Source organism: Triticum aestivum, chromosome 2B, assembly GCF_018294505.1.
Source record: "Triticum aestivum cultivar Chinese Spring chromosome 2B, IWGSC CS RefSeq v2.1, whole genome shotgun sequence".
In the NCBI taxonomy this organism is placed as follows: domain Eukaryota; kingdom Viridiplantae; phylum Streptophyta; class Magnoliopsida; order Poales; family Poaceae; genus Triticum; species Triticum aestivum.
In genome coordinates, this window is record NC_057798.1 from 20,201,795 (window position 1) to 20,272,392 (window position 70,598).

At 43.7% G+C, this 70,598-nt stretch overlaps 4 protein-coding genes and 2 pseudogenes across 5 annotated transcripts; 1 reads left to right on the plus strand and 5 right to left on the minus strand.

Moving 5' to 3' along the window:
* Nucleotides 1-5,114, minus strand: part of LOC123040048 (disease resistance protein RGA5-like) — a 5,983-nt pseudogene extending 869 nt beyond the window's left edge.
* A 30,477-nt stretch (nt 5,115-35,591) lies between these two features.
* Nucleotides 35,592-36,402, minus strand: LOC123038802 (putative 12-oxophytodienoate reductase 5; annotated as a pseudogene).
* Nucleotides 36,403-37,061: 659 nt separating this feature from the next.
* On the plus strand, nt 37,062-39,130 carry LOC123043181 (1-aminocyclopropane-1-carboxylate oxidase homolog 1). Of its 2 annotated transcripts, none has more exons than XM_044465547.1 (3): nt 37,062-37,729; nt 38,354-38,675; nt 38,800-39,130. In XM_044465547.1, exons 1-3 carry the CDS (start codon nt 37,071-37,073, stop codon nt 38,812-38,814), a joined length of 996 nt encoding a protein of 331 aa, XP_044321482.1. In that variant the 5' UTR covers nt 37,062-37,070; the 3' UTR covers nt 38,815-39,130. The 2 variants fall into 2 exon arrangements, with proteins under 2 accessions (XP_044321482.1, XP_044321481.1); XM_044465546.1 differs by having other exon boundaries at nt 37,075-37,729; nt 38,777-39,130.
* Nucleotides 39,131-39,264: 134 nt separating this feature from the next.
* Nucleotides 39,265-40,943, minus strand: LOC123043182 (putative 12-oxophytodienoate reductase 4). Its single transcript, XM_044465548.1, has 2 exons — nt 40,197-40,943; nt 39,265-40,076 (listed from the first exon to the last, which is right to left on the minus strand). Exons 1-2 carry the CDS (start codon nt 40,720-40,722, stop codon nt 39,493-39,495), a joined length of 1,110 nt encoding a protein of 369 aa, XP_044321483.1. The 5' UTR covers nt 40,723-40,943; the 3' UTR covers nt 39,265-39,492.
* A 15,050-nt stretch (nt 40,944-55,993) lies between these two features.
* On the minus strand, nt 55,994-56,784 carry LOC123038803 (1-aminocyclopropane-1-carboxylate oxidase homolog 1-like). The gene is made up of 3 exons (XM_044462259.1): nt 56,718-56,784; nt 56,333-56,625; nt 55,994-56,239 (listed from the first exon to the last, which is right to left on the minus strand). The coding sequence occupies exons 1-3, from the start codon at nt 56,782-56,784 to the stop codon at nt 55,994-55,996; spliced, it is 606 nt and encodes a 201-aa protein (XP_044318194.1).
* A 1,903-nt stretch (nt 56,785-58,687) lies between these two features.
* On the minus strand, nt 58,688-60,372 carry LOC123040049 (1-aminocyclopropane-1-carboxylate oxidase homolog 1). The gene is made up of 3 exons (XM_044462995.1): nt 59,536-60,372; nt 59,079-59,400; nt 58,688-58,992 (listed from the first exon to the last, which is right to left on the minus strand). The coding sequence occupies exons 1-3, from the start codon at nt 60,036-60,038 to the stop codon at nt 58,723-58,725; spliced, it is 1,095 nt and encodes a 364-aa protein (XP_044318930.1). The 5' UTR covers nt 60,039-60,372; the 3' UTR covers nt 58,688-58,722.
* Nucleotides 60,373-70,598: the final 10,226 nt, after the last annotated feature.

Sequence of the window (70,598 nt, forward strand, 5' to 3'; positions counted from 1 at the left end):
CCAGGTGTATTTATAGGACTAACCAAGATATCATGGCTATATATAGGAATATGAGAAGAAAACAAAATCATTGTTTGTATGTATACATACTATGGAATCTTTAACGCTGGATGACGGAAATCGAACTGTGTGTAACCTGCAGCTTCTTCACCCCGAATCGGTCGTCTGATGGCTTCCTCGTCACGAGAACCAACCTGATGAAAGAGAGACTAAAGATCGATCAGAACATAAAGAAGACAAAGAAGACATGCATGCATAAAAGCATCATAGTTTTTAGTTACCTACCTCAGTAGTGACAGCCTGATGGCTCTGCGTAAATGGAGACGTAAACTTTGGGACGATTAGGATGGGCATGGAGTGCGTTTTCCAAAGTAGCCTTTCCTTGCTCGGCCCCGGTGTCGCCGCTTATCACTCCCGGCAACAATCTGATTTGGACTATGACCATCCGAAGGGACTGCAGGTTCTCCAAGCCCAGCTCAAACCAATGACGACCGTTGGCAGCACGAAAATATATCAAGATATCAACATGTTCAGTCTTGGGCAAAGCTTCTGGCTGGAACACAATGCGGCCAGCCCAATTGCAAATCAGCTTGAGTCTTGTCAGGCAACGGAAACCGTCAGCACCGACGAGTAACGGATCTTGGCGCATTGTCTCCAAGGAGAGGTCACGGAGGGCCGGTAACCTTCCAAGGAAGTCCAGATCCTCCTGTCGCACTTTGTCGACAAAAATATCTAACCTCGAGAGCTGTGACAGATGCGAGGGGTTCCTCCTTAACCATGTTGGCAGTTTGCTGAAGACGAGCTTGAACTTTGCAGAAAATTCACGAAGACTTTGAGGGGGCGACCAATCTCCCCCCAGGAGATCCATGAATACATAATGATGATAACCAAGGAACCAAATATGTACACTCTGGATGTTGCGTAATTTCCCTAATGACTCCACGAAAGCTTGCTCCAACTCCAAGCTCATAACATTAAAGCAAATATTGAGGTGCCTTAGTCTTTCCACGTTGCCCAAATCTTTCACGGTGCCTAGACAGTCACCACAGAGAGAACCGAGATTTTCCATTGATATCATGTTTCCAATTCCATCTGGTATCCGACTGCAGGAAGAATCAATTTGTAGGCACATCAATCTTCTGAGCTTAGTAATTGCTGATGGGAGTTCTGTTATATCATAATTCCCTCTCAAATCCAGCACCTGCAAAAACTGCAACTTTCCAACTTCTTCTGGGACCTCAGAAATTCCTGATTTGTATAGGCCTAGGTACCTCAGCTGAACTAAACTCCACAACTCCCAAAGGTTAAGATGGTTATGATCACTAATATCACATTCAGTCAAATCCAATACACGCAAAAAAAGAAACCTTGAGAAAGGAGGCATGAAACCAATATCAACATCATCAAATGTAGCAATAGACCTTGCAGATTTGAGATGTGTATTTTGATGTTCTTCCTTGATATTATTTTGGAGGGACAGCCTACGGACCTTTCTTTTAGAAGAAATGCTATCCCAAGTATCATTCAATATAGTAGTAAAGTTCTCTTCAGTTGACAATGAGCAAATTAAATCAAGAACACTATTGTGTACATGACAAGCAATTACAAACCCATCAAAATATTCCGGCTGGATTAAGCTTCTATTCACAAGCTCATTGAAGTAATTTTCTCCGATCTCAAATAGACTAGTTTGTGGATCTTCAAACTGGATAAAACTTTCAGCAATCCACATCCATATCAATTGATCTTTCGTAATATAGTGATATTCCGGAAACATGCTTAGGTATAGCAAACATGTCTTCAAATGAGAAGGCAGGTTATAATAGCTAAGCGTTAGTATCCTCAACATCTCCTCTACACTGGGGTCTTTGGTAAGTCCATGACCAATGGAATCTAGCAAAACATGCCACTCATCCTTCGGTTTTGGGTGATGATTAATAACCAAGATACCAGCTATAATAATGATGGCTAATGGTACTCCACCACATTTCTTCAATATATCTATGGACACTTCTTCAAATTCAAGAGGACAACCACTCTCGTGAGAAAATATCCTTTTATAGAAGAGCCTTTTGGAATCATCATCACTAAGTGGCTCCATTTGATAGATTGAATCGTCAGCACATGAGCAACATAATTTAGCTACACTGACTATACGAGTTGTCATGATTAACCGACTACCACAATTGTTGCTATTAGAGAATGCCCCTTTGATTATTTTCCATAGTTTTTCATCCCTTATATCATCAATTACAATGAGGTACCTATATCAATTATGAAATCATTAGCAAAATGCAGGTGCAAATGATAATATAATCTAGCATTATGACCAAGAGATAAGATTCCTGAGAAACAATTAAGTATAATTAATTTGCAAGGAATAAACATGGACAGATTTTTTTGGATATTAGGGCATGTGCAATCGTGCTACATTAGGAGTGCCATGTAGGATAAATGTTGAGGTGGGGGGAAGAGAAACCTAAGAAAAAGCTTGCCTGGTTCTAATTAAATGATGATATCTTAACAACAATATCTCTCACACATATTTAGGGATATTTGGGTAGCAGAGATAACACTAAGAGATAACCCATTATACATCATGTTTTTGTTGCCATCTCTATATATATTACGTGGCAGATTTAAGATACAACTATCTTATCAACCACTAATACATCCTTAATGATCCTGTTTTAATCAAAGTACCTTTATGCACTCATTTTCTTGCTATCTATCTATCTACATGAATTGGTAGAGTGCATGCCTTTCGCCGTAAAAAAAGTATACTATAGAGGCGACATGAAGTACTCCTTCCGTTTTCATAATGTAGTGCATTTTTCAAATGTCAAACTTTGCAAAGTTTGATTAAGTTTAGAGACAAAATTATTTGTACCTACAATACCAAACATTTACAATACCAAACATTTATACTATAGAACCCCTATGTATGTTAGTGGTACACCGTACCTAATTAATACACACTGTTACAAAATTGCCGAACCAAAGACGACGAACTTTAGGTTATTATATTTTTCTTCTAAACCATTTCAATATTTGAAAACTTTATGGATTGACAAATAGATAAATATTCTACCAATTATCAATATTAAAACTGTAGATAGATACTCTCTATATCCTATATCTAAGTTGGTGATCCCATTTTCAAGGAGATGCAAGGCCTCCACATCATCAAGTATAGGAAAATCATCCACTTTTTATTTTTCAGAATATTGCAACCCTTCAAATCAGCAAGCACATGCAAGCACTCAAAATTATAAATTTTTATTTCCATTATTCCAATAATAAATAATTTAACCATAGCAGAAAATCATACGACACTATAAAATGTTCATTCAGTGCTAGGTCTTTTCCATTCGTATGGCGAGAATGTGAAGGAGTCTTATTCTTATATATTATGTTATATTCCCAATTGTGTTAGTATAAATTCCCATACAAACGCATGGGGGTATTATCTACTTATATTAAACACACATGTGTAATTACACCTGGTAGTAGCCCAAGAAATATACTCCCATGGGCTAGTATGTATGCTACATTTATCATTGTGAGTATTCTGAGTACTACCTCCATTTCAGTTTACAAGTCCTACGCGTATACCTAGGTTGCCAATTTTATCACCCTAATATAAAATATATAACACAAAAATTATAGTGTTTGAAAATAGAACATCTGAAGTTTATATTTGTATATTTTTTGTAATATATGATTGTAATATATGACTTGTATTAGGTTAGTCAAATTGATGACCTAGGGGTACGTGCACGCCCTGTAAACTGAGAGAGAGGTAGTACATGCATACACTCTTTTAATACAAAGATACCACAAATAATATACCACAAAGCCAATAACATGAAACAATTGCAAGTAAGTCCATATTTTTAGCATATTTTCAAATGACGTCATATTTTAAAAAGTAGTACTCCACATAATATATGTGTATAATACCTAGGTGGCCTCATATTCCTAGTTATGATAGACGATACTTCCTAGAATGCATCAAATGTACGTGGAAGTAGCAAGAATGGTTCCTATATATATGATGCTATTTTGCTCTACATGCGGCCACCCTATATCATTGTTACACTCCCTAGCTTTTTTTTGCTAGTGGAAAAAAATACACAATATAAAATATGGTGATTTTTTTAACACGATATAACATATCACCCTATAGTGTTAGTGTGATATGTCATATCATGCTTAGAAGTAGCATCACATTTTATATTATGTCTATGACCTATCACAATTTACAAATTATACCATAACATATATAGACACGTACCTCGTGTTTTCGAGAGTTTCCTTGAGTTTGTTGATTAGTTGTCTTACATCCAACATGGTGAGTACGTGTCAAGATCACAAAGAATGTTCAGGAGAATCTTCTTTGCATCAGTATTTCGGCCGACGGGAACAAACGCACTGCAATCGAAATCTTCTTTGATCTTGTCATAAACCATTTTGACAAGAGTGGTCTTGCCCAATCCTCCAGATCCGACAACAGAGATAATCTTCAACTTTTTCTTGGATACATTGTCTCCCTCCAAGAGCAACTTCATTAGATCTTGATCCCTTTTTCCAGCAATGCCAACAAGCTCTGTTACTTCTGTGTACAAAGCCCCAAGACGAGGATCGATGGGAGCCACCGCTGCAGGAGAAGTGACAATATTCTCAGTGGGGTACCTTCCGTGCATGTTAGCTACCTCTTGGACTTGCTTATTGATGTCCTCGATCGCGTCAATGATCTCATGGTGAACCTTCCCCTTGGTGAACAAGCCGACCATCATCTTCGTGAGCTGTTTGAGCTTCTTCGAGTTGGGTGCAGGCTTGGAGCCGTCATCGACACGCACCAGGAACTTGTCGACGACGTCCTCCATGTCAAAGGACAGCTCCCTCACCTCCCCCGCCCAGAGCCTGGCCTTCTCGTCAAGCTGGTCCCGCGGCACCTCCGCCACCTTGCGGAGAGCAGCGTGCATGCTCCTCATCTCTCTCTCAAGAGACAGGACGCCTTCCCTGACATTCTCCTTCAGCTTGTACTCCCCATTGAGGAGCTCGACCAGCTTGGGGAGCAGGTCGCCAATGGCGCCGGTTGCCAGATCCATTGATATGGCTTGAGTAGTATAGTTGCTTTGTTGCTTGGTTGTGGGGCGAACAGTGGTTGATGTACGTTTGGGTGCTTGCACCGCTACTCTTTATGTATAGAACCGGCGCAAGTTCAAGCGAAAATCAGGGTTACACGAGCATGTATGTACTACATCTGGTTTTGCCGTGCCATCTGAATGCGAGTCAAAGTCATCGGCCGCGCGGTAACGTGCACTGATAATACACTATTCAGCAATAGTACAATCGCACTGATCTAGGCGTTGAACGCACATGGATTCCTGTAATCACATGCACTTAGATCGGGGCCGGCGTTATGTGCGGTTGGCTCTCTGTGCAGAACTTTTATACAGAGATTGCGTCAATTAATTTGGATCTTAGGGAGTTACGACTTGATTATAGTCTAAAAGCCGTTATCAAACGATCAAGTGACTGATGATGTTGAGGGAAGACGTTTTCCTACCCTAGCCGCCGCCGCCACCAGGCGACTAGGGCGAGGCACTTTTTCCTCCGATCTCCACCGGCCGGTGCGCTGGCCCCCTCTCCCTTCGACTGCTGCTCCGGCGGCAGGACGGAGGGGGGACCCCGTTCCTCCGCTCTGTAGTTAGGTTTTGGATTTGTAGGTTGTGGTGCGTCGTTGGGGTGGTGGGAGCGGCGTCCGGACGAATAAATCTGCCTCAACCCCACTCCCATACCGGCGGTGTCCTTGATGGCGGCGTCTCGGAGTTGATGGCATTGTGTCTCTGTCGATCCCTCAGATCGACAGCGTTAGGGTTCATGGATGGTGTTGACGAGGCGGCGGCGGCAACTCCATCAGGTGTGTCTCTCATTCTGCTCTGTCCCTGTTGTTGTGGCGTTGTCTCCGACGTCATGGTGGAGCAGGGAGGTTTTGTCGTTCAGGGGTACGCGCAGGCGGTTGTCTACGCAAGTGACAGCTGGAAGATGGAGTATCTTGTGTTGGGTCTGTGGTCGAAGGCGGGCAGTTCTGGTTTCCTTCTCCGACGTCGTCGTCATGCGAGGGTGTCAGTTCTGAAGTTCGATGGCGTGTCCGGGGACATGTTGCCCCGGTCTGATTCTTTCAATGGCTATGGTTTTGCTTTTGGCAAACTACTTGGGAGGTCCATAAAGCTGCTGATCAGCGATGGAGCCGCGTCGAGCTTGGGCGAAGAGGTGATCTGTCTTTTTACCCTTTGGTGGCCGCTTCGGTGGTGTCGAAGGAAAGGGACAGGCGCTGGTATTTTGCATAGGATTTTCCTATTTTTTCAGTCATGTATGGTCGGTGCTTACGTGCCTTGTAACTTGATCTTTATTCTATATAAATGAGACACGTATTACCATGCAAAAAAAAGTGACCGGTGATGTTGGACTCTCTAAAAACGAGCGAGATTGCCACCTAAACATTTGATAATGATATTAATGTTAATGTTAAATACCTAACCATTTGATTTTGACTATCACGATAAAGAGGTAATAAAGTTCTTCATTTTTTTGTTTTGCAGTCATCATCTAGATGCCTGAGCGTGAAACCCTGGCTAGCTAGCCAGGCAAGTTCACAATCATCTGCGTGCAGTGTATGCATTCAAACTTCAAAGTGGTCGGCCGGGGTACGCGGAGCTTGCAGAGATAATATCCAGTTATATAATCGCACTGATCTAGGCGTTGAATGCACATGGAATAACATGCAATGATTCCAGAATTCACACACTCCCTCTGTCTTTTTTTCTCTGCATATTAGATTTATGTCAAGTCAAACTTTGCAAGTTTGACCAAATTTGTATTAAAAATTATCAACATCTACAACACCAAATATATATACTATGGGACTACATTTTATAATGAATCTAACGAATTGATTTGGCAATGTGAATATTGATACTTTTTCTGTAAGTATGGTCAAAGTAAAGATAGTTTGACTTCAGACAAAACTTATATGCAGACTAAAAAGGACCGAAGGGAGTACTAGTACATCAGGGCCAGCTTACCGCGAACTTTAAAATAATGCTCACATCACACCATCATGACCTTCCATACATTCAAAATAACTAGTTGTTGGGGCGCCACCCGGTGGCGCCTCCTGAGACGAAGTTGGAGCGGTGCCAGGTTGGGAAGTGCCCTTTCCAATTTCTTGTTTGTACCAGGGTGTGTTATTCCATCACACTCAAAATACACACGTATTTAGTACCGGTACGTGCAAGTATCTAAAACTTTAAGATATAGATATGCAAAATCGACACGCTTAAAGAATGTATTCTTAAAGGTTACATTACAGCCTCTGATAACTGGGAGACGGGATAGCCATGCAGCTCAGTGATGCCCGATCGATCGATCTGTCAAGTATAGTGGACGTCAATGGCAATGTGGGGGCCATGGATCTGGCCGGAGAAACGCCTCGCCTTTGGCCACACCATGGAAGAACACCTCTTCATCCTAATTTGAACTCTTACGTAAACAAATCTCCTATTAATTCAGACATTATGGAAAGTGCTTTAGAGCAAAAACGAAGGTAACATTTTGTCAACAATATTTGGTCTAAACTCTAAAGTGATCCAGTAACAAAGAATATGCTAATGGTGCACTAACAAAATCTCTTATACCATTTGGATATTACAAGGAATAACCAGTGGTTATACTACACACTTCACAAAAATGGCAATATGGGCATTGCAGCTGGCCACCCACTCGTACCTCTTAATCAACGAGTATCTAGATGGGGGAGGACAAAGGAGAGAAAGATAACCTATGTCGGGCATCCGGCGTGGCTCCATTGGCGGAAACAAGAAACGCACTACATGGCATACCTAGACATGGGGAGGGGGCGTGGAGGCGCACCTTGGCGATCTCCATGGCGTCCCGAGAAGAAGCTCCTCCTCGAGCACCTCTGTCGTAGATCCGTGGAGAAGAGGGGATCCTCGTCGAGCTCCTCTCCCGGCAGCAAGATGAGATTCTGTGATGGCGTCCTACAACGCCGTCACCTCGCCTCCAACTTGCGCTGTGCGCGCCCGCCCAGATCTTGCACCCCCGCCGCTGGTTCTCCAGATCACGCCCGTCCACCACGCGATCTTCGCTTGGCTCTGCCCGTGACGGCCGTCATGTCCACACCGCCGTCGACCGCTACTGCGAAGACGAAAAGGTTTGGGAAAGAAGTAGGTCTCGGGAGGGCACCTTCCCCAGTGGCCGGTGCTGCCGCCGGCCCGGGTGAAAAATGAGACAAATAAGAGAGAGAGAGGATCTGCGTGGGATGAAAATATCTGCTCTGGTGCTCTTTTTCCCTCTTTTGTCCCTACCCACCCACTATGCATTTTCTCTCTAATTATTCCCCGAGAGACCGAGACGTCCCCTCTTTTCATTGACTAAGACGCACAGTATGCCTCTGCCCACGTGGACACAAAGAGAAATTACCCTTAGTGCGGAGCTTATTGTGTTTGAGCATCAAGTAGAGTTCAGACTTCAGAGAACGCAGAAAATGAATATATAAGCATCTAAAATTTAATGTAACATTTGTACTGGTACTTCATATTGGACTAAAAAGTGAAATGTTAGACGACATAAGACTGTTTAGCAGAATTTCCCTACGAGAGCAGAAATAGATGGGGGCATACATGCCCATGAAAGGTTGTCCTTTCTTCATATGCAGTGAATTACCAAGATAATAAATATTGGACGTATTCCAAGTTTGTAGTGCTATAAACATGATTGGTACAGCCTACGGTCCGGGGTCGCTCATGTCAATCTTCTTGGATTTTCTGCGACCGCCTCTTGTAGGCATAGAGAAACAAAATCTGCACAAAACAAAGAAGAGAAGCTCTAAAAGTAGGGCACTGAAAGAGGGGGGAAATCAGGAAGACATAGAGAAACAAAATCTGCACAAACAAAGAAGAGAAGCTCTAAAAGTAGGGCAGTGAAAGGGGGGGGGGGGGGGGCAGGAAGACATCTAAATCCATAATTCTAAAGCTAAATATATGAACATCAGATATGAGGAGGCTTTGACCTATAGTTCTTTCTCCCCTTACAATACAAGTGACAACAAAACTTTCAGCTATTACTAAAGTACATCAAACAAATTGATTAAATCGGTAACCAAAATAGTAAGAAGCATTTATGATACAATATACTTATTAAATACTACAGGGAAGGAGTACTGCAGTTTGTTTTTGATATGTCTATAATTTAGGGAGTCTTTACAGGCGATGTAGTTCAAGCTACTCACTGTAATATATCAGCTACAGGGAATGATTCTGCAAAATTTGATAAAAGAGATTAAATACTGGGTTAGCTATTGTTGCCTCGATTTTAAACTTAGATGTATCTAAAACCCAAGATATGAGTGTGTAATTTACTAATTTACTTGGCCGAGTTAGATGTACATGACGTACTTGTCAGATTGTTGGAAAGATTATGTAACGAGTCTACTTCTACAGGTGGCCTTAACTATTGAGTTATGTAGTCTTCTCAGGTGATGTTTTTCTTTCAGTTAGCTGAACAAAAATGTCTAGCATATAACAATGTATATAGGAAAATAATGCTGATAAAGTATACTTTCATGACAAACTTTATGGTGTAATTTCCTTCATATTATGTGAGTCTCCTTATCTAACATATGCAATGCAAAAGACTGGACATTACCATGTAAGTTTTGCTACATCATGAACTTACTGGACGTATTTAGATAAATTAACACTCCACTTTACTGGATCGAGTTTCCTAAAACACTTCATTGTGTACCAAAGATTTAATGAACCATGCCATTGCTACATGAAAAACCACAAACAGAACCTTAGCAAAAAAGAGAGTGCTATTCACAAATAGCAATAGATTTAACATCCCCTGAACTAAGTATACTTAAATAGTCTTGATGCGATGTTTACATCAATAACCACTTTCCTTTGTAACAAAAATAGGATGTTAAGCAAGACACTTCTTACATTCGTTTAGAATATTGCTACATCAGTGCATGCTAACAGTAGCATGAAAAAAGCAATTGGCCTAGCTGGCATATGTATGTTCTGACCAAATCTGAATAAGTATAATGCTCTAATGCTTAATGCTATTTTCATATACGAACCTATTCTGTCAACAGTCCAACCATGCAAGTATGGATTCATATATGCATGTACTACCCTGCATACCATGAATTTAGTAATAAAGCAAACAGCAAGCACCTGTGGCAATCCAATTGATTTTGTTGGCGTGCGTAGCTTTTATGGCCGGCCACAAAATCGATCGGCAGAGGCTATTGTGTTCGTGAGTGTCCAAGTTATTGTAGCCAGCTCTGTGCAAGGATCGAAATTCGAATAGGAGGTCGAGTACGCATTGCTGCTGTACAAAGCATCAGCCAACGGTACGCCGGAAGTAGAAATAAGCTTGCTTCATCATCATCGTCGCCATAAGTACTCACTGGTGTGGGTTTGTGCTAATAAATTGTACGCATGAAGTAATTCCACCCCTTGATCACCACCGTCAACCAAACAGGAATATTTGTCAACAAACTGATCAAAAGCAAACCTGAATCTGACTTGGGATCGAGGGGATGGAATTTGGTTAGAGCAAGAACACCACCGTCATCCCACAGGGACGAGCGGGTGCACCTCCGTCGTGCATCTCCTACTTAATCTCCTCTTGTTCGTCGGGTGGACAGGCGATGCCGCTAGAGCAGGACGGAGCCTGACGTCTCTACGGCATGCGCTGCTCCTGCTGAGGAAGACAGTGATGGCGCTGTGGACCACCACTGCTGCTCGAGCTCCTCCAGCAGAGTCCGGAGCTCCTCCTTGGGTCGCCGCTGCAAGCGTGGGGATGGAGCATAGTTTTGACTTTCGAAACCAACCAAATTTCGCTCACCCTCGAAAGCACCAAAATTTCGGAAATTCCGTAAATTTTGAAAAACGTTTCGAGCAAATCAATGAAATTTTCATTCAAATTTGCTTAAATTCAAATTTATGGTATTGAATATAATATATGTTAGCAACTTCTTAACACAAGAAATCACTGTCATGGTGGTGCACCCATTAATTGTATCTCCGTAGACCCAGGTTCGAATCCCAGATAAGCTATTATACATGAACAATAAAGTACTAAAAAAATAAAAAGAGAGTAATCTTGGAGTCGAACCTTCAAATTTGCTTAAATTCAAATTTATGGTATTGAATATAATATATGTTAGCAACTTCTTAACACAAGAAATCACTGTCATGGTGGTGCACCCATTAATTGTATCTCCGTAGACCCAGGTTCGAATCCCAGATAAGCTATTATACATGAACAATAAAGTACTAAAAAAATAAAAAGAGAGTAATCTTGGAGTCGAACCGTAGACCTGAAGGACGGAATAACAACTTCCTACCACCGAGCTATGGTAATGAAAGTGAATTAGAAGGATAGTACCTCTCCTTTATAAGGATGATTTTGAAATACCGAAATAATTTAAACGAAACACAAATATTTCGAGGACCCTCGAAATGAGCGAAATTTCGAGAAATTTCGGAAATTTCGTCGAAATTCTTTTCTATGGTGGAGGCAGAGGGAACACCAGGCTGTGAGGAAGGGGAAAAGAGGAGGCAGAGTCTGATTCAAAGGGAGGGAGATGGTGAAGCTACAAGCGTGAGCAAGATAGATAGCGGCGCTACTGACCTTTTGAGCCGGGATGGTGGCGGCAGCGGCGGCGGCTGGGACGACGGAAACCCTAGCCGGTGGGTGGAAAGAAGGAGAGAGGATGCGTGTGGGATTAAAAAGAGGCACGAGAGAAGCCAGCGACTCGTCGGCCCATCGAACTATTCGCGCTCCTGATCCTAAAAAAAAAAAACTATTCGCGCTCCTGCCCAACCGTTCGCTAGCTCCATCTGATTTTCTTGTCGTATTTGTGTCGACGTGGACATCGCGAGCTAGCGCCCTTGATGCACACGTTAATGCTTCTCGATATCAACCATTGGAACGACTGATTAATTAGCAGTGAGACGGGAATAAATCAATTTTGTTTGGAGCCGGTTACAATGACGTGTCAATCTACTGTATTTAAGAAACTAATCTTTGTTACGTATGTCACAACTGCGTATGAGTGGTTAGAATTATGATTATTATATAACATGATTTTTGTTATCGTAGATAAAGTGAAGGGCGCAAGAGATATACTAGCCTTAACAGGTCATTGCCCTAGTGATTTCTTGGTCGTGTTTGAGTAGCAACCTGACAAATCTAGAGCTCTACAGGGATTAAGGTTTTGTTTTCTGCAATCAATTCCACCTTACAAAGATACGTGAAATCAAAATTAAAATAAGTGAACTCAAATGCGACCATTTAAATGTTTTCAGGAGAATAAATGACTCTGTCTACTTTTTTCTTCTTTTTGGGTTGTCGTGTCGAGTGAAAATCAGCATCATCTGCATCAGCAAGCCTCTTATGTCTATTCACCCTCTCTTCTTTTTTCTTCATTTTGGGTTGTCGTGTCTGATTATCGATGTGTTTTCGATGGGGGCTCCTTTGGGATGTTGTGCTCCATGGGCCGGGGGTTGTGCTTGTAGCGGGTCGGGGGTGTTTGCTGTCAGCTGGTGTGGAATAAACGGCTGAGTATCCTTTAGAGGACTATTTTTACTCCACTAAAAATGATCGTTTCTAGCCGATTTTCTGAACTTCGGCTTGTGTATTTCGTCGAACACTTACTGTGCAGCACACAAAACACACCGAAGCACCGGAATCTCAACACGCACTGGAGCACATGCCACTTCCAGCCGGCGTAGTCCTGTACCCTCCGTCCCATTGTCTCAAATTCAGGAAACTAATCAACTTGTCGGACGTGTATAAGACGTCGCAGCCGGGCCAGCTCACAACATGAGACGACGGGCGGCCAGCTTCTTACGCAGGCCGACGAGCTTGGTGTCGTCGATGATGGGCCCTCAGAGCGTGCGGTCCCTGACGGACACGAAGTCCAACATGGCGCGCTTGTACCCGCCGGCGCAGGCCCTGGCTTCAAGCAGTACCAGGTTTAAGTGGATGTTGGCCTGTTGCCTATTGGTGCCTAGCCCAGGCACACCCAACACGCGCACAGGGAGAAATCAAAGCGAGTCAATGGGTCTGTTTGATTGAAACCTAGGCACATCAATTATTTGGCGAAGGAATCGCCTGCCCCATTTTCGCCCTCAAATTGGTGCAAAAGCTGAATTGCTAGCTAAAAAATTTGGAGTCATTTCAAAATCTAGGCCTCCGTCCATACAATGCCAAAACTTTGGAAGGGAACCTCACTCGGGAGCAACTAACGAAGGAGTGCTTCTTCGGAGCCTCCCCAACGATCACTTCAGGTGGGCTGAGAGCGCGCCACTTGGACCGCTCTCAGCCGTCGCCACGTGCCGCGCTCTGGACGTTCCTTCCGGATTTTGTTTTTTCGCACGTGTTTTCAGCTTTTTAAACGATTTTTTTGTTTTTTTGGCTTTTTGGTTTTCCATCTATTTTTTTCTTTCACGAGAGACACGGTTTTGCTTCTGCGAGAGGCACGGTTGTTCTTTCGCAAGAGGTACGGTCATGCCTCTTTCGAAAAGGAAAAAATGTGCTTACGGTTTGGTCTTTTGTCCGGGTTTTTTGACCGGTTTTCCCGTGGAAAAAAGAGTTCATCAAAACCTATCAGTATGGGATCTAATTTTGAATATCTCGACGCAAATAATCCAATGGTGAAAAGTGTTCGAGATTTGGACGCAAAGTTTGAAAGATAAAATGGTTTAAATAAACAGATATACGAAACAGGGAAACTCTCAGGTTGCGACAAGTGGTGCGCAAGCAGTGTGCCACTTGTCGCAACTTGGGGTGGGAGTGATCTTTCGAAGGAGTACTCTGATTTCGACCTCGTGGCAACGATCCAAAAAGGCCCCATGTTCGCACTTCTTATTCAGTGCCTGCTGCGGTGTTTTCTTTGTTACGCGTACACGGCTCTTACCCTCTCAATTACTGGGCCGGCCCAATTAGTCCTGCACCTAGCTTCGGTATAGGAAGCTACTAGGTGTTTCCAGTGTGGTTTTTTTCTAAGTTTTTTCCATAGTTTTTTTTCTTACTGTTTTTGTTTCTTTCTTTTTATTTTTTTCGTTTCTTATTTCTTTTTTCTTTCCATTTTTTATTTTTCTATACTTTTCATTTTCATTATTTTTTAAACAGTTTTCAATTCATGAACTTTTTGCAAATATGTAAACTTTTTCCATGTTCTTTTTTTTAAATGCATAAACTTTTTAAAAATACGGGAAGTTTTTTCAAATATGTGAAATGTTGTTCAAATCCATGAAACTTTTAAAATTCTTGAATATTTTCCTAGTTCCTGAACATATTTTTGAATTTGTGAATGTTTTTTAATTCCTGATTTTTTTTCAAATTCAGTAATACATTTTAAATCCATGAATATTTCTCGAATCAATTAATTTGTTTTGGATTTGCAAAAGAAAAGTCAGGACTGAATTTGTCTTTTCCAAAATATCAACTGTCAATAATTGAATAGTCAACCGCGATCCGAGCAAGGGCTGTCTTGCTATCTTGCAAACTTAGCAAACGACCATTGTTTCTCCAACCCACATGATGGGTCGCCCAAGTGCTACCTTGTTAACTGGCGCATCGAGCGCTTACTAGGAGGTCTTGTCTATGTCTGGGTTGCTCTTTTTTTAGAGAAGTTTATGTCTCGCTTGGGTGCCCCTATTTCGCGCGCATTCGGTGCCGTGGAGGTGAACCGATGCCCACTGCATAGCAGGCCTTAGTTCTCTAAAGAAGATGGAGCTTTCAAGTAATCAATTTTCTGGACGCATACCTGATAAGATAGGTGAGCTCCGGAGCCTCCAAACTCTGAATCTTGTGGGCAACAACCTTGTAGGTAACATCCCTCTGTCATTAGGTACAGCTGCATCTCTTAGATATGTGAATCTTGCAAACAATTCTCTTAGCGGAGATATCCCTGATTCCTTAGCAAATAGTTCGTCACTCAGTGCGATAATCCTCTCACGGAATAACTTAGCTGGGGTGATCCCAGCTAATTTGTCCAACTCATCCAAACTTCGTCTTGTTGACCTCCGGTCGAATGCTCTCTCCGGGCCTATCCCACATTTCCAAAAGATGCACACTCTGTGATTTCTTAATCTTACAGGGAATCACTTTCTGGTACTATACCAGCATCTTTGGGCAATGTTTCATCATTGCGTTCCCTCCTACTAGCACAAAACAACTTAGCAGGATCAATTCCAGAAACTTTGGGTCAAATTCCAAACCTTAGAATGCTAGATCTAAGTTACAGTAGCTTGTCGTGGTATATCCCAGCTATATCTGGCCATGTGCCGGGCCGGGCCAGGCTTGGGCCGGGCCTAAAAAAGCCCATGGAAGAAAACTGAGGCCCAGGCCCTACCATCGGGCCTACTTTTCAAGCCCATGCCCGAACCATCTCGTAAAAAGCCCTGAAAAGCCCTTAGGGCTTAGGGCCATGGGCCGGGCCTCTTCCTTAAAATGCCAATATGCTAGGCCCAAGCCCGTCTTGGCCCTGCTGGTGGGCTCAAAACTCAGGCCCTAGCCCGGCCCACGGGCAAGCCCATCAGGCCTAGGCCCTGGACTTTAGGGCCGGGCCTGGGTGGGCCGACAGGGCCGGTCTGGAGATGGCCAGGACTAATCCCAGCCACACTCTACAAGGTATCTCTCCACCAAATTCGTTGCTGCCTAGGCTAAAGAGTGTGAGTGATGACACATTGTAGAGTGTGGCTAAAAACTTCATTAATTTTAAAAGAAGGTCATTCAATTTGAAAAAATAATCACTGAAGTTGAAAAATCATGAATTTTGAAAAAAAATGTTCGTGCATTTAATAAAAAGACAAAAAATGAAAAGAACAAGAAAAAACAAGTTCCTCGGTTTGAAGAGAATAAAAGGGGAAAAGGAAGTAAGTTGGCACATTCAATCGCGATGGCAAGTGGTTACAACACTATGCCTTAGTCGAGGGGTCTCAAGGTCGAAACCTGTCGTCGAGATTTTTTTAAATTTTTCAACAGAAAAAGGAAAAAAAAGGTTAAATGGACTGACCGACCACGGAGGGGGCGTGCGCCTTGTAACATTTATGCTTGTAACTATTCTCAGAAAAAAAAACATATGGCCATAACAGGTGCCACCGGCGCCAAATAGGCAATGCCCGTCTCGCTTTCTACGAGAGACAAGACCGCATCCCCGACAATAGTATGTACGTGATTTTTCCCTTTTCCTATTGTTCATAGTTTAGGAAAAAAATACGAAATACGTATATCAAAAAATAGTTCATATGTGATATTTGAAGAAAAAAATCACGCATTTCAGAAATTATATGTGACAGTCTAAAAAATGTTATAAAAAGTAAATGAGTGTTCATGTAACTAAAAAAACTGCTTCATGCCATTCAAAAAAATGTACGTGATATTTTACAAAATATGTTCATGTCTTTCAACAACATGTTTGTGACAATTTAAAATATTGAGCATTGTAAAAACATGCTCGCATTGTTTTAAAAATCTTCAGTGTTTATTTCAACACTGTTTAAAATTTATTTTAAAAAATGTTCAAAACATGTATTAGAAAAAATGTTAATCATGTATTCAACTAATTTTAATGGCATGTAATAATATATTATATATGTATACAAACAATTTATAATGTGTGCGAAAATAGCCATCAAAAACATATATTAGAAAAAGTTATATGTGTATTTCAAAAAATATTAAATGTGTATAAAAAATATTTCTGTTGTGTAGGAAAAATCAAAATGTATGAAAAAATTTAGACATCGGTTAAAAATGATAAAATAAAAATAAAATACTGAATAATATCAAAGAAAGAAACAAGGAAAACCAAAGAAAAAGAAAAAGGAAAACTGAAGAAAACAAGAAAACCAAGAAAACCCAAGAAAACAACGATTTCTTTCTTCTTTTGAGGTTCGTTTTTAATCTGGATTTTCTTGGGGGCGTTTCTTGGTTGTTGCAGGATGATGAGAGACTAAGGTGGAGATGGTGAACGATGGGATGCAAGAGCTCTTCTTGGAATTTCAGGGGTCTACTGAAAGTATGTTCCCTATTCCTGATCTAGATATAGTGTAGGCAACTCTGACGGAAATTAAGAATCCCTTCTATTGAGGCACTTTGTTTTTGGTTCTGTAGGGATTTCTCCATACTGCATTTGTTGTATCGTAAGCACAGCAAGCCCCCTCTAATAATCTTCATCATTATTACACAAAAATAGGCAAGGAGCTAACACAAGGGGAGTCATGATGTTTCAAATAGTATGTCTCTGATCTCTCTTTGACGTTCAACCAGGGTAGCACAAACAAGAGAAGACTATAAACAATGCAAGGTTTTGCACTCTTGATCTATGTTATCTCTTATAGATCGAATTCACTGTAGGTCACTACAAGGTTTCTGGGACTATTGTACCTAAACATCTATTTCTTAATACTTTGAAAAACTCAAATCTAAATATGTTGACACCACCACTATGTCCTGGTTTGTTTATAATCTGTGTATTCCTAATCGTCCTACCCTCTCATCTTTTACCTGGTACCCTTCTCATTTTCAGTGGAAATTACAAGTATTATCAGTATTCATTTTCTCCCTCATCACTTGTACTATCATATGGAAGTTGCTTAACATGTCAGTATCTTTTTGCATAAAGGACTGCATATACTGGATACTTGAGAGGTGTTTTGATCGACCTATATTGTCATAACTGACCATCAGTGAGTTTACATAATGTTTTTTAAAGGTTTTCCAGTCTTCATGCTTTGTGAGTTTACAACACCACTCCAGATCAACTTGATTGGTCCTTTAATTACATAGCATTATTGTAGATCAACCGGGTTGTCTCCTCAGTTACATATTGTGTTGAAAAATAAAGTGGAGACACGAACAAGTTATAAGAAAGAACAATGCTAAGCATTGCAAACAAGTGTATACAAATTACATCATATACCTAACAACTAAGATCCAAAATAGACGGGCACAGCAACGCGCGCCATCAACGATCTAGTATGCTATAAATACAATAGGCATGTTGTAAACAAAATCAATTTTTTTCTATTTTTCCTCCCAAAAAATTGAATTCAAAATTTGAAATAAAATTTCATCCAAAATTTGCTTAAAATTTTGCGGTAATCATGGTACCCACGAGAAAAATGTCCTTGTTGCCAAAATACTGCTCGTATTAAGTTTCAGAGTTGAAACTTTAAGCCTTTTTTTACAACTTGGCAAAAACAACTAGAACTCAAAATTAGAAGTTTTTTTTAACTCCTCAAAATGTATTTAAAATGGATCTTATTTGAAATCCCTCCACATGAGAAACACAAATATGAAAACAGAAATTACTTTGGACTTTCCCTTCAAAAAATATGAAAGATTAAAAATCAGAAGCCAAAAGAAAAGGCACGCATGAGGAACTTGGTTCCCCTGCACCTGCGTGTCACAAATCCTCTCACATATATCAATTGTTTGTTGCCTAGATAGCTGGGCAGCGAGGTTACTCAAGTTGTTTTCTTACACTTTTGTGTAGCTAGCAAAAGAGCCTCGCGTTGTAGGAACACTTTGATGGCATTGTGGTAACGCCGGATTGAAATTGTCGCCCTAACGGCTATCTTTATGACGTGTTAATAAAGGTCCAGTGGTAGGTTGGATCCTTTCAATCTAGACTTCTCTTTATTGGCGGTCGTTGCTTCCGGTGCGCTGGTCATATGAGTCCTTAGCACGACAATTTTTCGACTGTCTAATACAACAATGTTTTCCCGGCTTCGATGAGGGACGGTCAATGACGGTGGCGCGCCTTCGGCTTGCTCCAGTGCTTGTAGTCGTTGCTAGGTGGTGTATGAACCTGCGTGTACTTTTTTACTTCTGGTGCTCTTTGTACTACGTTGACAGTTGATGAATAGACTGGAAGTTTTCTTGCAAGAAAATAAAAAAATAATGGTCCAGCTGAGTGGACGTAGGAGTGTTGATTATGTGCTTCATTATGCTGGCTAGCCGAGTTGACCTTTTTGAAATGGGCTTGGGCCACCCCAAGCCTGCTGGGCTGACTCCTCATCTTGCCTACCCGGAGGATCACCGTCATTATTTTACAAGGATAATACTAATGCAACTAACTCATTCTTTATTAGAAAACTTCTTTTTTGTTTAATTTTATTTTAGTTTCTTTACAAGAAAAAGATGGACAGAGGAAGAAGATGAACATCGGCAGTTCATTTTCAGTCGAATGGTTCTAGCGAATTTAACTGAACACCAAAAAAAATCATTATGCGCCTGATGGATAGTTGCCCCTGATGAATTTTTGTTTGTGAAATCTATTCGTCGGGGTCCTATGACACTGGTCTGAATATCGCATATGTGCACGGAGGTTTTCATGCCAAAATCGGTTTAAAGATTGGATTCTGGAGAGTCGGTTCTATCATTGGAAATTTACATGAAACACTAATCTAGGCTGAAGGGGCTCCTGTCCAATAGTCACCCTCATTGGAGTGTTGTTCCGGTTGGCCTTTCCCCTGAAGACGCTCGCCGTCGATACCACAAATCAGAGCAGTTGTTCCCCTACTACATAGATATGTGGCACTCAACGGCGTTGGTGCCACATATCTATGTTTTGTAGGACTTGTAAGAAAATAATCATTTTACAAGAATGAATAAATAGTGGTTGTACCTGAGTACTTGGATGTGTTCTTCAAGATTCATAGAAACAAGAAGGCTACAAGGACGCTGAAAACAGCAACACCACCCCAACAAACTCGTAGCAAGCATGGGATGAAACACTAAGCACCACTACGAAGTAGTCGGGGCCCTCAACCATAGGAGAGCCACCGTGAAGAGGAGAAGTCGTGTATGACGAATAATGGCCTCCAAGACGGCACCTTTAGCAAGGGAACGACGCCATAGCGTCACCACCGCCCAATCCAAGGATTAGGGTTTCCCTCGGAGCACCACGGCGACAAATGAGATGCCGCGACGACGCCTTCAAGAAGGGGACGACGCCAGAACGCCGCCGCCGCCGGTCTGGCAAGACAGAGCGGGTCTTCACCCCAGCCAACACTCATCGTCACCGGATTGAGTTACGTACAACTGCAACGCCGCCATTGAACGACACACCCCGGTCAACATGCCACCCACACGGCCAAGGTGACATGACATCGCCCGAGCCGCGCTCTGCCCATGAGCACCCCAACTTCCACCAACCGGGCCGCCGCCACGGCATTCGAGCCCCACCCTCATCCATGGACACACCAAACCGACGCGTCTGGCCGAAACAGTGCAGAAGACCTCCATTCCACCCCAAAGCCGACACCTTAGCAGGGTTGGTGTCCTTGGTGGCCAGATCTGGGCCAGGGGAACTCCGATAGCCACCCGAAGCAGCCACCAGATGCAACGGAGGGGGCACTACCCCCTTCCCGAAGTCCCTTGCCACCTTGCAAAATTGAGAAATTCACTCGATTCATTCTAGTATTCAAACAAGGCAAACCAAATTAAGAACAAAACCTGGCTGACAAGTGCAAAGAGCACAAGCTGCAAATTGCCTCAAAACGCATGTATGATGGACCGGACGTAGATCTTTAGAGATAAACAACAGTAGGGTATCTGAAGAACTCTCCACGAACCAACATAGATCCAATGCCACGCCAACGCGCATAGAGATGGTGATTATCATTTAGCACGATGGCTAAACAGTATAGCATAATCATGACAATGCTATTTAACAACACGCAAAAAAATGTTATGAGAGGTATATGATATTCATTACGATGTATCGCAGGCGTCAACTTCTAACCCTAATTAGTCTCTGAACTGAAACTGCTTCCAGATGATCCAGCCGGCACCCTGGCAAACGGGGCGTCCAGCTCCTCGTCGTCGCCGGCTTCCTCGACCTCGGCGTAGGCGTAGCCAAGACGGCGGTACTGGTCCAGGATGTCGGCATTCCCTTATGGCAGCTTCTCCCTCATCTCGGCATAGAGGGCCTTGGACGCACGGAGATAGGCCTTACCGGTGTAGCCGTTGAGGGAGTCCATGTCGCAGGGGGCAGGCCGGCAGGGGGTTCTCCCGCTCCAGACGCAGCAGCGTATCGATGTACTCCTGGGTCACCCTCACGGTCCTCTTCACCTTCACCCTCCCGGCATCCGCCTTGTCGCCATCGGCAAGTTTCTGGCACTTCAGCATCACCGGGGAGCTCGACCCGAGCTGGTCAGTCTCCGACTGCCGGCGGGAGCCTCCAGCAATCGTCGCTTCCGCCGCCATCGTCTCCGTTTCCGCCGCCGCTTCCGCCGTCTGTATCCCTGCCGTCTCCATCGCTGTCACGCCCGATTAATCGCTCCTCGATTTCTACCCTCTAGGGCTCTAGGTCTGGATGTGATTGGCGTGAGCACAGGGAGGGAGGGCCACGTAATAACTCCCATGTTGAAGATGCAGGCAGAACCTAGTGTACGGTTCGGACTCCAATCAAAGTTACGTACGTGTCAAAGAAAATGTCAGGTACCTGTTCTTGCGATGTGATACGGGTCCACTAAACACGCAAGCACCCACCAGTATATATTGGGGTATTTATTGGGTCGCGTTAACTGCCACACGTGTGGTAGGAAGGGATACGCACCACACGTCTCTAATGTAAATAGATTGCCACATCATCGCAAGCATGCATGCAGGAATTTTTTTGGATTTTCAGTTTTTAAAATGTTTTATCTCTTAAATGAAAAATTCGATTGAAAATCCGTTTTCACCATTAAATCCCTCGCGATGAGATCTTCGAAACTAGATCCCATGTTGATATGTTTTGATGAAATTTTTTTGGATTAAAAGTTGCCATGTCTATTGCATATGAATTGCCATGATGTTTATACTGAAGTTGCCATGATATGTTTCAGCTATTTCCTTCTACATTTAAAAGTAAATTTTGACATTTATAAAACGGGGAATTAAGAAACTAGACTTGCCATGAACCATAAACTAAAATTGCCATGATACATGCACGTAAAATTGCCATGGTTCATACAAAAAATAATTTTCATGGTCAAAGTACTGGAGTTGCCATCATTAAAATACTAAAATTGCCATGATCTACAAACTAAAATTGCCACATGGCAACTTTAGTTTAAGCCCTATGGCAACTGCAGTATAAACATCGTGGCAACTTCTGGCAAAAAAAATAAATTTCGTCGAAACATATCAACATGGGGTCTAGTTTTGAAGATCTCATCGAGACGGATTTAATGGTGAAAACGGATTTTTAGTTCGCTTTTTTATTTAGGAGATACAACATTTTTAAGCCGAAAACTAAAAAAAAATCTGCTGATGTCATCTATTCATACGTGGCAAAATGAGTGGTGATGGAGGCGTGTGGGCTATGTGCAAACGCCCACACGTGTGGGCGTTAACATTTTCGTATTTATTTTCAACCAACCATGACGAATTTTGTACGTGCTTTCGTACTAAATTTGCACCATTGTAACCACGATAACACATGTGATAAGCAGTTTAAACTATTTCAAAAAAAATGCCCCCTCATATAACCGTGGACACATCCGGATAGTTTCCGAGAGTGTCCATGGTGAACCCTCATTTGACCGGGTGTACAACCATGCCCTCCAAATTATCCTCCCTGCATTTCAGACATTTCAATAAGAATGTCACGTGTGGCACCGCTAGAGCATGCTGCTACTTGCGAGCTGTGTTAGGATTTTTCCAAAGAGGAAAGGTGAAGCAGTACAGTAGAGATAAGTATCTCCCTCGGTGAGAACCAAGGTTATCAAACCAATAAAAGAATCAGACAAACCCCAATGAACAGCACAAACACACACAAAAACAAATACTTGCACCCAACGCGGGCAAGAGGGTTGTCAATCCCCTTGAACTTGTTACTTGCAAAGATTAAATCTTGTATAGGTACATAGATAAAATACAAAATAAATTAAAAGTAAATAAATTGCAGCAAGGTATTTTTGGTTTTTGTAATATTATAAAAATAGACCCTGGGGCCATAGTTTTCACTAGAGGCTTCTCTCTCGAAACATAGCATACACTAGGTAAACAAATTATTGTTGGGCAATTAATAGAAAAACGCATAGTTATGACGTTGTTCATGGTAATGATAACATATATAGGCATCACGGGCGTGACAAGTAGACCGATTCATGCCTGCATCTATTACTATTACTCCATTAATCGACCACTATCCAGCATGCATCTATGGTATTAAGTTCATGACAAACAGAATAATGCCTTAAGCAAGATGACATGATGTAGACAAAATAAACTCAATCAATATAAATAAACCCCATCGTTTTATCCTTAGTAGCAACAATACAATACATGCCTCGCTACCCCTTCTGTCACGAGGTGAGCACCGCAAGATTGAACCCATTACAAAGCATCTCTGCCACAGAAGATAAATCAATCTAGTTGGCCAAACCAAATGGATAGATTGGAGCTAATTTTTTTTAAATAATACATTTTTAAATTAATTTGTATAAATATTACGCCTATATTTTTATTTTCAAAAATAACACCATCGGCCTGCTACGGCTGACTGGGCCTAGTCGGCCCACCACAGGCCGATTGACTTCCAGTCGGCCCTCAGCAAGCCGGCTGGGACTAATTGGTTCGCAGCAAGACAATTAGTCCCAGTCGGCTTGCTGCGGGCCGACCGGAAGCCAATCGTCCTGTGGTGGGCCGACTAGGTGCATGTGGCCATTTTTCCTTTTCCTTTTCTGTTTTTGGTTTTAGTTGTTGTTTTCTATTTATTCTAGCTATCAAATGAATCTGGTTTGTGTTGAAACTTTTTGCATAAATTACTAGCAATATTAACATGCCACATATAAATTTTCATAATTTTTGGAAAACCACATATTGACATTTGTATTTGATAGCTCCTGGTTAATATAGATAGGGTTTAAATTTATTTATCAAAATTGGATTTATTTTTATTCTTATAAATATTAAAATATTGAGGAGAATGGTTTAAACGTTTTTGTGAAACAATTTGAGGATTTTTTTTGGCTTATGAAACAATTTGAAACAATATGAAACAATTTGAGGAACATAAGCCAAAAAAGTATTCTCAAATTTTTCCATAAGCCAAAAAATAATTTTCCTCAAATTGTTTCACAAAAATTGTTTCACAAAAATTGTTTCACATTGTTTCAAATTGTTTCATCAGCCAAAAGTATTCTCAAATTGTTTCACAGAAAACGTTAAACTATTCTCCTTGATATTTTAACATCTATAAAAATAAAAAATAAATCAATTTGGATAGATAAATTTAAACCCTATCTATATTCAATAGGAGCTATCTAATACAATTGTAAATATGTGGTTTTCCAAAAATTATGAAAATTTATATGTGGCTTGTTAATATTGCTAGTAATTTATGCAAAATGTTTCAACACAAACCAGATTCATTTGATAGATAGAATAAATAGAAAACAACAACTAAAACCAAAAACAAAAAAAATGGCTGGTTCACAGCAAGCCGATTAGTCCCAGTCGGCTTGCTGCGGGCCGACTGGAAGCCAATCGGCCTACGGTGGGCCGACTAGGCCCAGTCAGCCTGCAGCAGGCCGATGGATAATAAAGTTCAAAAAGACTCTATTACTTTCAATGAATAATCTGATTGCAAACCCACAATTTTTTTCCATCCTTGAACCATAATCAAGAAGATTATGTGAAATTTTTTGAGTTGATTCATCCTGGCTTATATTCTTATTGTCATATGAAGTACGAAATATTAAAGATCTACATTCTCTCGATGGAGAAACGTGATGCTGGAGAGGGACATTAGCAATTGTTTTTTCTATTGTTTGCATTGCTTACCACATGTGTCACGTGGTGACATTAGCAATTGTTGACACACACTTGGAGTTGTTGCTCCCTTTTGCTCCCTAGTGAAGCTAAGTATATGTTAGGAAGAAGGAGAGATGAGGTGAGCTTCTGAAATTCACCATCCAACCAAGCATCACAAAAGGAGAGCATTACCATTCAACGGGCTAAAGGATTAACATGTCAATTTATTTTTAAGTGGAATTAACCAGTTAGTATTTGATGAATAACTTTGAACTAGCTACTATTTTTTAAATTTAGAGTCATGTTGAAATAGAGGATGTGTATCTAGGGGCTTGGGTGTGTGGTTTTTCTTCTCCCGTTACAATGCACAGGCATCTTTTCTAGTAAAGAAAAAAAAAGAATCTATGCTACTATTAAACAAGTGGATATTTTCTTTTCTAAACGCACCTCACTAATGTACAGACAATAACACAGAGTAATCAGAGCCTTATGATCAGACCCATTTATTTAGATCTGGCCGTCAAGATAACAACTAACCCTCGCTAAAAGTGACTTTAGCAATTTGACGGGCGGACCAAAAGTCCGTCGATCCGCTGCCAAATCTCTTCTCGCCCGGGTCATGCAGAATCGATCCATGGCCAAGATCTTGTACGTATAAAACACAGTGGTGTAGCCAGGATTTTATGTCAGGGTGGTCCAATTGGCCCAAAATAAAATTTACACCACAAGTTTAAGAAACCAACATATGCACATAGAATATATCCAAAGCACATATCAATAAGGTCTTTCGAAGCATATTAAAATTCATGTTCAAGTCTTACATTCGCGTAAAATATAACACACCTTATTTGTCGGTATACCGCCTTCTCAACATATGCACTTTGAAGCTTGCACTCTAAACAAATCGTTCAAATCTTCAGAGCAAAAGGAAATTTTGCTTTGAATTAGAGAAGAACAAAAATCCTACTCTAGATTGAAGTAGAAAATAAAACAACCAGTGCTCACTGCATGGGGCTGTACCTTTGCGTGCGTGCGCGCGTCCTTCGCCTGGCCGTCGCCATCGGCGGGCGATGGCGCTAGGGTTTCAGACTTCCGGAGACCAGAGGAAGAGGAGACGACGAGGAGTCTGGAATTAGGAACGATCAGCCTACATACACGCGTACGAGGAGACTAAAGAAACGAGCCAATGATTCGCATGTACATGGGCTGACCGGCTGAGACCTGAGTTGGGCCTGGATATGCTTCCTTTTTTTTCAGAGAAGTACTAAACTAATGGGCCAAATTCCTGGGTGGTCCATGGACCACCCTGGCCACCATACAGCTACGCCGTTAATAAATTATTAAATGAACAAAGCGAACGGTATGGTTGGTTTTAGAGGCAAGAGCACTAGAGACCCACAAACTTGCATTGGATGTGATGGTTTAGTCCATAAACTTGCAAAAGATGATTAACTCATCCACAAACTTGCAAACTATGTGATGATTTAGTCCACAGCCAATCAGAGACGGCCAATTGGCGCCTAGCTGGCTGCTACGTGGCACACCTGGTCGGACTGGGCCTTTTGTAGAAAACCCCTCAACGTTTGTAGAAATCACGCCCGCGGTCCCTGCTTCACTTGTCTTCTTTATCCCTGTCCAAATCCCTAGCTCTCTCCTATTTTCCCCTTTCCCCTGTCCAAATCCCGACGGCGAGAGAATGAGAGCGTCCCATGGAGGCGGCGGCGGCGAGAAGCTGAGCGGTGGCTTACGATCCCTTGGAGTAGGCGTCGACGCCAACGGGTTCCTGGGCGGCGGCGGGCCTGGAGAACCTAGCGCCATGGTCACTGCAGTTCTTGACTTCGGTGGCAAGAAGGTAAGTACAGAAATCCCAGGAATAATGAGCTGCAGTGGCTGACTTAGTACAAGGCAGAGCAATGGCTCATCATTTTTCAGGAGTTCTTGACTTGAATTGCTTATCATTTTTTCGGGACTGGGCTGGGGAAAGGGATGGCAGAGCAATGAAGTTGGAGGCCAGGATTAAGGATCTAGCCATGAAGAATATGGAGTTGGAGGCCAGGATTAAAGTACTTGAAGCGGAAACTAAAAGAAATGAGAAAGAAAAGAGAGCAATTGTCAAGATGCTGAAGCAAAGAGAGCAATTTAGGGATAAGATTTTTTGTTTTGGAGCTCTTCTGTATGTTGGTCTGTTTGCCATTCTGCTAGCTGTCATTGTTAGCAAGTAGGGTGTTTTTAGTGTGAGACATGTTGATGTAGTACTGATGAAAGATGTTCACAAATGTTGATGTAGTACTGACCAAATAAAGAAATGATGAACTGAAATTGTTTTTCAGAGCACTGAAATTGTGCACATGGTGATGATGATAAAATTGTTTTGCCTCATGAAGAAATGATGATGAAATTGTTTTTCAGAGAAGTGAAAGTGTGCATTGTGCCAAAATTCAGATAGTTGCAGCAAAATTCAGATAATGCAAGCAAATTTCAGTTAACTTAACTGCAAGCAAAATTCAGATCAAGCAAATTTCATTTAACTTAACAGTGCAAATTTCAGTTAACTTAAATTCAGACCATTGTATTTGGCAGAAAGTGAGCACTTGATACATTCTATTTTTGGATGGGTGCACATGGGCACAACATGGGTAGAATGCAACACACATAGCAACACAATATTTGGCAACACTGCAACATAGGCAACATAGATAACATAGGCAACATAAGCAACATAGCAGTTCAACAGCAGCTCAAAATAGATAACAGTTCAACAACATCTTCAGTTCAATAGGTAACTTATATGCCAGAATCTCCACACTAGCACTTGCATACTCCAGGTTGCTACTTGGTCCACAAAAAATGCCATTATGCTCAATCTACAAAGTGAAGAATGTAGATTCCACAGCCATGCCCATTGCTGCATCACACACTGCACAACAAATTCAGAGCATGATCAGCAATATTCAGACAATGAAAATATTCAGTACTGTCAACATTATTCAGACTTTCAGAGCAGTACAATATCCAGAATAGTAACATCAACTATCCAAAATCACACATTTTCATTTAGCTCTGCCTAAAAACCACACATTTTCATATATCCTACCCCAAAACCCCAACTTTATGGCCCAAAACCCATCTTTATGGCCCAAAACCCCACCTTTATGTCCCAAAACCCCACCTTTATGTCCCAAAACCCCAACAGTATGCCACAATCTTCAGAATCAACATGTTCATGGTCAACTTCAACATTGCAACCAGTAAAGGCTTAAATCCACATATTTCCTAGCAAAATAACATAAACTTTAGAGCCCTAAACCCCTACTTTCCTCTGCTCCAACAACATAAACCCTAGCAACCGAATCGAACCTCCAATCCCACTCCGCAACAACCTTCTAATCTACCCCGGCGACCAACCCCGGCGAGTAACGGTGCCGATCAACCCCGGCGACCAACCACGGGAGTGCCAAAAAAGCAAACGGAAAGCAGAGGTGAAGGAGGGCGGGCCTTACCGTAATTCGGCGGAAATGCGCCCGGTTCGCGGACGAGGCCGACGGATTCTGGTGGCTCCATGGCCGCCGCGATGGCTGGCGACATCGCCGCCGTCGCTGGTGTCAGGGGAACGGACGCCGTCGCCACTCCCCGCGGCTCCCGTAACTGAGGCGACCAGGTGATTTCCCGACCAGGTGAGAGGGGCCGCAATATTAAATAGCCAAGGTGGGCCAGACAGGGACCGCGGGCGTGATTTCTACAAACGTTGAGCGGTTTTCTGCAAAAGGCCCAGTCCGACCAGGTGTGCCACGTAGCAACCAGCTGGGCGCCAATTGGCCGTCTCTGATTGGCTGTGGACTAAACCATCATATAGTTTGCAAGTTTGTGGATGAGCTAATCACCTTTTGCAAGTTTATGGACTAAACCATCACATCCAATGCAAGTTTGTGGGTCTCTAGTGCTTTTGCCTCTTGGTTTTACTGGGAGCTCCTAGTCAGCGCTGCAGGCGCCCGTTAACGAGCTGGCGCCTGCAGCGTCGCTGATATGGGCCAGCCCAATGCGCGCTTGCACTCAGGACTGGATTCGCTGTTGAAGTGAAAAAGCAAAAAAAAATGAGGATCTCTGGGGATACGAACTCAGGACGGGATTGTTGCGGGTGCACCTCACTAACCACTAGACCAAATTAGCTTTGTTATTTACTACAAGAAAACAGTTCTAGTTAACCATTCCGTGCAGTAAAACATTAATATATACTCAATATAAATTATCTCAAAAAAGAAAACATGAATTCAAAAAAATCATCAAAATTTTAAGAAAAGTTTCAAAAAAATGGAAAAGGTTCATCGATTTTTGAAAAGAGTTCATTGAATTCGAAGAAAGTTTAAAGGATTCGAAAAAAGTTCATCGGGTTCAAAAAAAGTTCATCAGATTCAAAAAAAGTTCATCGAAATCAAAAAAAGTTCATCGGTTTTGAAAAAAGTTCATCAAATTCGAAGAAAGTTCATCGAATTTGAAAAAAAATCATCAAATTTTGAAAAAAGTTCATCGGATTTTAAAAAAGTTCATTGAATTTTGAAAAGAAGTTCATCAATTTTGAAAACAGTTCATCGGATTTGAATAAAAGTTCGTCGAATTTGAAAAAAAGTTCATAAATCTGAAAAAAGTTCATCGATTTCGAAAAAAAAATCATCGAACTCGGAAGAAGAAAAAGGAAAAAACAGAAAACAAAAAAGGAAAAAAGGAAAAAAGAAAAAGGGAAAAAGGGAAAAGGGAAAAGAAAGTAAAAAGTTCATTCTAAACAAAATCGGGTGTGTTGGCGTGGTGGTAGCACCCATGGTACTACATGTGCGAGGTTTGTGGTTCGAATCACAGCTAACACATGTATTTTTGCTTACTAAAACAGAGAAGAAAAAACCTATTGGGCCGGCCCATCGCGCGAGCGCTTCAGGCGCCGGTTCGCAAGCGGTATGGAAGATACCTTGAGCTTGGTGGTATGGAAGATACCTTGCTTCTTTGCATGCGGCATCCATCCATGGCCAAGATATAGTACGTATGAAACATGCTAAAAAGTTACCAAATGAAAAAAAGGTTTTGCCGGAAGACTGAGCCGACACATCATCTTAAAGATTGGTGAATTTGTCACAAACACCTTTGTAGTTGACGGGAAGTCTCCTCCACTGAACGCATATCGTCAGAAGGCGTGAAATAAATCCAGCAAAATGCGAGCAACAATATCAAATCTAGGACTTGAACTTTGATGGGCTAGGATACCACTATCGTCGTAATCATCCAACCACATGTTGGTTCGCGCATAAATCATCTATCACTTCTCTATTGTTTAGACTCGTGTTGTCCAACCAACGCACGTTAAATCACTTTTACTTGAGCGCCGTGATATGTATGATGCGTTGCTTCTTTGCATGCAGCATCGATCCATGGCCAAGATTCTTTTGCGTACAATATATGAGGAACCTACGGTAAATTAAGCAAAATGAAAAGGTAAAGGAACTAGCTAGCGTGACAAGGATAATTAACCTCTGCCAAAGCTAGTTGGTTAGTGTTGCATCGTGGTCTTGTTAGTTCGATCTCCTTCTTCTTCTTCTTCTTCTTCTTCTTCTAGTTGATATGTACTGTATTTCCGTTAAGCTGTAGAAGAGTTAGCACATACGTACGTACGTAGTACAAGGGGCCCGAGCTAGAGCCGGCCGGCGGCAAGATGAGCGGCGCCGTGTACGTGGTACGCGGTGCCATCGACCCGCTGTTGAGCCTCCTCTCGTCCGCCATCCGCGACGAGTCGCAGCTGCTGGGCGGGGTGCGCCGCGACGCGCAATTCATCAAGGACGAGATGGAGAGCATGAACGGCTTCCTTCACCACCTCGCCGAGGCCGGCGAGGAGCACGAGCGCGACCATCAGGTCCGCGCGTGGATGAAGCAGGTCCGTGACCTCGCCTACGACACGCAGTTCTGCGTCGCCGCGTGGGTCCGGCCCCCCGGGCTAGGGGCGTCTGGGGCCACGCTCGCCGTGCCTTCTTCTTCCTGCGGACCATCCCGGGGCGCCATGAGGTGGGCACGCAGATCCGGGAGCTCAAGTCCCGCGCGCGTGACGTCGGCGAGCGCCGTCTGAGGTACGGTGTCACAGTCCCGGCCAGAGACAAGCAGATTATTGCGGGCGCTGTGAGGGAGGAGGCGGATCCTTACAGGCGAGGCTTGCTTGCCACTGAGCTTGAGCCTGAGATTCTACTGGCTGAAGAATGCTGGAACGGTTCAACTCATCAACTGGCTGAAGAATGGAGCCAAGCTTCATGCAGAAGAACCTGTAGCACCGGCGGCTACAAGTACAACCGAGGCCATCCGAGCCAGTGCTCCAGATGGACGACCCGTAGTCATTGTTGTTGTAGCACCAGATGAAGCCGACGGTGGTGAACTCGCCAAGAAAGTGTACCAACATCCTTGGGTGTCAATCCAGTTCCACTGCAAAGCTTGGGTCACCATCCAGAAGCCTCTGTTTCCCGAGCATATACTCCAGGACATGATTGACCAGCTTTCTGCTCCTGCCCATCAAGGAGGAGCAAGTGACGACCAGCAGCTCCCTCCTGCTCCTACTCCGGCTCCGGCTTCTGCTCCTGCTGCTGCTGCCCATGAAGAAGGAGGCGCAAGTGATGACCAGCAGCTCGAGGACAAGGAGAATCAACAAGTGAAGAAGGAGCTCCAAAAGTGTGTCAAAGATAGAAGGTTCTTGGTTGTTGTTGAAAATGGAGACCACCCATCGCCATGGATTGAGATGAAGGAAATTCTAGATTCCTCTGGCTGCTCCCCTGGTAGTGCAATCATGGTGACCACAAAGGATGGTGGGCTGGCCAAGGAATTCTCTCCAAACAGAACTAAAACCCATTCCTTTGTCGAGTTTTGTTTGGAGAGAGCTAAGCGGCTGGTTTCCGTGGAATGCCATAGAGAGACAGGGGCCATCTACAGCATACAACGTGTCTTGCAGCAATGTGACCCTGATCTCTTCTGCATGAAGCTGTTGCTCGGTACCCTGCATGCTAATCCCTATACGGGTAAGAAGCAACTGGACGACCTGTGCACAAGCCTCGAATCACCATCACCGGGCCAATCTCAATCTGATCCTGATGGCAGCAAGCGGCGTCTCCGCGTCCGAATGAAGATGATGAAGTTTTGCTATGATAAGTTGCCTGAGATGGACAAGAGTTGTTTGCTCTACCTATCCATCTTCGCCCCAAATTCCAATATCAGGAGGGCTAGCTTGGTAAGAAGATGGGTAGCCGAAGGCCATGTAACCCAAGGAGATGGCCGAGAAGCACTAGACAGAGCTGAGATCTGCTTTGAGGACCTCCTTGCTCAAGGGTTTGTGGACATTACCAAGACAGGAAATTTAGGCAATGTCATTTCCTGCAAGGTGCAAAATATTATCTATGATTTCATTACTAAGGCAGTCAAGGACGAGAACTTTGGGGACGCCGGCCTGCCTGCCAAACTTGCTAGCCATATTTCCATTAGCAGTGATATCCAGTGGAACCAAGTATCAGATAAGCAGAAGCAGCAGCAGAAGCAAGGCAGGTGCAACTGCTTCTCTTCAGCAACGCTAGGACCGCAAGCAGGTGCCCCTGATCAGATCACATCATTTCTTGAGTGGCTCCCTGTGTTCTCTCGAGTGACCGCGCGGGTTAAGGTGATGGACCTGAACTTCTGCAAGCAACTGGAGAACCGGCATCTCAAGATCATATGCAGCAACTTGTTGAAGCTCAAGTATCTAAGCATGGTGAGTACAGAGATTTCTGTGCTGCCCAGAAAAATCAACATGCTGGATGAATTGGAGACGCTCGATATTCGACAGACCAAGGTTCCATCTTCTGCCACAGAAGGCCTCTTTCTCCCGATGCTAAAGCATCTGCTAGCTGGCCCCGTTGGTTATCAGGTCAGTGCCTCGCCCGAGGAGGAGCTTTCCACCGTGTGGATGCCTCGCGACATCGGGAGCATGACAAACATGGAGACACTGAGGCATGTCCAAGTTCTTGAAGGTGGCGATGAGTTCAAACACATCGAGAATCTCAAGCATCTCAAAAATCTTGGTGTGGTCATTTATGGTACACAAGATAATGTCAATCATTTGCTCCGAGTGGTCACGTTGAGTGAACACCTCCGCAGATTGTCAGTTTGGGCTAGTAAGGGTAGTATTGATCTCAAAATGGACCTGGGGCTCTCAGAAGAAGGTCCCAAGTTACTTGAGAGCATTAGCATCAACGGCATCACCACGGGGTTGCCCGAATGGATTCAAAAGCTCCCACATCTTGCCGAGATCATTCTGCGCAAGACATCCTTGGCAGATAATTCTATTCGAATCCTCGGCCAGCTTGTACAACTTCGCTGCCTCACTCTCAGGCATGATTCATACACAGAGAATAATCTCCCCTTCATCGCTAATGAGTTCATGAATATCCAATTTCTTGTCATTGAGGGTGCCTCCAACATTAAAAGGATTAAATTCTTTAGTGGCACAGCTCCCAAGCTTGAAAAGATTGTTTGGACCTTCACCAGCATGGACATCAGCCAGGACACCATTACTGGCCTCAGCAATCTTCCAAGCCTAAAAGAGTTGGAGGTCAATGGTGAGTTCGACCCATACCATGTGGAACAAGCTGTTGCACTGCATCCAAACTGTCCTGTTTTTAGCAGTAATTAGCTTCCAAGATCAACCGTTCAGTGCTGATTCCCATGATGTTTCTATCAAAGAGTAAAAGCTAACGACCTACTATCTATATTGGGCGTCGTGTGCCCTGGGAGGAACTTATGCAGGCTTTACAACCTACTTTCGTGCCTAAGTTACTGCATTATATTACTGTTGTGTGTGTGCGCGCGCGCGCGCGTGTGTGTGTCTTTCCAGAGTGTCAGTGTGTATGTGTGCTTCGTGTCTCATTGATGCTGTCGTGTGCCATTGTACTGCTTCTATTGACGTGATTTGATTGGTGTGAAACATGTATTATACTGAATTATTTTATGAATAAATTGTTGTGTTACATTTCAGTATTCTTTCGAGGTTATCTGAGAGACTGAGATACCATCCGCCTAAACAACAGTCATCGGCCAATTCTAGCCGGAGCAAAGTCGATAGAGGGTCATCAATTTGTGCTCTGAACTCTGATGGAGTCATGGCGTTTGCTATCCATAAATCGTTGATCTGTCACTTTTCCTGAATTTGGTCCTTGTGCCTGCTAGTTCTACGGAGTTCTTTATTAAGGGATGCTAAATAGTAGTTGATTAGCTGGGTTCAGATGCAGGTTTCAAGTAATTTCTTGTCCGTTTAGCCAAGCACCACATCTGAGAAATTAAGTTAGGGCCATCTCCAGCAGCTCTCCTTTTCCCAATAATTTTTTGATACTGGGAGAGTTGGACCAAAAAAAAACACGCTACAGTGGCTCCCCTTCCCAAATATTTTTTTGTAATCATCAAAAAACACGAATATCCATTTCTGAACCCAGGCTCATCTGCACCTGGTGAAGAAAAAATTCACAGAAAATTAAAAAAAAATTACATGGTAGATAACCTGTTGCGTGAGGTGCGCTCCAAATTCCAGATCATTTAGACATATGAGTAGCTCTCAGGAAAAAAGACAAATTAGGTCAGAACAATACATGAACAGTAAACTTCTTTACATACCCTAAATTTGTCTTTTTTGTCGAGAGCTATTCATATGTCCAAATGATCTAAAATTTGGAGCGGACCTCACGCACCAAATTATCTACCATGCAAATAAAATAGAATTTTTTTTTAATTTCTCTAGTATTTGTTTTGAATTTTTTTTTTCTTCAACTCGGGTGCAGATGAGGCTGGACACCGAATCGCTTCTCTCTGAAAAATACCCCAACTCCCACTTTATAGAGGGGGGAGTTTCTTCTCCCTCAATACATGCCACGTCACTGAGCCACTGCCAATGCCCACCGCGCTGCCGTTTTCCTCATCGACGACACCACCCGCCGTTGTCTCGAGAGAGATGTCATATTGATAAGTGGGACATGTACGCCAGGTTTAGTATTGGGGATGTGTTTACTAGGGAGCTGCAAAGCACCACATTAGAAAACCCTAATAACCACTTATTAGGGAGATTTCTTACTCCGTTTCTTTTCTTAATACCTATAATATATATTTATATTTATAATCTATATAAATATAAATATACATTTAAAATAAAAGAGAGGATTGTTTTGAGCTGCTGGAGACGCCGTTACTCCGCTTTTATTAATACCTATAATATATATTTATATCTATATTTATTATATATTATGTTCATTTACACTGGTTCATTTACTAAAACGTGAGGGGGTGCCCCGCCAGAGCCGCGACCTCACGTGCATTTCTCGCCGGCTGCGAGGGGAGGAGGCTGACGAGCGTGGCTGGGTTTGGTGGCAGCTAAGGTTCGCCTCCCCCGTGTAGCCCGAATAATTGAACACGTCCAAACTTTCAGAATATGATAATTTTAAAATTGATCTTTCTAAATTTTAAAATTTCAATTTTCAAAATGTAAACACTCATAATGTCGTGACATTTTCACAGCCAAAAAATTCTACATAAAAAAACTACATGTACCACGGAGCCTACGCGGGTAAAAAGGGGAAGAACTAAGAAAAAGATAAGGTTTCATTTGAAATTCACATGTCAATGAGTCGATGACACATTATTCACCGTAGTAACGACACAATACCAACCATTATTCATGGTTGAATGACACATCAAGGAAGAAACGGGTAGTCCGTGTAGCCGACGACGGGATCGGAGATGTAGAGCGTCATCTTATTGTACTTGTTGAGCGGCGCATTGAGCTCTAGCCTCTTTAGTAGGTTTGGGTTCGCCATGAAGAGTCGCCTGAATGAGACGAGGTCGGCGTACCCCGATGCGATTGCCTTGTCCCCCTCCTCCCGGTCGAACCCGCCATTCGCGATAAAGGTGCCCTTGAAGGCCTCCTTGTAGGGCAGCAGCCGGTGCGGGACCACCCGCCGGCCGTCGACGAGGGCAATCTGGGGCTCGATCATGTGGATGTAGAGGATGTCGTGGTCAATTGAGCATCGTGGCCATGTGGAGGCCAAGCGTGTGCGGGTCGGAGTCGTGACAGTCCATGTAGTCCATGAAGGGCGAGAGGCGGATGCCCACGCGGTGGGCACCCACCTCCTTGGCGACGGCATCCATCACCTCGAGCGCAAAGTGGCACCGGTTCTCCAGGCTACCGCCATAGCCGTTGTCCCGGTCGTTGGCATTGTCCTTGAGGAACTGCTCGATGAGGTAACCATTGCCGCCTTGGATCTCCACGCCGTCGAAACCTGGCCGTCGGCGTGCAGAGCAAAGCAAAGTGTTAAATGCAAAACAGAGAAAAGCAGAGTGTAAAATGCAAACAGAAGAGAGCGGAGTATATGTTCTCATGTATGTACCGGCGTTGATGGCGTTCTGTGCTGCTTTCCTGAAGTCTTCCTTGATAATTTTAAAATTGATTTTTCCAAATTTAAAATTTTCAATTGTCAAAATTAAACGCCCATAATGTTGCGACATTTTCACAGCCGAAAAAATTCTACAATAAAAAACTACATGTACCATGAAGCCTACGCGGGTAAAAAGAGAAAAGGTTTCATTTGAAATTCACATGGCAATGAGACAATGACATGTTATACACGGTAGAAATGACACAATATATAAAAAAAGAAATGACACAATATTAATCATTATTCGTGGTTGAATGAGACATCAAGGAAGAAACGGGTAGTCGGTGTAGCCGACGATGGGATTGGAGATGTAGAACGTCATCCTATTGTACTTGTTAAGCCGCGCGTTGAGCTCTAGCCTCTTCGGCAGGTCTGGGTTTGCCAGGAAGAGCCACCCAAACGAGACGATGTCGGCGTACCCCAACGTGGCCGCTTTGTCCCCTTCCTCCCGGTCATACCCACCATTCGCGATAAAGGTGCCCTTGAAGGCATCCCTGTAGGGCAGCAGCCGGTGCGGGACCTCCAGTCGGCATAATATAAGAGTGTTTGTGACAGTTCACTAGTGTCAAAAACGCTCTTATAAATGTAGTTTTTATCATTGATAGGCAGATCGTTTAATTTTGAAAAAGAATATCCATGTGTACGCTGAGGTTTACATCCCAAAAATGGGTAGGATAAGATTGGGGAGCCACCGCAGCAGCAGGCACCGTAGTTGGTGGCCTGCATCCATCGCCGCTGATGCCGGCCCTTTCGTCTCTTCCCCGTCGCTGCTGTCGCGGCACATTTTTAGCACGAGCAGCAACAGCAGATAAGAGCACTCCAACCGCCAAGCCGATGACACCCACGCCACCAACCATGTCGGAGTCGTCCGCCTCCTCTCCCGTTGCCTACGACCGCGCGGCCGACCTCCGCGCGCTGGACGCCACCTTCGCCGGCGTCACCGGCCTCGTCGCCTCCGGCCTCACGCACGTCCCTCGCATCTTCCGCGTCCCTGAAGGCCACCACGACAAACAGGACACCACCGTCGTCGCAGGCACTGGCCGCCAAGAAGAACCAGGGGCCATCCCGGTGATCGACCTCGGGTGCGGCGACCACGCGGCCGTGGTTGCCGCCGTCCGCCAGGCCGTGGCAGGGTGCGGGTTCTTCCAGGTGACAGGCCACGGCGTGCCGGAGGCGGCGATGGCCGCGGCGACCGACGCGGTGCGGGCGTTCCACGCGGCCGACGGCGGCGAGGGCACCGAGAAGGCGCGGCTCTACTCGCGTGACCCCGTCAAGCCGGTCAAGTACCAGTGCAACTTCGACCTCTACGAGTCGCCGGTGGCCAACTGGCGTGACACGCTCCACATCCGCATGGCCCCTGACCCGCCCGACGTCGGCGACATACCGGAGAGCTGCCGGTGAGTGCGACCGATAAACTGCAAAAGCGTCTCATATTAAGATACATGGTAGTACTCCAATTACACACAATTCTCTTCTCATAAATTGTACTCCCTCCATTCGGAATTACTTATCTCGGAAATGGATGTATCTAAAACTAAAATACGTCTAGGTACATCCATTTCAACAACAAGTAATTCCGAACGGAGGGAGTAATTGACAATCATATGAGACTATAGTACTCATTTTGTCTACTGCTAACGCAACAAAATACCTCTTGTTGAACCATCCTTTTTACAACCGTAGCAATCCACGGTTAGTACAGATGGTACAATTTATACAAGCAAGGAGTATGTATTGTTGTTAATGTGAATTCTTCCTTGGTTATTGACAAAATGACCAGGGATAGGTTCTGCAACAAAATTACTTTCTATAGAAAATAATTTTACTCCCAGGAATCAAAATTTCTTTACTTTCTATTGAACATCATTTTTTTACTGAAAACTCACGGCAAAAAGATTTTCCATGGAAAGTGAAGAATTTTTGATTTCTCGCAGCAAAAAGATGTTCTATAAAAAATCGCTCGGCACTAGTTTGGAATCACTCTTGATCTGATCTATTGGGACTACAATGTTGATTTGCAGTGATGCACTGCTTGAATATACCGAGCAAGTTAATAAATTGGGAAAGACTTTGTTTGAGCTGCTCTCCGAAGCTCTTGGGCTCAAACCAAGCTACCTAACAGACATGGAGTGCGACCAAGGACAGATCTTAATCTGCCACTATTACCCTCCTTGCCCTCAGCCTGAACTCGCCATCGGGACAAGCCGGCATTCAGACGCCGGCTTCCTGACCATACTCCTCCAAGATGAAGTCGGCGGACTACAGATCTTCAACGAGGACCATTGGGTAGATGTCACGCCCACACCCGGAGCATTCATTGTGAACATCGGCGATCTCTTACAGGTATATAAATCGTGTCCATCCAATCCTAAATCGTTTGTTTAACAAATAAGCAATGCTTGATCATTTTGAACTATATGTATTTTGTTAAAAAAAATGTGCAGCTGATCTCCAATGACGGGTTCAGGAGTGTGGAGCATAGGGTGTTGGCGAAGAACGCTGCCCCTAGGGTCTCGATCGCGTTCTTCTTCAGCACGCATTTCCATCCAGCCTCGACGAGGATGTATGGTCCGATCAAGGAGCTGTTGTCTGAAGAGAACAAACCATTGTATAGGGAAACTCTTGTGAGAGATTACATGAAGCATTATTTCTCCATAGGGTTAGATGCAAAAACTGCTATTTCTGATTTCCGGTTATGAATTTGTAGTTTGTGAAGGAGAGTTTGTGTTGTGTTGGTGCAGACAACACCGATGTATACCTGGAACAGGAATAAATGAGCTGTGTGTATTGCTAAGAAATGGATAGTAAAACTACAATATCTTTCTAGCATATTGCATATAGGCTACAAGGGTCATCTAAATTGTCCTGTAAAATCAAATTATATAAATGCCAGGCCTTGGGATTTTCCAACAATAATTTGACACTTCCAAACTTTTGGAATTCGAAAATTTGAAACTTGATCTTTCAATATTTTCAAATTTAATCTTTCAAAACTTAAACACTCGGAATTTTGCGACTTCTATACAGCCGGAAAAATTGTACATAAGAAAGCCACATTGTACATGTGGGGAAAAGGGAAGGGCCGAGAAAAAGAAAAGGTTCCGTTTGAATTTCACATGGCAATATATGGATCAATCATTATTCATGGTTCAATGACACATCAAGGAAGAAACGGGTAGTCGGTGTAGCCGACGACGGGATCGGAGATGTAAAACGTCAACCTATTATACTTGTTAAGCGGCGCGTTGAGCTCTAGCCTCTTCGGCAGGTCTGGGTTCGCAAGGAAGAGCCGCCCAAACGAGACGAGGTCGGCATACCCCGATGCGACCGCCTTGTCCCCCTCCTCCCGGTCGTACCCGCCATTCGCAATAAAGGTGCCCTTGAAGGCCTCCCTGTAGGGCAGCAGGCGGTGCGGGACCACGCGCCGGCCGTCGACGAGGGCCATCCGGGGCTCAATCATGTGGAGATAAAGGATGCCGTGGTCATTGAGCTTCGTGGCCATGTGAAGGCCGAGCGCGTGTGGGTCGGAGTCGTGGCAGTCCATGTAGTCCATGAAGGGCGAGAGGCGGATGCCCACGCGGTGGGCACCCACCTCCTTGGCGACGGCGTCCACCACCTCGAGCGCGAAGCGGCACCGGTTTTCCAGGTTGCCGCCGTAGCCGTCGTCCCGGTCGTTGGCGCTGTCCTTGAGGAACTGCTCGATGAGGTACCCGTTGCCGCCGTGGATCTCGACGCCGTCGAATCCTGGCCCATCAACGAGCAGAGGAAAGCAGAGGAAAGCAGAGTTTTAGATCAAAAGCAGAGGAAAGCAGAGTGTAAAATGCAAAGCAGAAGAGAACACAGTATATGTTCTCATGTAGGTACCGGCGTTGATGGCGTTGCGTGCGGCTTTCCTGAAGTCGTCGACGATCATGGGGATCTCCTCCGCCGCCAGCCTCCTCGGCGGCGAGAACTCCTCGGTGGAGCCGTCGTGCCTGACCTGCGGCCCGACCATCCTCTCCGTGCTCGACACCGGCGCGGCGCCGCCGGGCTGGAACCCGTACTTCGACACGCGGCCGACGTGCCAGAGCTGGCAGAAGAAGAGGGCGCCCTTGGCGTGCACGGCGTCGACGACGGGCCGCCACGCCTCGGCCTGCTCCGCCGTCCAGACGCCAGGGGTGTCGGTGTACCCCTGCGCCGTGTCGGAGACCCCCGTGGCCTCCGTGATGAGCATGCCGCCGGGCGTGGCGCGCTGCCCGTAGTAGACGGCGGCGTGCGGCTGCGGCACGTTGCCGTAGGAGCGCTGCCGCGTGAGAGGGGCCAGCACCACCCTGTGGGCGAGGTCTAGCGACGCGCCCATCTTGTACGGCGTCATCAGCGGGATGGGCTTGGGCTCGGCCTGCGGCTCCATTGCTGCGAGCTCCTGAGCTCTGATCTTTGATCAAGGGAGATGAGCGGTTGAGGTGGAGGCATCCATTAATTTATATAGCACACTGCACACGCCATGGGATCAGTGAGAGTGTATATAATATGTAAAAATGGTGTGAGATTCAATCTGTCCACGTCGCATCCATGCTAGTTGCGACTTTGAGTAAGGGTAGGAGAGTGGATCCTGTGGCCGGGGGAAGGGGAGAAGAGAGTGGCAGGTGGCGACTGTAGTGGCGGCTAAGCTTCTCATCTGGTCAAGAAAGGTGGAGGCTCATGGGTCAAAATTATGCAGCTGCAACTTGCAGCAACGATGGTGATGCGTCATCCATGACCAATTATCCTAGCATCAAACCCTGTAAATGTTGGCTAAATTTCGTGTTTTGACCCCTTTTTGAAACCTATTTGAGATCTGACCTTAGGTTGAAAATTTCGAGATCTGACTCTTTTGCTACTGCCAGAGTCCATGACGCTAGGGTCTAAGAGCATCTCTAGCAGACCCCACAAAAGCGGTCAAACCCGCAAAAATCCGCGTTTGCAGTTTCGTGGTGTCAAAAAACGTCCCGAATAGAACCCGCAAAAGCGGTCAAACCCGTAAAAATTATGCAGCCCCTGAGAATCCATCCCATGACCCTTAATTTTGCAGATTTGGAGGTAAAATATAAGGGAAACTGTAAACCGGTCAACGCTACGCAACAAGGAAATTCCGCCGTGTGCACACGTGCTCCGGTGACCTTCCGCCACAGAACTCGCCGGAATCTCGCCGTTTACCGCTGCCGCCACGGAACTCACCAGAATCTGGCCGGAAACTCGCCGTTTACCGCTACCCGGCCACGAACGAGCTAGCTAGCAAGCTCCTGATCCATCCGGCCACGAACGAGCAAGCTAGCTAGCTAGCAAGGTCCTCGATCCATCCGGCCACGAACGTTGAGGGAGTAGCTAGCAAGATCCTCGATCCAGCCGGCCATGGAATAGCTAGCTAGCTCCTGGATCCATCCGGCAACGGAGGAGCTGCCTCCTGGGATCGATTCGGCGACTACCATGGACGACGGGAGCTGACTATGAACACAGGCGAGAGGAAGAAGAAGACACAGGAAAGAATATACGCGAATACGGGTCCGTTATACGGGGTCTGCATCTGCGGCCGTCCGTGCCGGCCCGCAAAGCCTTTTTTCACGAACTGCAAACGTGTTTTGTTGGTCGGCGGGATGCAGGGTCTGCTAGAGGTGCTCTAACAGCCTACCGTCAGGGACTTTGGCGGTAGTAAACATTGCTACCACCAAACGGGTTGGCGGTAACTTGCATAACCCTACCGCCAAGGTGCTTGGCGGTAGGCACGAGCACGCATTGTGTTCAATACTTAGGAGGTTTTGGGCGGTAGGGCATGCAACCCTACCGCCAGGGTCCTTGGCGGTAGGCTGTTATACCCTACCGCCATGGTCCCTGGCGGTAGCAAAAGGGTCAGATCTCGAAAAAATTTCAAACTAGGGTCAGATCTTGAATAAGTTTGGGAAAAGGGTCAAAACATGAAATTTAGCCTCGATGTTGGCATAAAACATCCATGCTGAAACCGAGCCTGTTCTCAACATCGACACTAGGCCTACTTGATTTACACGCTCAAAGAAAAGTTATTTTCTGCTTAACTGAGTTTATTCTTTTGAAGTATGGCCAAATTTATAGAAAAATGAACTCCCTCCGGGTTTTTTTACATATTAGTTTTTCTCTAAGTTTATTCTTTTGAAGTACGACCAAATTTTTAGAAAAATGTCAACATTCACAATGGTAAATCAATAGCATTTGATCCCTCATAAAATGTATTGTCCATATTATATTTATCTGGTATTGCAGATATTTCTATGTTTTTATATAAATTATCAGTTTTGCTAAGTCTCAGTTGACTTAGACTTTGTTAAGTCTCAGTCGATGCTATATTCCTTTGACCTTGCATGGAGATTCGTACAAAAATTTCCTTTCTAGTTTCCCCCTTTTTCTTCTTTTTATATACTATCACTTAACTGAGACTTGGTTAAGCCTCAGTTGACTGAGATCTAACCACATCCATAAATTATATCAAACCTTACAAAGTTTGGCTTAAGATGGAACTAATATCTCTACTACTTATTATTACTTCTCTACTACTTATAAAAAGAATAGTGTTCCATTTCCTGCCAGAGTGCTTCGTCCAACCTTCCATTCTATCACCAAACATCATTCCTTGAAACCCACCTTAATTGTCTCATCTTTTATTGACTTACCAAATAAATTTATGATTTCTTTGGAAAATCAATAAGTGATTACGAAATAAAATCCTAAAATATAGGCAGGTTAATTACGGGCAAGATTTGTTAAACATTTATTTACACTTCACATTAATATACACTGGTAAATCACGTGCTAAAATACTAGAATACTTGTACCCGTTGCAACACACGGGCAATTACCTAGCAATATAGTATAGTAATGATACTAAAAGAATAGTGTTCATTTTCCTGCGAGGAGGAGTGCTTTGTCCAACATTTAATATTTTTCCAGTGAATCTACCTCCCTGCTTTTTTCTTTTTGACAGCTTTGACTTTCTTGGATTTTATTTGGATATTTGGTGAATAAACTTGGTAACTTGGCAAGCACTCTCCCCTAGAACCATGAACTTTCTGAAGTGGCCCTTGATCCCAAGACAAATTGATACATAATATAACTTAATAATAACTTCCTCAATCTGCTAGACCAAGTCATAGTGCCACTGAACCGATTAAATCGGTACGACCATACAATTTGCTGGGAGATCTTGATTGGGCATTTGGTCACTCTTTTATTGATGTTTCCCATAGAGCGGGTTGAGCGGGAAGTGTGACCTCATCCGTCCAGACTTATGCTAACCTGATGAGATATTTGACCCGTCAAGTTGAATACTTTGATAGAGTCCCGAGTGAGGGGATATTTGATATCACGAGTAAATTAAGGTGATAATGTCCAGCCACTCTCACTCAAAGTGAGATTCGTGTCCTTACTACTGTATGTGGTAAAAAGGTGTGGCTATGGATAATCTTGGCAGGGCATCCCCGCAGAGGATGTTCTGTCGTACGGGTACATAGTGTCTGATCTCTACAAGGTCAAACTATTTGAATAGCCATGTCCAAGGTATGGACGAAATCAGTATAAGTCACACTATTCGGTAGTTGTTGAACCTGGAAGTTTAAATCAAAATAAAAGAGCATGTTTACTAAATTGAGATACAAATTGTTGAGCAATTAACAAATATAATATGTGATGTTGAGGAGTGCACACGTTGTATGATAGTTGGAATGTTAGGTTTATGTTATGTTAAGAAAGACATGTGTGAGCCATGGAAGGCTGTGGTCAAGTTGGTCTCCAATAGCATGGGATTATTGTTTTGATATTGGAATGATTATGCCAGAGATTTGCAACATTGTACTTGTATATCTGTATGCTTTATCTTCAAATTTGCTAGATAAGGTTTGCTATGCCATGATAGCTACAATTGCTATGATTATGTTTTATGCCTTGTATTGCTTTGCTTAGTGATATATGTTATTTGGTTCTTATGAGTACTTTCAAAGTACTCACTAGCACTGTTGTTTTCACCAGATTTCCGTATCGTCTTCCACCAACGTGAAGTCGGAGTGTCATCTGCTAGGAGAGTTTCCCAACCAGTTCTTATGGATTGGTGTTGCTCCAAGTTTGTGCTGCCCCTAGTTTGTCCTCTACTACCACTATACTCTACTATAGTGCCACCTATGGCACTATTGTAATGTTCAACGTGAATGGCTTCATGAAACAGTCTTGTAATCAGTTGTGTGTGTATGATATCAAGTATGTCAAGGCTCATGGCAGCGCGACTCATGTCAGCATGTTATTTACTTCGAAAGCCTCGTCCAAGTTCTTTACTAGATTCATATACTCTAAATACTCTAGCAAGTTCTATAGATATTTAAGATATTATGGATACATACACAATAAAAACACTATGATGTGGTCTGATGCAATCGATCAAGTCATATAGACATCTCTTTAATAGAGAATGCTCACCAAGCATGAAAACTAGTTAAAAATAGTTACAGTTTGTAAAGTGACTACACATGGATAGTCTCACGTAAATGCAAAAATTGAATCCAATTTAGGATTACTTTGGAGAAATTTTAGGAAGTAAAATGGAACGAAATAACATACACATGAAAAACACTTAAGATAATTTATTTGTGGGGTAACGTGATAGTATTTGTTTGGGAGGGTGAAAATCACTATTATTCGGCGGAAAATTAGTTAAGAAAAGATAAAAAAAGTTTAGTACAAATTAATGAGTATATTATACTGAGGCGAACAAGCAACCTCTGAAAAATAAAACTGAAGCAAGGCACAACTAGTTGAATTCAGATTCAGAAAGTATTAGAGAAATTGCTTATACTGGTCCGATGAATTCCACATCAATATAAAGGGATATTCACCACAAGAGAAATGGCTTAGCTCGGCAAGCACTTACCAGACATGCTCGGGGACATAGCCTCAAACCACATCACCGACATTATCCACTCAATCTATACATGGTAGTCATGACTCTTGAGACCGATCACTTTGCCCGTTGAAAGATTGACTCCTTTACTTATATTTGATTCATAACCATCAGTGAACTTCAAAATGAGTTTGAGCCGCATAAGTATTTCCTTCTTTTCTAGCGGTTTAAGGAAGAAGTTAGCATCTGGCTTGAACCAGTTTCTTCGAACGCCTACGGGACGCTTCATGATTAGACATGGTCTATCACAAATTCTCTGTTGATCGGCTCTAGCTTTAACGTTATTCTTCGTCTTATTAGGAATGTTGAGGATCGTGCGGAAAGGGACTCTGCGATATTCTTTTCGTTGTGCATCACATCAATGTTGTAAGGAAGTTTGAGGTCCTTGAAATAAGAAGCTTCGAGAAGGGGGTAATGTGAGTCCAGTTGTCCGTCTCGCCATATCCCTCGAAGCCTTTGGCTTTGCATTTGCCTTTAAGCTTGAGAGCTTTTAGCTGAGCAACAACATTTGCCCCTAAAAACGCTGGAATCTTGTTTACTTCATGGACAACCCGGCCTTTCGTGAAGTTCTTATTGTCTTCCTGTCTGGATGGTCTGGAGGGATTGAAATTATCATTGATCAAACTTGTACACCTTCTAGCATTCACACTTCATAAATTCTTTCTTTATCATTTACCTACTCGAGGACGAGCAGGAATTAAGCTTGGGGATGCTTGATACGTCTCCAACGTATCTATAATTTATGAAGCATTCATGCTATATTACTATGTGTTTTGAATGATTATGGGCTTTCTTATACACTTTTATATCATTTTTGGGACTAACCTACTAACCGGAGGCCCAACCCATATTGTTGTTTTATTGCCTATTTCAATATTTCGAGGAAAAGGAATATCAAACGGAGTCCAAACGGAATGAAACCTTCAGCAGCGTGATTTTTTGGAAGAATATGATCCTGGAGACTTGGAGTCCACGTCAGAAGATCCTCGAGGCGGCCACGAGATAGGAGGCCGCGCCCCCCTTACAGGGTGGTGGCCTCCTATCTCGTGGGCCCCTCGAGCACCCCCCGACCGACTTCTTTCACCTATATATGCCTACGTACCCTAAAACCATCAGAAATCAAGATAGATCGGGAGTTCCGCTGCCGCAAGCCTCTGTAGCCACCAAAAACCTCTCGAAAGCCCGTTCCGGCACCCTGCCGGAGGGGGAACCCATCACTGGTGGCCATCTTCATCATCCCAGCGCTCTCCATGACGAGGAGGGAGTAGTTCACCCTCGGGGCTGAGGGTATGTACCAGTAGCTATGTGTTTGATCTCTCTCTCTCTCTCTCATGTTCTCTCTCGTGTTCCCTCTATGGCACAATCTTGATGTATCCCAAGCTTTGCTATTGTAGGTGATCTTATGATGTTTCTCCCCCTCTACTCTCTTGTGATGAATTGAGTTTCCCCTTTGAAGTTATCTTATTGGATTGAGTCTTTATTTGAGAACACTTGATGTATGTCTTGCCGTGTTTATCTGTGGTGACAATGAGATATCACGTGCCTCTTGATGTATGTTTTGGTAACCAACTTGCGGGTTCCACCCACGAACCTATGCATAGGGGTTGGCACATGTTCTTGACTCTCCGGTAGAAACTTTGGGGCACTCTTTGAAGTACTTTGTGTTGGTTGGATGAATCTGAGATTGTGTGATGCATATCGTATAATCATGCCCACGGATACTTGAGGTGACAATGGAGTATCTAGGTGACATTAGGGTTTTCGTTGATTTGTGTCTTAAGGTGTTATTCTAGTACGAACTCTTTTATAGATTGATCCGAAAGAATAACTTTGAGGTGGTTTCGTACCCTACCATAATCTCTACGTTTGTTCTCCGCTATTAGTGGCTTTGGAGTGACTCTTTGTTGCATGTTGAGGGATTGTTATATGATCTATCTATGTTATTATTGTTGAGAGAACTTGCACTTGTGAAAGTATGAACCCTAGGCCTTGTTTCCTATCATTGCAATACCGTTTACGCTCACTTTTATCATTAGTTACCTTGCTGTTTTTATATTTTCAGATTACAAATACATATATCTACCATCCATATTGCACTTGTATCACCATCTCTTCGCCGAACTAGTGCACCTATACAATTTACCATTGTATTGGATGTGTTGGGGACACAAGAGACTCTTTGTTATTTGGTTGCAGGGTTGCTTGAGAGAGACCATCTTCATCCTACGCCTCCCATGGATTGATAAACCTTAGGTCATCCACTTGAGGGAAATTTGCTACTGTCCTACAAACCTGTGCACTTGCAGGCCCAACAACGCCTACAAGAAGAAGGTTGTGTAGTAGACATCAAGCTCTTTTCTGGCGCCGTTGCCGGGGAGGTGAGTGCTTGAAGGTATATCTTTAGATCTTGCAATCGAGTCTTTTTTTTTCTTGCTTTATCACTAGTTTAGTTTATAAAAGGAAACTACAAAAAAATGGAATTAAGTTTGTCTCATACGCTTCGTCTTTTTAATATCTTTCGTGAGTATGATGGAAAGGAAAATTGTGCTCAAGTGCTAGAACAAGAATGCTCTAAAATGCTTGGTACTGAATCTTTGAATGATGAGCATGATTGCAATGTTGTTAGTATGAACTCATTGAATATTCTTAGTACTAATGATGATTGCTCTAGTCATGATGAAAATATATCTTATGAGCATGTCAACTTTTGTGGAGTAGATTGGATTTGCATGGACACACCAAATAGAGAAAATAGATATTGCAAGAGCCATAAGTACTTAAAAACTAAAGGTTTGCAAGAAAGTCTTGATGAGTGTGCTAGAAGATTCAATATTTTCCGTGCTCCTTGTGAACTTTGCAATGAACGTGGTCATTTAAATCTCCAATGCAAATTGTTTTATGATCGAATCATGTCCAAAAATTGTGACAGCTTGATTACCCTTGGGCATCATAAAGAGTTTAGTCTTCTTTTGGGGTATGAAGAAATGAAACGTATAACTGAGGGTATTCCAAAATTTAATCTTGATAGATTTCTTGATTTTGATCTAGAGGATATTTGTATGTTTTGTGTGGAGAATTGCATTGAAAATCCTTATATTGCCAATTACATAAAGAAAAGAAATCAAATAGAAGATGATGAGAATACTGATGAAAGGGAAGAGACTTCCCAATATCCTCCTATTATTTCTTATGATGAATCAGGTAACGAGGAGGAGCTTTCTATTCAACCAATCTCGTAAATAAGAAGCTCAAAAAGGAAGGTTGAAACCACACATAATGTGAAGAAGAAAAAGAAAAGAAGGAGCAACAAAGGTACAAAGGTATCCCTCCCAAATGATGTTGCTCCTACTACTCATTGTGATGATGATAATTGCTATACTATTGGTGTTATCAACATTTTTAATGATGAGAGTGATTATGCTTATGATATGAAAGAGCCCAAGCTTGGGGAAGCTATGTCTGATGAGGATGAAATATTTGAGAATATATTTGCTGAAATTAATGTTTGTCGCAAGCTTGGGGATGCTATGTTTAATGAAGATGATATTTTTAGCATCCCAAGTTTTGATATGCAAAGTTGTTATGATGATAGCATGCCTCCTACCTATGATGATTATATTGATGAAAGTGGGTTTGGAAGAGTGTCAACTTTAGGAAGTAGTGATCCCACTATTTTGGAGGATAACTTTATTGTGATGAATACGAAAGTGGATTTGGAAGAGTGTCAACTTTATTTAGTGATTCCACTATCTCGGGAGAGGTTTCAATCGATTATGATGAGAATGAAGTTGCTACTTATGATGATTATTGTGATGAAACTTATGCTATAAAAAGTAGTGATGCTTATATTTACAAATATTGTCATGATTATGATTACCCTTTTTTTGAACATTAATCTTTTAATGTGGAAACAATTTTTAGTGTTCAAGTCTCTTATGATACTCCCACTATTCCGAATGATAAGAATTTTGTTTATGTGGAGAGTAGTAAAAATTCTATGCTTGTAGATCATGAAAATAATGCTTTAGGTGCTGGTTATATTGTTGAATTTATTCATGATGCTACTAAAAATTATTATGAGGGAGGAACATATGCTTGTAGGAATTGCAATAATGTCAAGTTTCCTCCCTATGTGCTTAAAATCTTGAAGCTATGCTTGTTTTACCTTCCTTTGCTAGTTGATTATTGTTCCCATAAGTTGTTTGCTCACAAAATCCCTATGCATAGGAAGTGGGTTAGACTTAAATGTGCTAGTCATATGCTTCATGATGCTACCGTTATGTTTCAATTCTTATCTTTTATGTGAGCATCATTGTCATCATCATGCCTAGCTAAAAGGCATTAAAGAAAAGCGCTTGTTGGGAGACAACCCAATATTTATCCTTACTATTTTTTTGTGTCCACGTGATTATGCTACTGTAGTAATCATGTTTTATAGATTCTGTTTCAATAAACTGCCAAGTAAGACCTTTATGATAGCTTATGGTGATAGTTTTGTTGATCCTGCTGAAAATCAGAAACTTTTGCACCCAGTAAATTAGTTTTGTTAATTCACAGAAATGTGCTCTTGATCTAATTCATTTTGATCTGGATTGGTACACAAAGTGCTTAGGACTTCCTAATTTGGTAGGATTTTTGGAGTTCCAGAAGTATACGTTTGATACAGATTACTACAGACTGTTCTGTTTTTGACAGATTCTGTTTCCTATGTGTTGTTTGCTTATTTTGATGAATCTATGAGTAGTATCGGAGTGTATGAACCATAGATTAGTTGGAGTACAGTAGACATTACACCAATATGAATTTAGAATGAGTTCATTACAGTACCTAAGTGGTGGTTTTATTTTCTTATACTAACGGAGCTTACGAGTTTTCTGTTGAGTTTTGTGTATTGGAGTTTTCAAGTTTTGGGTAAAGATTCGATGGACTATGGAATAAGGATTGACAAGAGCCTAAGCTTGGGGATGCCCAAGGCACCCCAAGGTAATATTCAAGAATAGCCAAAAGCCTAAGCTTGGGGATGCCGGATGGCATCCCCTCTTTCGTCTTCGTTCATCGATAACTTTACTTGGAGCTATATTTTTATTCACCACATGATATGTGTTTTGCTTGGAGCGTCATTTTATTTTGTTAGTATTTGCTTGCTGTTATTTATATTAATGTTTTGCATCTTTAGTTTCAATAAAAAAGTCAAGGATAGCCTTTACCATGCTTATTTTGCTAGTATACATGTTGCTGTTTGAAAACAGAAAGTTTACCACTGTTGCAAAAATTCCCTAGAAAAATCAGAGCATGATATAATGTTGTAACTTTTTTCATAATGAGCTCTGATAAATTTACTACAGTGGGAATTTTATTTCATAATTTTTGTAGTTAGGGAAGTATGATGAATCTTGCATTCTTTACAGACTATACTGTTTTGACAGATTGCTGTTATGGTTGCATTGTTTGCATATGTTTGCTTGTTTAATGATTCTATTTGAGGATAGGGGTATTAAATATGCAGAGTCATTTAGTATGCAATGTTGAATAATAATTTTAGTGATTTGTTACAGTAGAAAATGATAAGGTTTTGCATTGGTTTATACTAACCTATCTCACGAGTTCTTGTTGAGTTTGGTGTGAATGAAGCTTTTTGAGAAATAGAGAAACCATGATATGAGAGGAATTAAGGAAACACAAAAGTTCAAGCTTGGGGATGCCCAAGGCACCCCAAGATAATGTTTCAAGAAGTCTCAAGCATCTAAGCTTGGGGATGCCCCGTTAGGCATCCCACCTTTCTTCTTCAACAACTATCGGTTAGTATCGGTTGAGCCTAAGGTTTTGCTTCTTCACATGAGTTGTGCTATCCTTGCAATGTTATTTTATTTTGTTTTGGTTGCTGTTTGAATACAATACCAAGATCTGAAATTCTTTAATGAGAGAGAGTCTTCACATTAGCTACATAATTATTTAGCTACTCATTGATCTTCACTTATATCTTTTTAGAGTAGTTTTTCATTTACTCGTGTGCTTCACTTATATCCTATGAGTAAATTGTTGAATGAGTTGATTGTCATGAATCTGAAATTATATATGCCTCATTTTCTTATCCCATGGGGAGTAATGACTTCACGTCTAAGAAGTAGAGGTTGTAAATTTATTGGAGGTTAGCAAGCATTGTATTGGTCATTTGAATAATTTCATGAAAGAATATTGAAGGAAGAGATATTTCATATATAAATATACTATTATAGACATCTTTTATAGTTGGGAGCACTCATTAAATATGACATGCTAAAGAATTGACATTGGACAAGGAAGACAACGTAATGGGTTATGTTTTCCGACATCTCAGTTAAAGTATATTATCATGGATCATTCAAACATGTTGAGCTTGCCTTTCCCCCTCATGCTAGCCAAAATTCCTTGCACCAAGTAGAGATACTACTTGTGCTTCCAAATATCCTTAAACCCAGTTTTGCCATGAGAGTCCACCATACCTACCTATGGATTGAGTAAGATCCTTCAAGTAAGTTGTCATCGGTGCAAGCAATAAAAATTGCTCTCTAAATATGCATGACTTATTAGTGCAGAGAAAATAAGCTTTGTACGAACTTGTTATGGAAGCAATAAAAGCAACGAACTGCATAATAAAGGTCCATACACAAGGGGCAATATAAAGTGACGTTCTTTCGCATTAAGATTTTGTGTATCCAACCCTAAAAGCGCATGACAACCTCTGCTTCCCTCTGTGAATGGCCTATCTTTTACTTTATGTCTTTTACTTTTATGCAAGAGTCAAGGTGATCTTCACCTTTCCCTTTTTTCATTTTATCCTTTGGCAAGCACTTTGTGTTGGGGTGATCCTGATATATATATCCAATTGGATGTAAGTTAGCATGAACTATTATTGTTGACATCACCCAAAGGTGAATACGTTGGGAGGCAACACTATAAGCCCCTATCTTTCTCAGTGTTCGATTGAAACTCCATAACCATTAGTATTGCGTGAGTGTTAGCAATTGTAGAAGACTATATGATAATTGAGTATGTGGAGTTTGATATTCCTGAAAATAAGATGGATTGCAATTGTTTGAATGACTGAGAATGAAGTTTGCTAGTTTTCAAGAAAGTTTATGGTCTATGCTTTGACATGTGAATTGCTTGTTACTTTATCGTGAGAAGTTTTATGAGATGAACTACTATTATGACATATTATCATGCTAGAAAAGGTGATTAAAATTATCATTGATCAAACTTGTACACCTTCTAGCATTCACACTTCATAAATCTTTCTTTATCATTTACCTACTCGAGGACGAGCAGGAATTAAGCTTGGGGATGCTTGATACGTCTCCAATGTATGTATAATTTATGAAGCATTCATGCTATATTACTATGTGTTTTGAATGATTATGGGCTTTATTATACACTTTTATATCATTTTTGGGACTAACCTACTAACCGGAGGCCCAGCCCATATTGCTGTTTTATTGCCTGTTTCAGTACTTCAAGGAAAAGGAATATCAAACCGAGTCCAAACGGAATGAAACCTTCGGCAGCGTGATTTTTTGGAAGAATATGATCCTGGAGACTTGGAGTCCACGTCAGAAGATCCTCGAGGAGGCCACGAGATAGGTGGCCGCGCCCCCCTTACAGGGTGGTGGCCTCCTGTCTCGTGGGCCCCTCGAGCACCCCCCAACCGACTTCTTTCGCCTATATATGCCTACGTACCCTGAAACCATCAGAAATCAAGATAGATCAGGAGCTCCGCCACCGCAAGCCTCTGTAGCCACCAAAAACCTCTCGGGAGCCCATTCCGGCACCCTGCCGGAGGGGGAACCCATCACCGGTGGCCATCTTCATCATCCCGGCGCTCTCCATGACGAGGAGGGAGTAGTTCACCCTCGGGGCTGAGGGTATGTACCAGTAGCTATGTGTTTGATCTCTCTCTCTCTCGTGTTCTCTCTCGTGTTCCCTCTATGGCACGATCTTGATGTATCTCGAGCTTTGCTATTGTAGTTGGATCTTATGATGTTTCTCCCCCTCTACTCTCTTGTGATGAATTGAGTTTCCCCTTTGAAGTTATCTTATTGGATTGAGTCTTTATTTGAGAACACTTGATGTATGTCTTGCCGTGTTTATCTATGATGACAATGGGATATCACGTGCCTCTTGATGTATGTTTTGGTAACCAACTTGCGGGTTCCGCCCATGAACCTATGCATAGGGGTTGGCGCACGTTCTTGACTCTCCGGTAGAAACTTTGGGGCACTCTTTGAAGTACTTTGTGTTGGTTGGATGAATCTGAGATTGTGTGATGCATATCGTATAATCATGCCCACGGATACTTGAGGTGACAATGGAGTATCTAGGTGACATTAGGGTTTTGGTTGATTTGTGTTTTAAGGTGTTATTCTAGTACGAACTCTTTTATAGATTGATCCGAAAGAATAACTTTGAGGTGGTTTCATACCCTACCATAATCTCTACGTTTGTTCTCCACTATTAGTGGCTTTGGAGTGACTCTTTGTTGCATGTTGAGGGATTGTTATATGATCTATCTATGTTATTATTGTTGAGAGAACTTGCACTAGTGAAAGTATGAACCCTAGGCCTTGTTTCCTATCATTGCAATACCGTTTACGCTCACTTTTATCATTAGTTACCTTGCTGTTTTTATATTTTCAGATTACAAATACCTATATCTACCATCCATATTGCACTTGTATCACCATCTCTTCGCCGAACTAGTGCACCTATACAATTTACCATTGTATTGGGTGTGTTGGGGACACAAGAGACTCTTTGTTATTTGGTTGCAGGGTTGCTTGAGAGAGACCATCTTCATCCTACGCCTCCCACGGATTGATAAACCTCAGGTCATCCACTTGAGGGAAATTTTCTACTGTCCTACAAACTTGTGCACTTGCAGGCCCAACAACGTCTACAAGAAGAAGGTTGTGTAGTAGACATCATGTGTCATCCTCGAAAAGTACCTAGAATGGTGCAAATCATCCACCAGCGGCTGCATAAACACACCCAATTTCTTCCCCGTGTATTCAGGCCCCGGAATGATGAGCGACAAAGCATGGTCTCGCGTTGCATTAGGGCACCGGGAGAGAGATTGAGCGGAATTACAAACACGGGCCAGTAGCTGTATGGATTGGACGACATACCATATGGATTGAACCCATCACCTGATATGGCAATTCTAACATTCCCAGCCTCGGCTGCTTCCTCGGGGTATTCTTTATCAAACAACTTCCATGCTTCGCCTTCCAATGGATGTACAATTTTATTTGGATGGTACCTTATACCTTCCTTGTGCCACTTCATCATTTTGGCAGACTCCTCCGTGATGAAAAGGCGCTGTAGTCTTTCTATGAAATTGAGATACCAAAGAACCTTTGCGGGGATGGCTAGCTGCCTTTTCTCATCATCCTCACCGACCACCTCAAGGTACCGAGAGGAACCGCACTCCCTACAGTACTTCTCATTCGCATACTCATGCCTAAACAAGAGGCAATTCTTCAGAAAAACATGTATTTTCTCATAATCCATAGAGAGTGCCTTCATGATTTTCTTTGTAGCGTACATGCTTTTCGGCAGTTCATGACACTCACGGAGGCTGTTAGCCCATAATCCCATAAATGCTTCGAAGCATTTCTGGCTATAGCCGTACCCATCCTTGACTGCAATCAGTTGCGAGATGGCATCCAGCTGAGATATTTTGGCACCCGCATAAAGAGGTTTCTTCAACAAGGCCAAGACCTCCAAGAAGGCCTTTGCGGTTGCCTCCAGCTCCTCCGGTTCTTTGAAGGTGTCGCATGTGCCGTTTCTGCAGCAATGACATCATCTAGCATGTCTCTGACCCCGTCGTCCGCATAACCATCGATGTGTCGTCGCATCACCTCGTCTCCACCATGGTTCCGCTCAGCTAAGTTTATTGGCGACATGTCAAAGTTTGGCATATATCCGTGCGTGCGAAGGTGATCAGCTATGTCGATGGCCTCCGTGTGTGCCGTCGGATAGATCTGATGGCGTCAACCGCCCGTCACACGCCAGGTCACCGGGCCTACTTCTATGCCGACGGCCCGTCTATGTTGATGGCGCCTGTAGGCATATTCTACCCTATGCCGACGGCTCTGGTGTGCCGACGGCCACCGTCGGCATACATGGAGATACCCCGACGGCTTTTGTGCACCGACGGCTTGTCCTAGGCCGTCGACATAGCTCCACATATGCCGTCGGCATAGTGTAGGCCATCGGGATTTGGCGAAATTCCAGTAGTGCTTCGTGTGAGTTTACTCTTTGAGCAAATCTAGTGGACACTAGCTAGTCCCTCATGTTTTCCCCTAAAAAAAGAAGTTCCCTCATGTTTTTGTTTTGAGAGCGCGTATTCGTGTTGTTTCAAGGTGCACATTCAGGTTATTGGTCAACTTCATCTTGTCAAATGATTTGGCACATGGTAGCGAACATATCTGAATCGGGATTGCTAAATCTCAGTCGACTAAGACTTAACGAAGTCTCAGTTGATGCTTTATTCGTGAGATCTTATATGGAGATCCGTGCCAAAATTCTTTTGACTTTTTCTTTCTTCTTTTTAATATATTGTGTAACTGAGATCTAGCCACACCTTATCTAAATACACAAAGTTTCCTTGGAATATTGCTAACAAAACCCATGCCACTTGGAATTTGTTGTCCAATTATTGCCAAAATCATAAAGGATATTTCCGACGATTTCATAGACGAAAATCATTGATGGCCATCATGGGGCCCAATCCGACAGAGTAGTAATGCGCGACATAGTCCCTAGCGAGTGTCTCCCTGTACAACGGCGGGTTCTTCTCCGACAGCAGCTCCTTGATGGGGCCATATATCCTCTCCGAACTTGGATTGCTTGGGAAACACGCGATCGAGACCCTCGGTGCTTCATTCTTCGCGATGACTCTGTGCTCCACGCTCCTAAACCTGTCATTCGAGATCATCTAGAGGAGAGGAGAGACATAGGTATGCCTTTAGAATTATTATTTTCCAGTTGCGAATGTAGCTGTGATCAAATTGTGAAGGTGTACATGTACCTGTAAGAGATCGCCCACATTGACGATGAACGCCCCCGGTGTTGGCGTGACGTCGACCCACCGGTTCTCGTGGAGGACCTGGAGCCCGCCGACGCTGTCCTGGAGGAGCACCGTGAGGAAGCCGGAGTCGGAGTGGCGGGTGGTGCCGATGGCGAGGGAGGGCTCTGGGCATGGGGGGTAGTAGTGGCAGAGTATCATCTGGCCCTGGTTGCAACCCATGTCGGCGAGGTGGTAGGGGTGGAGGCCAAGTGCTTCGGACAGCAGAGCAAAGAGTGTGTCCCGTAGGTTCCTTTAACCCTTCCTTCCTTAGCTAGAGCACAAGGAAGAACACAAAATCAGATCGTGCGAACTACAAAAATGTAAGTCATTGATCCTAAGCACTCACCAAAGCTAGCCAGATCCTCCCATGGCAACCAACCTGGCTCTCCACAGTAGAACCTCACCTCTGGCATCGTCCACTCCTCGTATGTGCGCCTCTTTACACCTGTGCGACGTTGGGCTAGCTGTAGCTAGTGACTTGCAAGGCAAGAGGAGCAACGGTCAGAGCTCCGACCATGGCCACCGCGTGACGTAGAGGGGCATCATTGATCTCACTCACGTGTTGGACACCATATTCGGCGCAGCCATGAGCCGCTTGACGCGGAGGGAGAGAGGGGCCGAGCAACTGCGGGAGTGGCAGCCTCCGCTCCTCCTAGCGATGGGGACGCTCGAGCTCGATGGGCGAGTGGCACAATATGTACATCCATTTGAGCATACAAAATTAATTCCATGAATGTAGAAGTCAAAAGAAATTAAAATAAAAAGGTAAGAAAAACAAACATACAACTACAAAGATGAGCAGAGCTAGATCAAGGAAAACTAACACAAGCCTAAATCAATATATTGCTAAATTAAGTTTAACACAAACAGCAGTACCACTATAGCAATATTTTGGACCAGATTAAACTAAAGCCCACATAGTTTATTACCCAAAACTTCCTGGCAACACATCTATAATCCTAGCCACTAATAATTCAATCGGCCATGTCAATTCAGAGCAAAGAACAGGGACATCAACCATCCATGTGCAAACAAAAAAAATCCTACCCCTAGTAGGATCTACACAAGGAACAAAAAGAAACACCTATAACCCACAAAAGAACAAACAAGGAAAAGAGGCCACAAAAATCCAACCAGGGGATAATACTTTTTGCCTCTACCAGAAAGAAGACAACAAAGAGATACATCCATTGGCTAAACTACATACCAGTCGAATCTAGCGCAAGAGGAGCTTACCCATCTTCTTGTTCTTCCCACGCTTCTCCGGATGAACGGCGGCGGCTCGGGTTGGAGCAGAGCTTCAGGGCAGGGGAAGGCGGATAGCCAAGGAGGAGAACGAGCACCGCTATCGTGGTGGACGGAGAGGCGACCGTCGGTGAGTAGGACGAGCGCCGGAGCCGTGGCGGATGAAGAGATGACCTCCGACGAGGCTTGTGGCGCCCATCGTCCCCGAGGAGGTTGACCCGCGGCGCCCACGCCTCCGGCAACCTCGGCGCGAATCCGCAGAGGCGCGCGTACAACCGGCGACGCCCTCTGGCGGCGATGCGCGTGGCGGCCGTGGATGGGGAGGATGGCCAGCGAGGAGTGACGGCTAGGGTTCAATCGAGGGCGGGGCGAGTGGGCACCTGGGAGAAGACGTGGTGCGGGGTCGTGGGGAGGAGAGGAGGCAGGCGGCGACGCGCGGGAAAGGGAGCGAGGCGGCTAGGGTTTCACCACGGGCGTGGCCGCCTTTTATACCCCCAGGAAGCGAAATGACGAAAATGCCCTCGGCGTGGCAGCGTAATTACGCGCGGTGGCACGAACAAGACGGTAACTATTCATTCCAGCAGTAATTTTTTTTGATCCGACGGACGAGGTCGTTCCAGGGGTCGATCCGACAGCCCAGATTCGATCAAGCCACCCGATCCAACGGCCAGGAAAGCCTAATCTCTCTGGTGCGGCCTGAGGAGCTTCTATTCTTATTTCTGGATGAACTGCGCCTTTCTCCATTTCCAATTTGCTTTTCTATCGAATTTTGTTGGAATTACCGTTGTTGTTAAGGTGCTACGACTTAATCATTTATATTTGTGTTGCACGGCGCAAGTGTGATGTGTGTGTATTTCTGTTCATGTGAGTTCACTCTCTGGGCAAATCTACTGAACACTAGCTAGTTCCAGGCCCTCATGCATGTTTTCCCCTGAAAAAAGAAGTTCCCTCATGTTTTTGTTTTGAGAGAGCCTTCGCATGCTGTTTCAAGGTGCACGTTCAGGCTTATTGGTAAGTTCGTTTTGTCAAATGATTTAGCACGTGGTAGCAAACATATCTGAATACACAAGCTTCCCTTGGAATTTGTTGTCCAATTATTGCTGGAATCATAAAGGACTTTTCTGACGATTCCATAGACGAAAATCATTGATGGCCATCTTGGGACCCAATCCGACAGAGTAATAGTGCGCGACGTAATCCCTAGCGAGTGTCTCCCTGTACAATGGTGGGTTCTTCTCCGACAGCAGCTCCTTGATCGGGCCATATATACTCTCCGAACTTGGATTGCTTGGGAAACAGGCGATCGAGACCCTTGGTGCACTGTTCTTTGCGATGACTCTATGCTCCACGCTCCTAAACCTGTCATTCGAGATCATCTAGAGGAGAGGAGAGACATAGGTATGCCTTTAGCATCTTTTGGTTGCGATTTTAGTGTGACACAATAGTGAAGGTGTACATGTACCTGTAAGAGATCGCCCACATTGACGATGAACGCCCCCGGTGTTGGCGTGATGTCGACCCACCGGTTCTCGTGGAGGACCTGGAGCCCGCCGACGCCGTCCTGGAGGAGCACCGTGAGGAAGCCGGAGTCGGAGTGGCGGGTGGTGCCGATGGCGAGGGAGGGCTCGGGGCATGGAGGGTAGTAGTGGCAGAGCATCATCTGGCCGTGGTTGCAACCCATGTCGGCGAGGTGGTTGGGGTCGAGGCCAAGTGCTTCGGACAGCAGAGCAAAGAGTGTGTCCCGTAGGTTCCTCACGTGCTCGGCGTAGTCAAAGAACACGTCACTGCATGCATTTTTAGTCAAAAAAAGTTAACGACGTGGACAGATAGACTTTTCTTTCTCGAAAATAGCCGGAGTACATGTGGGGATTGTCGAGCTAGCTAAAATCAATTGAGTGGAGTCTCGGTGGATCACGTACCGGCGGCAGGACTCCGGCATGTCGCCGGCGTCGGGAGGGTGCGGCGCGACGCGGAGGTAGAGGGTGTCGCGCCAGTTGGCCACCTTGGACTGGTGCAGGTCGAAGTTGCAGTTGTACTTGACGGCCCTGGCCGGCTCGCGGGTGTAGAGCCGCGCCTTGTCGGTGCCCTCGCCGCCGGGGGACTCGTGGAACGCCCGGGCCGCCTCCACCGCCGCGGTGCCCACCTCAGGAGGCACGCCGTGGCCCGTCACCTGGAAGAACCCCCACTCCGCCGCGGCCCGGCCCACGGCGGTGACCACGGCCGCGTGGTCGCCGCAGCCGAGGTCGATCACCGGGATGGCTGCAGGTTCTTGCCGCCCGTCGGTGGGCTGCTGTGGGACGTCGTCGGGGACACGGAAGATGCGGGGCACGCGGGTGACGCCGGAGGCGACGAGGCCGTGCACGCCGGCGAAGGTGGCGTCCAGCGCGCGGAGCTCGGCCGCGCGGTCATAGGCGGCCGACATGGTTGGTGGCGACGGCCGCGGGTGCTTGGATGGTTGGTGGCGCGAGTGCGATCGGCTTGGCTGTTGGACTGTTCTTATCTGCTTCAGCCGCTAGTGCTGAAATTTTGCCGCGACAGCGACGGGGAGGAGAAGAAAGGCCCGGCACCTGCAGCCGGCGACGGATGGATGCCACGTACGTTGCCTCCGGCGGCTCCCGCGTCCAATGTTTGGACGGAGTCTGCGACGGAAACCTCAGCGCGCACGTATGCATTCAGTTTGGTCTTCTACTAGGACTCAAATCAAGCTCATACAAATTAAGGTTTTTGTGCATAAAGAAAGAGGGCTGCTACGCGTCTGCCGGCGGATATTTTCGCCGCCTCGCGAGCCGTTGGATCTGACATAGATCTAGCGGGGTGAATGTCTTTTCTTCACTTTGCAACATAGATCTTGTTGCAAAAGCATTTGTTATAGAGGTTGTGTTGCGAAATTTTTATGCAACACAGATTGAGTTGTGGAATTTTTTTTGCAACAGAGGTCGTGTTGCAGAATTCTTTTCGCAATAGAGATTGTGTTGCGGATTTTTTCTTTTTGCAACAGAGGTCTTGTTATGGATTTGGTTTTTGCAGCAACAGTGATGTTGCGGAAGTGAACGGCGCCTTGTCTTCATCGGTGTCGAGACGAGGATGAAGGCCGGAGGGCCACAGCCTTGTCTCCGCTCGCCGGAGGCAGTCGCGAGCTCCCTTGCGAACTCGCACGAATATGGAGCAGCGTGGCGAGAATCTCAAAAGGGAGCGATGTAAAGAAAAGGAGATGAGAGAGATGATGATGAGACATGAATAAGGTTTCTCCGGATATAGTAGTCACTAGAAGTATTAGTTTTTTGACTCTTTAATAAACTAATACACCTTATATTTTGGAATAAAGTGAGTATATGGTTTGGTTAGTGGGGAAGATGATGGAGTGTGTTTTCTCTTTTATTCATATAACGTGGTGTTTTGATAGGCCTTTCACGTTGTGATTTTGTGTTGTCCGCTAATTAACTCATACTTATGTGGAAACATTTTCTGCTGTGGTGGATGCATGTACTATATTAGTGCTAAAGTATCACATGTCGAGCCTTTTTTTCAGGTGATGAGAGGGTGTGCGGGGTTGATATGTTTTTCAGGCCGACTGCTTCCGATTGATTTGAAAATTATTGACTCAGTCAAAATCATGAGCAAAATCTAATTGAGTTTCTCCATGCAATGAGAGAGCTCCAAAATTAGAGAGCATAATGAATTAAAAGAATTGAGTGAGAGATTGTTAACCTGGTCAAAATAGGTGACCCAATTTGAAATTGGTGACCTCAATTGAATTAGAGGCCTTCATTCCTAAGGAGCTTAGTGATTTAGTATATGGAGTCACACGAAGCCTCAAGAAAAAAAGGCTACGCGATTTTTCTAGAGAGAGATGGGGCCCATGGAACACGCGTCCAGCAACTGACGCGACAAACGATCAGGCTGTAATCCGCCGGTTGAGGGGAAACTTTTCCCATAAAAAACAAATCAAGATTTATATATACTCAATCGATTGTAAAAAGGAGAGTATGCATGCAAAGGAAAAGATAGATCCACACATAGATGTGGAATTTTGTGAAAAAAGATACTACCCATCATTTTCATAATGTAGTGCATATAATTTTTTTTTAAAGTCAACTGGTGGTGTGCGTTTTCATGAATCATTGGAATTTATTTCAGGCCTTCTGATGGTGTGCGTTCAGTGGGAGGAGACGTTTCCATCGACTATGAAGGCGTATGTGGTTTTTCCGAAAAGGGGGTCTCCCCGGCCTCTGCATCAGGACGATGCATACGGCCAACTTAATTAATAAGCAAATAGGTTCAATAAAGGTCTTAAAGTCTCCACGAAAAGGGAAAAAAGCTCACAAAGAGCATAAAAAATAAGTAGACATAAAGCCACAACCGGCTGGCATAAGAAAGATAGGAAAACTAATTGCCTATCCTATTACATGACCGCCATTCAAACCGGTTGAAGATAGCCCGTGCTACCATCTCCCACCGGATAGATCCAGTAACCAAACGCTCCCTGGCCTCCGTCGGAGTGAGTAGCGACCACATATGGATCAACGCAGTGGCTCAAAAGATAACCTGCAAAAAATAAATATTTGTTGTTCTGTTAAAAACCAAATCATTCCTGCAGTTTCAGACTGTCCACAATAAAGCACATACTCCTACGCGAATGTGTCTGGCTGTTTCGGAATCTACCCCGTTAAGCCACGTCCCAAATAACGTGCTGACAGAATTCGGAGGAGTAATGTTAAAGGCTATGTGAACCGTCCGCCATAATTTTTTTGCCAACGGGCAATCAAGAAAGAGGTGTTTGATAGATTCATCCCGGTCACAAAAACTACACCTTGTAGGTCCTTTCCAGTTGCGCTTTGCCAGATTGTCCTTAGTTAAAAGACTTGTTTATGTACAAACCACATAAACACTTTAACTTTCAAAGGAACTTTGACTTTCCAAATATATTTGGAACTAGGAATGGAATTAGAATTGATAACATTGAGATACATCGATTTAACTGTAAACTCTCCAGTCCTAGTAAGCTTCCAGCGCAGCTGATCGGGCTGTTGAGAAAGCTAAACCTCCATCAGTCTACTCACTAGATTTCCGGCTAGCGTCCTCCTGAATTGAATATTGAGAGGGATGGATTGAAGTACTGTTGCATCATAAGCGTCCCTTCGTTGAACAATGCTATAAAGGGACGGATATTGAAGCGCGAGGGGTGTTTTCCCTAGCCAAGTATCCTCCCAGAATCTCGTGGTGATACCATTTCCGATTATAAACTTTGTCCTATTGGTAAAAACTGATTTAACTCTCATCAGTACTTTCCAAAAAGGCGAGTCCGTCGGGCTCACTGTCACCTGGGACAAAGTTTTGGAGTGAAGGTACTTACTACGGAGAATATGCGCCCATGTGGCCTCCGTGTCTACAGATAACTTATACAGCCACTTACTGAGAAGACATCTGTTCTTGACTTCAAGATTTTCAATTCCAAGACCCCTTGGTCTTTTGGTATACAAATAATATCCCATTTGGCGAGTCTGTATTTTCGTTTTAGTTCATCACTCTGCCAGAAGAATTGGGAACGATAGAAGTCCAGCCTTTTCCGAACTCCAACTGGAACCTCAAAAAAAGACAAGAGAAACATAGGCATACTCATGAGAACCGAATTAATAAGAATTAATCGGCCTCCGTATGACATGAGCTTGCCCTTCCAGCAGCTCAGTTTCTTCTCGAATCGATCCTCAATGCACTTCCATTCTCTGTTTGTCAGCTTATGATGGTGAATTGGTATACCTAAATATGTAAAAGGTAAAGCCCCCAATTCGCACCCAAACAATTGCCTGTAAGCCTCTTGTTCCTCATTGGCTCTTCCAAAATAGAACAATTTGCTTATATGAAAGTTAATCTTTAACCCGGTCAATTGTTCGAATAAGCATAACACCAGCTTCATGTTTCTCGCTTTTGTCAAGTCATGCTTCATAAAGATGATAGTATCATCGGCGTACTGTAGGATAGAAACACCTCCATCAATTAGATGAGGCATGAAGCCACCTACCTGACCAGCCTCCTTAGCCCTTCCTATTAGAATCGCCAACATATCAACTATAATGTTGAACAAAATAGGAGACATCGTATCTCCTTGTCTTAGGCCCTTATGTGTATGAAAATAATGAACTATGTTGTCATTCACTTTAATTCCAACACCCACTTTTTGCATGAAAGATTCTACCTGGCGTCTCCAGGCTTGATCAAAACCTTTCATATGCAAGGCCTGTTGAAGAAATGGCCATTTGACTTTATCGTACGCTTTCTCGAAATCCACCTTGAAAACAACTCCATCTAGTTTTTTCATGTGAATTTCATGGAGCATTTCATGAAGGACCACAACCCCTTCTCACTACAGGAATCAGCTACTTTGCCATCTGCCACGGCGGACGGCAAAGGCAAAGGGTCCTTTGCCATCAGCAGCGGACGGCAACGAAAGCAGATGACAATAAAATACGTTGTTAGTTCGTTAGGTGGCTAACGACAGTCTTTGTTGTCCGCCGCTGACGGCAAAAAGCATCAGGCCTTTGCCGTCCGCCGAATGAAGTCAGCTGGACGTCACTGCCCACCAAGGCATTGCCGTCCGCCACTGTAGGCAAGTGTGGTGATCCTTTGCCGTCCGCCATTGTAGGCAAACTGGCCAAATGGGTCAGCTCCCAGGGAGCACAGGTGGCCGCCGTGTGGCTTCTTTGCCATCTGCGGCGGACGGCAAAGGGGCCTTTTCCATCAGCGGCTGACGGCAAAGATCCTGCATTGCCTCTTTTTTTCTGTTTTTTTTAATCCAACAATTTTCACAGCAAATATATACGACATATATATATATATATATATATATATATATATATATATATATATTTCACAGGGCTATTTAACAGCAAACATATGACATATATAGTTCCATCCATTCATACATAGCAAGTTGCCCATACACATAAGTTGCAACCATTAGCAAGTTGCACATACATATTACAATGCAAAGTTTCATCAAGATAGCAAGTTCCATCGTAGCAAGCTAGAAGAATACTAGAAGAGAATGAAAGAAAAAACAAGCACTCCATCATAGCAAGCTAGCTTCCGTGAAGTGAATGAAATCTGCAAAATGGCAAATAAGAAAGTTAGGAAAAGGTGAGTAGAAGAAGAAGACTAGAAGAAGAAGCACTCCATCGTTTGTGAGCTAACTTAGGTGAAATTGATCGTTTATGAGCTAACCTAGGTGAAATGGATCATTTATGAGCTAACTTAGGTAAAAATGCATCATTTTAGAGCTAACCTAGGTAAGATGGGTCATTTTGGAGCTAACCTAGGTAAAATGGGTCATTTTAGAGCTAACGTAGGTAAAATAGATCATTTTGGAGATAATCTAGGTAAAATGGGTCATTTTAAAGCTAACTTGGGTAAAATGGATCATTTATGAGCTAACTAAGGTAAAATGGGTCATTTTAGAGCTAACTTAGGTAAAATGGATCGGTTATGAGCTAACTAAGCTAATTATGCCATTTTTGACATAAGTAAGCTAAGTACATGTCATTATTGAGCAAACCTAGTTAACTAAGCATAGTACAACTAACTTAGGTCATTTTGGAGGAAACAAAGCTAAGTATAAATCGTTTTAGAGCTAACTTAGGTAAAATGGCTGGTTTTGGAGGTCAGTAAGCTTATTAAGTCATTTTGGAGGAAAAGCAGCTAACTCTAGGTCATTATGGTAAGCATATTGGAGGAAATAAAGATAAGTCTAGGTCTTTATGCATTTGTTAAGCAAAACACTAGAGAAACTTACCGTGATCATGGAGGTGTAGGCGGAGCGGTCCCAGGAGCAATCTCTGGCATCGGCAAAGCGGTCTGATCGGACTTCTCGCACACAAACTGCACATCTCCAATGGCTATCGAGCCACGGGACCTCCCGCCACCAAATATCATCACCTGCTCTGGATCAATGGGATCCTGGCTCAGTTTAAAGTCCTCCCCTTTCCTCGCCTTCCCCTTGACTTTCTTGTAAGAGGCAGTGTGGGCCATGGCATACAGGTCGTACACCTCTGGCACCTTATCCGTCTTATTGTAGCATGCCTGAAAGAGAGAAACAAAGTAAATTAGTAATTAAAGGGCTCAAGCTAGCATGATGAATTAATTGCATGAATCATGAAGCAAACCAGATACCCAGTTCCGCCCAAACTGATATAAGCTGGAGCTGCCTTGATGGTGTGGCACACCTTCCATTTGGGCACGTTTGTCCTTGGTCTCAGTCAGCTCCCCGCCATCATCAGCATGGCCACTCGGCCCCTCAGGCTGATTCGGCCAGGTACCCCATCCAGATGTGTGCTCCTCCAGGGTCTCGGAGTGCTCCCAACCAGCGCCCCCCATCTTTCAACACCTACCATGACAAAGAGTAAACGGAATTAGTACAACATAAAAAAAATACCGACATGAATAATAATATGTATATCACTTAAGTGTATCATCATCAAGTACAACATAAAAAAATTAAATACCTGACACTACTAATAATCTCGATCAGTATCATCAATAAATGCATAATCATCATCATCACTATAATCAATGACGGGCTCATAGGGTTCAGTGGCATCAACATGTGGAAGGCCACCTTGACGTAATTGGTCAAGCATTGACAGGTCGTCTGCAGTAGTAACCTCTTCTTGTTTTCGGCTCTTCTTGTTGCTCCTCTGGGGTGATGTCGGATTCACTGTTGCTGTCTACTTCAATGTTTTGGGGTGAAGTATAGCGGTTCTTGAAACGCTTTTTTGGAAAGACATGTCTCTTGGAAGAATTCTCCTTCATATGTGTCTGGGTTAATGTGAGCTTCAGGATCCTATTCCTTTGGGGGAGATAGTCTAGCATGTGGCGGCACTTGATAAACGACATCCCAACCTTTTAGATTTAGATTAGTTTGGCATGCCCATGGTAGATAGAATACTTGGGTCGCCTGTTGAGCCGTAATATAGACATCAGGAACATCTAAATGGGTGCTTTGGTTGATTTCAACTAGCCCTATATGTTCATGAGTCCTTCTAGTCTCCTTCGGCTAAAACCAATAACATTTGAAGACTACGACATTCGATGGGTTTTCACCATAGAATAGAAGTTCATAAATTGCTTCAACTCTCCCATAATACTCGGTACCTCCTTCGCCGATAGCAGATACACAACAATTTGTAGACTTTCAGTCAGCCATAGATAGCTCTTTGCCATAGGTACAAAAGCAATACCCGTTGATGTCGTATTTGTCAAATGAACGGACCTTATAGTCAAAACCATTAGCGACTTGTCTCAATTCGGCGTCCATAGACTCTGAGTTAGCCTACAAGTTTAATACGAAAGGATTGTTGCATTACACACAAATTAGGGAATGAAATGAAATTGTCTAATAGAAATTACCGTTTGTTTGAACCAAGAGATGAAACCGGGATAGCCGCCTCCTTGCTTTGCGAGAAGCTCATACTCTTCGACGGAATCCTTTTGGATCACCGCTCCATACGAGAATATGGCGACGTATCGACTGTATGAAATATCCAGGAATAAGCTCAACTTCAAAGGAAAAAGAAGTTGCGAAACAATGTACCGAGAACTTACTTGATGTACGGCCGCACTTCTATCAGGTTGTTGAAGATATACAACGAAATGGTCCATCAGTCTTCGTTATCCAAAGATACTGGATTTGAAACACTGGTTGGTGCAAGATTCCCTTTGAATAGGCTGAGGTTGGATCCACCCTTTTTAGGGTCGTCGGCATTGTACCGAGGCTTCGGATTATGCAAATGACGATTTTTGGCTTCGTAGTGTGTTGTCACTAAGTTTGCCGCCTCCTTAGTGATGAATGCCTCAGCCATCGATGCTTCAATTCTATGTTTATTTTTACATTTTTCTCGAAGCGTCTTCTACATCCTCTCAGTTGGGTAGCACCAATGATTTTGCACGGCCCCCCCAATCTTGCCTCGGTCGGGAGATGCAAAATCAAATGCTGCATTGGATTAAAGAAGCCCAGTGGAAAGATCTTCTCTAACTTGCAGATCAGCTCTGGTGCCAACTCTTCCATTTCTTCTAGCACGCCAAGCGATAGTTCTTTCGCACAAAGAACACGGAAGAAATAGCTGAGTTCTGCCAGTACTAGCCATTCATCCTCAGGGGTGAAGCCACGCAACATCACCGGCATTACCCGCTCAATCCATATGTGCAAATCATGACTCTTGAGACCAAATAACTTCAATTTATCAAGACTCGCTCCCCTCTTTAGATTCGCTGCATACCCATCGGGGAACATCAACTGCATTTTCACCCACAAGATAATTTCCCTCATAGCTGGCCTTCCAAGATTGAACCATGCCTTTGACTTCGTCCAGTTCTGCTTTCCTTTCTGTTCTTTCATGTTTTGTAATGGCCTATCACATAGCGCCTTCAGATCGACTCTAACCTTAATATTATCCTTTGACTTCCCATCTATGCTGAACAATGTACCAAAAAGTGCATCAGCGATATTCTTTCTCAGTGTGCATCACATCGATGTTGTGTGGGCAAAGTAGGTCTTTGAAGTAAGGCAGATCCCATAAGCATGTCTTGTGAGTCCATGTGTGCTTAGAATTATACCCCTTGAAGTACCCTGGACGCTCTGGATCTGGCTCCAGAGCGTTTAACTGATCCAGGGTCTGTTGGCCTGTCAACACAGGTGGTGCAGAGTTTTTGACAACTCTACCTCTGATGAAGTTCTTCTTGTCTTTCCTGAACTTATGGCGAGGATCCAGGAACTGTCTATGCATGTCGAAGCAAGAAAACTTGCGACTGGCCTGAAGCCAACGAAACTCAAGAGCTCCCTTGCATGTGGGGCACGGGAACCTTCCATGCACACACTAGCCAACGAATAGCACATACACCGGCAAGTCATGCGTCGAGTACATGTACCAGACACGCATTATGAAGTTCCGTTTGCTATAGGCGTCGTATGTCTTGAACCCATTATCCCAGGATTCTTGCAATTCGTCCTTAAGCGGCTGCATGTACACATTCATATTTTTCCCCAGATAGTTGGGCCCTGGAATTATCAACGTCAGGAAAATGTTCTTTCTTTGCATAATCTATCCGGGGGGGGGATTGAGTGGAAAGACAAATACGGGACAACAACTGTATTGGGCTGCCGTCATACCAAACACACTGAACCCATCCATGCGGATGCCGACTCGAGGATGCCTCGGATCTGCCGCTTTGTCAGCATGTAATTCATCAAACTTTTTCCACGCAACATCATCTGATATGTGTACCATCATCAGATTCCCATCTGCATCTAGTTTGGTTCTTTTGCCTGTTTTGTGCCATGTCATCTGTCTGGCCGTCTCTTCGACCATGATAAGACGTTGAAGTCTTAGTACGATTGGCATATACCGAAGAACACTAATGGGGATTTTGGTCTGTGTCTTCTCACCCATACCGTTGTCTACCACAACATACCTGGAAGACTTGCAAATGGGACAATAGTTCAAGTCCGCATAGTCAAGCCTAAATAAGGCACATCCTTTCTCACAGGCATGTATCTTCTCATAGGACATCTTCAGTGCACGGAGGATTTTGTCCGACTGGTACAGGTTTGCAGGCATTACATGGCCTTTGGGTAGAAAGCATCCAAATACTGTCATCATTGCGTCGTAGCATTCTCTGCCCAAGTTGAACTGAGCCTTCAGAGCCATTACTTGCGAGATGGCATCCAACTGACAAAGCTCAGTGTGCTCGTGGAGTGGACGTTTTGAAGACTCCAACATTTCATTGAAGGCCTTTGCAGATTCCTCCATCTCCTCCTCCGAATCCTGAGCATCATCATAGTCTTGCACCATGTTTTCCATCCCGGTACCATGCTCGTCGGTACGACGACGATCCACCTCAGCTCGGTCACGTTGGGCAGACTCACCATGATATGTCCAGACCGTATAATCGGGCGTAAAACCACTCTTCTGTAGATGTTTGCCCATTTCAGCCTCTGTCCTCTTTTCCCAATTGCCGCACCGGAAACAGGGGCACCAGGTTTTCCTCTGACCATTTGCAAATGCGGCTTGCACAAACCCCTTGGTTTTTGTGAACCATTCAACGCTCCATTTGTTCTGACCAGTGTGACCGGTGTACATCCACGCACAATCACTCATCTTGACTTTCACCATGTATATATTCATCAGTTGATCTACTTTGTCAATTTTATTACGTCCATGCAACCTACACTCTAATAGGTAACGATAGGTCCTAATCCCACCCGAGTATGTGTAGATTGGGTTCATTTTCCCATGCTATGCTCCGGATCCGAAGCAAAATTTTGGCAGCACCTCCCCGCTGTTCTCCTGATACACGTCTCTGCAATAAACAGAGAGGATGTGTACCCGGAGAACAACAGGGGAGGCACTGACCAAATTTATGCATCGGATCTGGAGCAAAGCATATGGGAAAACGAACCCAATCTACACATACTCGGGATGTCCATGGATAGCGTTGGACAATTCGAAAGAATCACGGTTATAACTATGTAAATGCATGCATATTTATAACTATAACGCTTTCGAACGGGAGACACATATTGGTTATGCATATTGATGATTCAAGACACATATATAGCTAGCTATCAAGTTTCATCGGCACGAACACCGGAACAGAGCAAATAATTAAGGGGGGAGGAGGACATGTCATTTGTGCTCACCCACGAACGAAGGGGCAGAGCTCTTCAAACGCACGGCGAGGTTGTCGAACACCAAACCTCGCAGCGATGAAGCAACTGCACATTTAAATCTACCCGATCAACACAACTATATATGATGTTTTTCATAACAAAATAGAAAAATATATGACCTAACTCATAATTCACAAATATATTACCCCGTCGGCCTCTGGAAGGCCAAAGAGCACCTTTTCGGGAGGTATCAGGGGCCTGGGTGTCGTGTTGGTGTCGGGGTCGGGGTGCTGTTTCAGGGTCGGGGTGTCGTGTCGGGGTGTG

What these genes read in the sequence shown, in the direction of transcription:
- LOC123043182 (XM_044465548.1), bottom strand. Translation starts at nt 40,722, where the DNA reads ATGGAGCCGCAGGCCGAGCCCAAGCCCATCCCGCTGATGACGCCGTAC. An exon ending in ACGCAACGCCATCAACGCCG is followed by an intron (nt 40,077 to 40,196) that starts GTACCTACATGA and finishes TTGATGGGCCAG; the next exon opens with GATTCGACGGCGTCGAGATC.
- LOC123043181 (XM_044465546.1), top strand. Translation starts at nt 37,167, where the DNA reads ATGACACCCACGCCACCAACCATGTCGGAGTCGTCCGCCTCCTCTCCC. An exon ending in GACATACCGGAGAGCTGCCG is followed by an intron (nt 37,730 to 38,353) that starts GTGAGTGCGACC and finishes GTTGATTTGCAG; the next exon opens with TGATGCACTGCTTGAATATA. An exon ending in ACATCGGCGATCTCTTACAG is followed by an intron (nt 38,676 to 38,776) that starts GTATATAAATCG and finishes AAAAATGTGCAG; the next exon opens with CTGATCTCCAATGACGGGTT.
- LOC123038803 (XM_044462259.1), bottom strand. Translation starts at nt 56,784, where the DNA reads ATGCCAGAGGTGAGGTTCTACTGTGGAGAGCCAGGTTGGTTGCCATGG. An exon ending in GGAGGATCTGGCTAGCTTTG is followed by an intron (nt 56,626 to 56,717) that starts GTGAGTGCTTAG and finishes GAAGGAAGGGTT; the next exon opens with AAAGGAACCTACGGGACACA. An exon ending in ATGTGGGCGATCTCTTACAG is followed by an intron (nt 56,240 to 56,332) that starts GTACATGTACAC and finishes CCTCTCCTCTAG; the next exon opens with ATGATCTCGAATGACAGGTT.
- LOC123040049 (XM_044462995.1), bottom strand. Translation starts at nt 60,038, where the DNA reads ATGTCGGCCGCCTATGACCGCGCGGCCGAGCTCCGCGCGCTGGACGCC. An exon ending in ATGCCGGAGTCCTGCCGCCG is followed by an intron (nt 59,401 to 59,535) that starts GTACGTGATCCA and finishes AAATGCATGCAG; the next exon opens with TGACGTGTTCTTTGACTACG. An exon ending in ATGTGGGCGATCTCTTACAG is followed by an intron (nt 58,993 to 59,078) that starts GTACATGTACAC and finishes CCTCTCCTCTAG; the next exon opens with ATGATCTCGAATGACAGGTT.